Source organism: Pyrgilauda ruficollis, unplaced genomic scaffold (assembly GCF_017590135.1).
Source record: "Pyrgilauda ruficollis isolate IOZ18807 unplaced genomic scaffold, ASM1759013v1 scaffold97, whole genome shotgun sequence".
NCBI classification, from domain to species: domain Eukaryota; kingdom Metazoa; phylum Chordata; class Aves; order Passeriformes; family Passeridae; genus Pyrgilauda; species Pyrgilauda ruficollis.
In genome coordinates this window covers 2,279,253-2,347,663 of record NW_024531821.1, presented here as the reverse complement: position 1 = coordinate 2,347,663, position 68,411 = coordinate 2,279,253, and the positions used below count along the sequence as shown (strand labels likewise).

General features: G+C 58.5%; 4 protein-coding genes across 6 annotated transcripts in view; all 4 read right to left on the bottom strand.

Annotated features, from left to right (window-relative positions):
* Positions 1-145, bottom strand: part of LOC121365585 (E3 ubiquitin/ISG15 ligase TRIM25-like) — a 6,033-nt gene extending 5,888 nt beyond the window's left edge. The window contains exon 1 of the mRNA XM_041489910.1: positions 1-145. This exon is cut by the window's left edge and continues 579 nt beyond it. Within this exon, the coding sequence (XP_041345844.1) occupies positions 1-51 (51 nt within the window). The 5' untranslated portion in view covers positions 52-145.
* The window catches only part of LOC121365583 (E3 ubiquitin/ISG15 ligase TRIM25-like), a 430,661-nt gene extending 425,554 nt beyond the window's left edge, over positions 1-5,107 (bottom strand). For 2 of the 3 annotated variants that reach the window (XR_005957035.1, XR_005957036.1), the window contains exons 1-4: positions 4,135-5,107; positions 3,399-3,494; positions 2,801-3,034; positions 2,364-2,706 (exon numbers count right to left, since the gene is read on the bottom strand). Coding sequence is in view for 1 of the 3 variants with exons in the window: in XM_041489908.1 (XP_041345842.1) it covers positions 1,410-1,486; positions 2,083-2,246; positions 2,684-2,706; positions 2,801-3,034; positions 3,399-3,494; positions 4,135-4,926 (1,386 nt within the window). In the remaining 2 variants the exon portion in view is untranslated. Of the gene's footprint in view, positions 1-414; positions 1,487-2,082; positions 2,247-2,363; positions 2,707-2,800; positions 3,035-3,398; positions 3,495-4,134 lie in introns of those variants that run through there. The other variant, XM_041489908.1, reaches the window with a different exon arrangement.
* A 3,811-nt stretch (positions 5,108-8,918) lies between these two features.
* Positions 8,919-51,877, bottom strand: PPARGC1B (PPARG coactivator 1 beta). The gene is made up of 12 exons (XM_041489945.1): positions 51,739-51,877; positions 22,701-22,874; positions 20,222-20,434; positions 18,376-18,486; positions 16,614-17,700; positions 16,099-16,135; positions 15,674-15,738; positions 14,574-15,330; positions 14,038-14,113; positions 13,177-13,298; positions 12,750-12,904; positions 8,919-11,178 (listed from the first exon to the last, which is right to left on the bottom strand). Exons 1-12 carry the CDS (start codon positions 51,820-51,822, stop codon positions 11,075-11,077), a joined length of 2,985 nt encoding a protein of 994 aa, XP_041345879.1. The 5' UTR covers positions 51,823-51,877; the 3' UTR covers positions 8,919-11,074.
* A 13,726-nt stretch (positions 51,878-65,603) lies between these two features.
* The window catches only part of ARHGEF37 (Rho guanine nucleotide exchange factor 37), a 13,178-nt gene continuing 10,370 nt past the window's right edge, over positions 65,604-68,411 (bottom strand). Inside the window, exon 13 of the mRNA XM_041489980.1 lies at positions 65,604-68,411. This exon is cut by the window's right edge and continues 883 nt beyond it. The gene's annotated coding sequence lies outside the window, so the exon portion shown is untranslated.

Here is a 68,411-nt window from a genome sequence, read left to right as displayed (position 1 = left end):
CTCGGCCTTCAGGCTGCCAGCCCCTACACATCCCTCCCAAGCTTCGGCCATGGCTGCAGCAAGAGCACAGAACCGAAACTAAAACCAGAAGCAGGCACCCGGCCAAGGCCAGCCCTCCTCTCCGAGCCCTCCCCTTCCAGGCCCGGCAGAGAAATGTTCCCTCTGCCGGCTCCACCCTTTCCTACACCGCGGCAGCCACTTCGGGGAGTTTCCCCTCCGTCTCCAGCAGGGAATGCTGCCCAGTCTCTCCTCACCTCCCAGGGCAGCTTTGCGTCTGCCACTGGATGTGCAGGATGGAAAGAGACGGCAGAGATCAAAGATCAAGCCTTAGATCAAAGATCAGTATCGCTGCTGCCTAGTTCTGTAGCAGTTAATGTTGAGCTGTCAGCTTTTAGATAAAATAAATTGCCATCGTGTTTAACAATGACTTTATTAACATGAACCCAACACAGTACTTAAAACAACTGAGCAAAAATGAGCAACTTAAGGGTATTTCCATTATGATAAACAGAACAAATAAGACAGGAGCTCTTGCAGGACGAGGCAGGGTGCTGTGATATACCCCCTCACAGCAGCCCACAACCCAGTTTATGAGATGCCAGCTTAGCACAGCTTCCGTGCAAGGCTCACAATTTCTAGGCCTGGAAATACAAAACAACACCTTGTCCCCACGTTACTACAGGAGCTTCAACACACTGATAGCAGCATGGATGGGATACTTGAAAGGGATGGTTCCAGTCTCTATAAGCCCGAAGTTCTTAGCAGGATGTCCAGCCTTGACAGACACATCATGAAAAGAGTGTTTCTTCTACCATTGATATCTTCGACCCAAGGAGCAGAGAGGAGCATTCAAACCAGGCACAAACAATTCCAAGCTTCCAGCAGTTCTCATTGCTGGTATCCTCCTCCAGCAGCTCTGGGATGGCACTGTGTGTATTGGAGTCCTGTCCTGGTTTGGGCTGGGATTCATTCTAATAATGAGAGCTTCATTCCTGAGAATTCATTCTCTTCTCAGCAGCTGGTACAGTTTTGGGTTCAGCAGGGAATAATGTTGGTAACACAACGATGGTTTGGCTGTGGCTGAGCAGTGTACACATGAGCCAAGGAGCTTTCTGTGCCTCATGCTCTGCCAGCAAGGAGGTGCACAAAAAGCATAGCTGGGGCTGGTGACCCAAACTGGCCAGAGGGATATTCCACACCACAGAACACCATGCCCAGTGTATGAACTGGGGGGAGATGGCCACAAGGAGCCCATTGCTGCTCAGGAACAGTGGTTGCACATCAGAGAGCAGGTGATGGGGGAGCAATCGTGCTGTGCATTGATAGTTTTGGTTGGGCTTTCTCTCTCTCTTCTCTCCTTTCTATGACTGTTATCATTATGGTTGCCACTGAATTTATATTTTGTTAGGCTAGTTGTAAGGAAAATGAAAGGCAGGTCCGTATGTGGATCCATGGTATGCTGTACCATGACTAAATGAGAAGGGACCTAAAGAGAAAAAACACATTATGATTACCAGATTATTGTGGAGATTTGGAGTCTGTCTCTGTCCTGACCCAAGGCCCGCTGCCAGCAAGGGCTGAAGCAACATCCAGAGGGCAGTACCTAGGGAACCCTAATTTCACCAATTCAGTCAGACAAGTATCCACTGTGCACAGCTCTGGCACTGTAGGCTAAGCTTACAAAGCATTGCAAAGGAGCAGAAGTATTTACACAGGAAGAGTAGGTTACTTATGTCCGACCCTGACACTGCTGGGATGAGTTCTCAACATCACTTTGAATCAAAGGGATGCCACAGAGGTATTCTACTGTCTTCTCTTAAACCTCCCACAAAACTCATGGGACTTCCCAGCCTCTTCATCCATAGCCTGGTTTAGCAAGGTGCATTCAAGGCATGCCCCAAAGCCCTGAACGCCAGGACCAGCTCCCTTTGCTGCACACACATGTGCAAATAAGCATACAGTGTAAGGAATTAGCACTTCTAGAGGTACTCAGTGGAATTGGTGCCTCATTACAGTCCTTTCTTACAGCAAGTTTTATTGACTTCCCCATCTTGCTTTTGACATGGTGAAATGAGCACTTACCATTAGGTGCTGTTCCATATATATAAGGCTGCTTAAAGGAGACCTCCATGTTTGAGATGAATTTCTGGAAAAGGCTCAGAATATTATCTGTTTTTGGTTTATCCAAAGTAATGGGTGGCTTTGGCACTACAACACCATCCATGCTAGGATGTGGCTGGCATTTCCTAAAACACACAGAAGGAATCACAGAACCACAGAATCACAGAGGCAGGAAAAGACCTCCAAGGCCAACGAGTCCAAGCTGTTCCCAACGCCCACCTTGTCTCCAGCCCAGAGCACACCTGGGCTCATGTTCAGCCAACACTGAACAGCATTCCCAGTTCCTTTCCTGCCAGGCAGCTTTCCTGTCACTGTTCCACAGCCTGGAGCTGCATGAGATTGTTGTGACCACAGTGCAGGACCTGTCCCTTTGCCTCACTGAACCTGCCACTGCAGCTCTTGGCCCATGGGTCCCAGCTGTCCTGATCCCTCTGCAGAGCTTCGTGCCCTGCAGCACAGCCCCACTCCTGCCTGCCTTGGGCTGTGTGTGAACTCACGGACAGCGCGCTCCGTCCCTCGTCCACGGCAGCAATAAAGATACTAAACCTCAGCAAGAGCTTACCTGCCTTTGATCGCTGAAAAAGCCTGTAAAGACATTTTGAGAGCAGAATTAGCACAGTGCAGGCACAGGCCAGCCCTGGAGCTCTGTGTCTCTGGGAAGGGGGATGCTGACAGGTACCTTGGTGAAAAGCAGTGTGTCCTTCTGATTTCTCAGAGCCTCCAGCTCCCGAACACCCTGGCTGGCTGAATCCTTCATCCTCTTATGATTACTAATCTCTGTCTGAATCTTAGAAAGTTGTTCCCCCTCGTAGTCACTGAGAACTTTCAGGACCTCCCCTTTTTTCTTCTCGAGCTCCTTATGCATCTCCTTGAACAGGCTTTTCAGCTGTTCCCTCCGCTGGCTCTCATCAGTCTATTAAGAAAACAATTTCACATTTGTAAAGGACATTTCCTCTTACTCAGGAAAAAATCTATCTTTTTGTCTGGGATGAGGCATGTAACTAAAAGCTGAAGGTTGGAAAAATCAAAAAGCCACACACCAGCCATTCATTAGGAGGCACAGCCTCTCAAGCTTAACTAAGAATGGACCTCCCAGACTGATAAGAAAGTTCTGCATCATCCTTCCTCAAAGGAGAAATCTCAAAAATATATGAGAAACCACCCAGGAACTAAAAAAGCTTCAGAATCCATGAGCTGGGGAAGGGCAAAAGAAAACTTTATCTCATTATTTACCACTAAGCAACCACCCCCAGGTGATATGGGACCTTGAAACAAACCTTTAGCTTCTCCATTTGTTTCAGCAGATTTGCTATGGCTTTGTCCACGGCAGCTTCATGGTTTTTCACTGATTCCAGTATTCCAGGAAAAGATACCTACAAATATCACGGGAAGGAGACATCAGGGGAGGATCAGGGGAGGACTGCCATAGTGCACAAGATCAGCAGTTTTATCGACAGCAGTTTTATCCACAGGGGTTAAGCTAGACTTGCAAAAGGTCTGCTCACTGCATGCTCTCAGGACAAAGCAGCAGATAAAGGTTCACTGGGAGGTTTTATCTCTGAACAAATACCACCATTACAAGCACAAAAAGGACAATTTGAAGCTGAAAACTGTTCATGTGCACTAGCCAAACATCAAGCTACTTCCCCTGTTGGCACCTTTCTTTCTGTTACTCTGTCATTAATTATCTTTGCATAAGTGCAGCTCAGGCTCTGCTTTGCCTTGGAGGTGCACCAAGGACCAAAACCTTGCAGGAGCACTCAGTCCCACCAGTCTGGCCAAACTCTTCTCTCAGGAGGGGAAAAAAGTGGTTATAACATCTTGTTTTATATCCCAAGGGCCAAAGCCAGAGAGAACCTGTGACAAAACAAAGAATAAAAGCCCAGGATTGTAATTTAGCCCCACGCTGGGTCTGCATTTCTCCAACTCAGGAGCTGCCCCTGTGCCATGGCAGCTCTCTGGGGTTTTCCTGGCGCAATCCAGACCAGAGCCACCATCCCAGCAGCCTCTTACCTGGGCTTTGCTGAAAGCCTCCTCCAAGCTGATGATCTTGTGGTTCTTGTGGGAGATGACGGAGCACAGGACGCAGATGCACCCCGAGTCATCCTCACAGAAGCACTCCAGCAGTTTGCCGTGCTGGGGGCATCTCCTCTCAGCCAGAAGCCGGCCATCGCAGGGCTCCACCAGCACATGGCTCTTCTGCTCGTTCTTACTGTTGTGCCTGCTCAGGTGCGCTTGGCACAGCGAGGCTTCGCAGCTCAGGCACGTCTTCACTGCGGGCTGCGGCTCCTGGAGGCAGAAATCACACAGCACCACCTCCGCCGCCTGGCCCGAGCACTTCGCCTTCCCCTTGCCTTGCCCTTCCTGCTTCTCCTCCTCTTTGTGCGCGGGAGCGTCCATGAACCTCTGCACGATGTTGCGGAGATGGAAGTTGGGCCGCAGCTCCCCGACGGGCGAGTGGCAGAGCGGGCAGCGGGCAGGGCTCTGCTGGCCCCGGAGCGCCTGCTTGACGCACTCCTTGCAGAAGCTGTGGCTGCAGTCCACCATCGTGGGGTCCCTGAAGATGTCCAGGCAGATGGGACACGTCAGCTCTTCCTTCAGCCCGGCCATAGCCTTCGCCTGGGCCATGGCGCCAGCTCGGGGCAGGGCTGAGGGAGGGCTCAGCCGGGAAACGAAACTGAACGCGAGCAGCGATGGGGAGAGAACTTCACCCCGCGGGCTCCAGGCTGCTGCCTCCTCCCCCTTGCAGGGGAGGCTCTTCCCTCCCCTCTCTCCAGCTTCCTGCCTCTCGGGGACACGTGGCATGGGGTTTTGGCTGTCCCCGTCTGGAGAAAAGTTGTGACAAGTCGTGTTTAATGAGATGTTGGAAATTCCTTTCGGTTTGCCGGCCAGGGCTTTGTCCTGCGTGCAGCTGTAAAGACTGTGAGCCTGAGCAATGGTACGGTACCAACATCTTGGTCAGACCACAATGTGAAAAACACGTTCACTCTCCTTTAAAAAGTTTAATAAAGGACAGTAGGAGACTGAGGGAGTAAAGCAAAGATTACGGCCGGGTGCGTCTTGGCACTCAGCGAAGAGCACACCTTTACCTTTGGGGATACCCCTTAAATACCTTTTCCATTACATCAGCTTGTTGCATACTCACAGACCCTTTTGCATATCCGTATTTTGCCATAAACTAGTTTATATATTCCAGGAACTATTTTGCATGGCCCCTCCTTGGGTTCCCTTTTTAAAGAATGTGTGTTTCTTAGCTGTGGTTTTGGCTCCTTCTCCTTATCACTTCCAGTCTGAGCCTTGGTCCATCCTTCCTTCAGACAGCAGATGCTGATAGCTGGCATATCAACAGCAGTGTCCTTGTGACATGGTACTGGATGTTACCCCGACCAAACAGACAGTTCACTTATAACTGTATCAGCTGCCACAACTATTATGTCTAAGTTTTTTGTTAATAGCAGAATAAAAGCAAAGTTATTTTAACATTATACATATAGCATTCATCTTAGTGTTTGTGAAAAGCCAACAATATAATATTTGTTTATAACAACAGCAAGGGGATGCATTAAAAGGAAAGAAATGTTTTTGGAGGCCCATGACCAAAAAAGAATAATTGCAGGAATGGGATGTTTCCTGAACGACCAACTGGGACCCTCAAAAGAACCCTACTCCAATGAAAATAAACTCTGAGAAGTGATTTAAACATGCAGAAAATTCAGGGAATATTTAGCATATAGGGGAAATGTATTGGATATGTAAAAGCTACATAAATTTAAGCTGGTCTGTCAGGAAGGTGTGGTGTGTGTAATGGGAGTTATGTCCTGCATGCCTGGGGCTGAAATAAAGAAATGCCAATTATAATATTGAAATTACAGTGTTAGAGAGTTTAATTCCTCATTTTCGGTGACAACAGGACAAACTCCTCACAGCAGCTCGAGGCTGAGAGCTTGGACACTTCAAGGGCAGCATGGCAGAAGGTGCAGCCCTGTGTGATGGGTCAGGAAAAGAGGCAGGAAGGAAAGCTGGGAAGAATCCTTGTGGGCAGGGAGGGAGGCTGGGACAGCTGCACCAGCAGCCAGAGGGCAAAGGAACCAAAGCTGTTCCCTTGTGCAAAGACAAGGATGGAGCTGGACAAGAGGCTGGGAGTGATAAATGCTGGGTGGGCAGTTGTGTGGTTACCTGAAGTGCAGCCTCCAGAGCCCCTGGGCAGAGCTTGTGTGGCACAAAGCTGAGCTCCCCGTCAGGCAGCTCCTGTGCCAGCAGAGCCCAGGCAGGATTTGGTGTCAGGTGCCCCTGCTCAGGGCACAGGGGGGAGCTGAGACTCCAGGAAGCAGCCCAGGACAGCTCAGCAGGCAGTGAAATGAAGTCCACACAGTTCCTTTTTTTGTTCTTTCCACTTTATAGTATATATGTTATTGTTTATTTATAGGCAGATCACTTCACTATTTACAGTACATGAGCGTAGAGATTCTACAGTCTTTTTGATGTAAACAAGAAACTCCACGGCAGGGGAGTCTGGAAAAAGAAGCCAGTTCTGAAGTATTTACACAATTTAAAATAGAACTTTTATACCCACTGGATAGATATAGAGAATACATTGAGCGATTTGGTTAAATTATCTATGAAACTATAGAATCTGACAATGTAAAAATACAAGAAAACGTTCTCTCATTTTAGAAGGTAGACAGTTAAATCACACTAGAAATAAATCTCTTTTCTTTTTTAAAAATAATAACAATAATAATAAAGGAAAGGCATAAGAATCCATGCCATCTCTTAAGGTTAAAGTATATTACATAAATAAGGACACAACAGAACGGAACCGGGGGAAAAATTAAGTGAAATATAAAAAAAACCACTACCAATTAAAAAAAAATACTAAAAACTTGATTCTTAATCATAAAGGGATCAATTCTGCTGCTTTTACTTACTCTGCAAGTAGAAAATTGCAGAGTTAAGTAGTGCTTACTCAGCATGAGCAACAGAGGCAGAATTGGCCCCTAATAATTATGAGCAGTGTCCTTTTACATTAAAAAAAGAAAAAAAAAAGAAAACCACAGAATTTAGCTTTTTTATATAAATAACAAAGCAGATGTGCCCCTTTTTAGGTGAAATTCTTACACCTTTCTCAAGAAATGCATCAATTGAACCGTTCTCTCTCTTTCTCACCTGCACTCACACACTCCCTCCCCAGCTCCTGCTGCTGCCCCTGGCCCCAGGGAGGGCGAGGGAAGAGGAATGAAACCCCAAAATGAAAGCCCAAAATGAAACCCCAAGGCTGCATTTGGCTCTGTATTGCTTGAGATTGTCAGGGATGGACTTAGAACAGAACAGGCGTTGGGTTCAGCTCCAACACCGGTACCTCAGGACTCAGCAGACCTCCAGAAAGAAAAAAAAAATCCCCGCAAAAAAAGGAGAAAACCGTGTAGATCTGCAATTGCAAAACTCATTTGCACGGCTCAGAGCTGAGGTCAGAGCCCGGACTGCAGCAAGGTGACTGAGCTGCTGCTTCCTGAAAGATGTGCAGCCCAGGCAGCTGTGCTGAGGAAATGAGAGAAACCTTTGCTTTGGGGCAGCATCCAACCTAAACCCTGGGATTGTCCTCTGCATTCAGCCCACACACTCAGAAACGTTTGCTCCTCCCTGCGGAGCCTCAGGGACACGCTGGATTCCAGCCAGAAACCTGCTGCCCCCCCCTGAACAATGAGTTTTTCTGGGGCAAACCTGTGCAAAACAAGCAAAGGGGCATTTTATCAGAAAACTCTTCACACATTCAGCATTTGCCCACAGCACCTGCAGGAAACGGCTGGGCGACGTTCTATACTTACACAGTTTTAAAAAAATAAATCTCCTCCTGACTTACTGCCTACCAGAATAAACCCTTTTGCTCTCAGTTTCCCCTGCCCATCCCACAGCCCCAGCCCTCGCAGGGGGGTGGGGTGGGAGGGGTCCCACAGGCTGGGTGGGATGGAAAGGCAATCCTTGGGAAAGGGGGGATCCCCAGTCCCTGGCAGCTCCTGCAAAGCTCTGGGCACCTCTGGCTTCCCTGGCAGCAGTGCCTGGGCATTGCTTTGCTCCTGCCCCATTTCCCTGTCAGCATCCAAACCTTAGGCAGCTCAGGAGGGAGCTCTCACCTGCCCCTGTGCCCGACCCATTTTCCTGCAGACTCGAGCACTGTGAGCTAAAGACACCTTTAGAGTAAAAAAAAACCCCACAAAATTAAAAAAAAAAAAAAAAAATCAAGTGGAAATTTATTTTTCACCCAGTTCTAAAAGGTGGGGGAAGCCCCAGGGCAGGCAGCACATAGCCCAAGGAGCTCTAAGCATAGTGCATAAGTCTGGAAAAGAAAGATTTTTTTGGGGGAGGAGGGAAAACAAACCATCCCAGGTGAAAGGAAAAAAAGTAAAAACCCAAACAAAAAAAAAAAAGAAAACCCAACCCCACTTATAGGCTTCAGGCACCACAAAGACCACTTATTGCATCTCTTCCTACCCTAGGGCTGCAGTACTGATGAGCTCTGTGCAGGACCAGCCCTCCCCTTCCCCAGCACCAGCCCCGGGACCCAGCAGCTGGGCTGGGGCCGACCCAGGGCACCCAGCCACAGGAAAACACTGGGAAATTCTGGGTCTGGGTCTGCCAAAACCAGTGCTTGGGAAGTGACTGAGTGATCCCCTGGTGTGGGCTGGAGCCCCCCAGCTCTGCACTAACCCTTCCCTCCACCACCCTTGATGCATCCCCAGCAGGGCCCAGCCATGGGTGCCCCCAGCTGAGTGGGAGATGGAAGAATTCCACTTATTTGCTTTTCTTTTTTTTTTTTTTTCTTTTGGATTGATCGTTTTCTGAAAAACATCAGCACAGCACAGGACAGTACTACCCACCCTAAATGTGTCGCTATGTACATTCTACATAAGCTCTATAGCAATCACATGTAAACATCATCATCGTGAGGAAATACTAGGACAGAAAAAGGCAAAGCTACAATGAGGCAATTGCCAATAGCAGATGCTCAGTGTCGGCCAGAGCTGCTTGTGGTCTCTAAGGTGGGATGAGAACCGGGGGATTTTGGGGCGGGAGAGATGCCAGATTTCACTGCTGAGGCTGGAATGGCACAAGGACTGTTCCCTGGCAGTGATCGTCACCGGCGGCGGGCTGGGGACCCCGCGGTGGCCTCCGGGCCCTGGCGCTGCCGGGCTGGGTGTTGTCAGAACCACGGCTCTCCCGAGGGAACAGCCAGGGAACTGTGCTGGTGTCGGCATTGCTGCTCCTGCCAGAGCCCAGCTGCACTCCAGGGGCCAACCCTGGCAGGGCTCCGGCTCCTGGCGTCACATCTTGTGCCATTTCCGAGGCTTTGGTCACTCTCCCTGCAGGACGGAACATACCCAGGGAACCGGGGATAAAACCCCCAGGTCATGGGGAGGGGAGACCCCAGGAGACTCTAATCTATCTATTGGCAGAGTTAAGGCTATAATATTCTATCTACAGAGGATGGCTGAATCCCTAGTGGTCTCTGGGGCTCAAAAATAAAAGGAGAAAGTGGCAATGGCTTGAGGAGCAGCGAGGTTCCCGCTCCCTTGGGAAAACAGTGCCTCTGGCCGGCTGGTGGTGGGCTTTGCTGCGGCTGGTGGGGGGCCGTGTCCCCTTCCCACCACACCCACACATGGAGGGCAAGTCCACAAGTTCATTTTACACTTAAATCCAGCGCCGAGGGCCCTTGGCCAGAGGCAGAGCTGTGCCCCGGGGCGCTGGACGGATCCAGGTGCGGGTGGGTGCTGGGACGTGTATGGCTTATCAGCTACGGGGCAGGGTGCTGGGGGGTGTTCAGGGTGGGTGCTGTGCCCACCCCGCCTCTCTGGGCTTGGGGCTGGACTTTGGGCTGGATTTGGGGCTGGCCTTCAGGCTGGATTTGGGGCTGGCTGCCCAGTGGGAAGCACAGACAGGTCTTCTTGCCCCACTTGCTTTGCAGGGTATGGAAGCGAGTGTGGATCAAGCCACAGGGCCTGGCCAGTCTCCCAGCCATCCAAGGAGCTGCAGAGGAGCCAGCTCCTCCACATGGACTGGAGACATCCATCCCCCAGGCTGTGCCAGCAGGACCCATCAGATCAGGCCTGGCTGGCTGCAGCCCCCAGCCCCTCTCTCGTGCCTCCAAAGGCAGCGGAGGCCGGAGCAGCGCTGGCTGCAGGCAGTGCATCCCTCTCCCACCCTCTGCAGCCTGCAAAGCTGCATCCATCACCCACAAAAACCCAGCCCAGCACGGGGGTGATGCTGGGGGCTCGGGCCGTGCCAGCACGAAGAATGGCTTTGACAGCAAAGTGGGTGACCCCGGGGCAAGCACCGAGCACCCCGGTTTGCCAGCAGGGGAGGCAGGGGAATGTCAGCTCTGTGACTGCTCTGACCCCCCATTTGCTGAGTGGCAAGTGCCTCATTACAGTGCATAGTTAAAAATCAAGGAAGCGGTACAATAAATCTGAATTACAGTACATCTGAGCCATAAATACATTTTTTTTAAGTATATACTTTTTTTTTTCTTCTCTTCTTCTATTAAAAATTAGTTTATAATCCTGATTCTATTCACAATGAACAATTTCATCATCACACACTACGGACAAAAAAATGTTATGGTGAACACAGCTGCAACTCCACGGCGGGAGCATGGGGAGGGCTGGGAGGGGGAAGAGGGGCCGGGGGGCTCCTAGGCTCACCCTAAAACAACCAGTCAGAAGCAGAGGGGGGACTAACGTGTGGCAGTGAGACATCAACACCATGGGGACTCACAGACAGAAGCAGCTTTGTTCAATGTAAACATCGATCAGGGGACAGCAGTCTCTCTCTCGCGGGCGTGCTCTCGCTCTCTCTCGCTCTCTCGCTTGCCATAGACTTGAATAATTTCTTTGAAAACGTAAACATATTGGAAGTGCCTTGACTGAGGTATTGAGGTATTCCTCCAAGGTTAAGGCTGTTACCGATGCAGGCTGAGCTGGGCCTCCTGCAGCAAGCTGTCGAAATCCATGGTCTCGTACTTGCTTTTCACCGCAGCTGGGGAGGACTCGTCCGTGCCGCAATCTGGGGGTGGCAGGGACAGAGCTGGGTCAGGGAGGGGGATCAGCCTCCTGTCTGCCTCATAGGGAGGGAAACTGAGGCACAGCAGGGCACTGCTCACTGCCCTGCTACTGCACAGCCAGGCTGGACACAGCGGTGATGGTGACACTGAAAAGAGCTGGGGTAGAGGGGCTGCAGCCAGGCCCAGCTGGGCAGGGCACACACCACTGGCATTCACTGCCAGGGGTGAAAAAACCTGCTGGGTGCAGCTGAATTTGGAGGGGCTGACACAGGGCCATCCCACGGGAGCTGTGCTGGTGGCAGAGCCAGCCTGCTCCACTGGCAGCCCTGTGCCAGGAGCTGAACAAGAGTGCCCCTGGAAAGCCCAGGGAATTCAGCCCGTAGCAGAACTAAGGCTGCCTAATTTCACAGCAACTTAACATTTTGAAAGTATATTTTTGAATGGTGTGGTTGCATTTCACCTCTGCCTGGGGGCTGCCCTTCTCATGCTGTGATGAGATGAACAGGATTTTAGGAATGAGCTGGGCAGTGCAGGAAGGGGGTGACTGGTGGCTCTGCAGACATCAGGTGAGGAGCACTGAGGGGGCTTCTCTTAGGCAGGGGGGACAGCTCTGGACCCCCTCCCCACAGCACTTCACACTCACCATCTTTCTCATGGGGTGCTACCTGTTTCCTAATTTCTCTGTGCCCAAAATGGGAGGCTCTGGGATTATTTAGATGAACAATGGACATTTGTGCCCACAATCAAAGTCAAGGGATGGCTGCTCTAAGCAGAGCAGATACTGCAAGGTGATAAAAAAATCAGGGAGTACTTGAATCAGATGGGGCATCTGGAGGAAAGTCAAGACTTGGGGCTTTATTTTCTGGACCTCAGTCTTTCACTCAAGTAGGATCCAGAACCCTTCAGTCTCTGCAGAGGGTACAGAAATAAACATGCAGTGTTGGTGAAACACCTGAAGCAAGGAGCACTGGGCAAAGCCTGGAACACATTTCTCTTGCAGGACTTGCACAGGGTTTGGCTCCTGGCCCTCAGCTCAGGCTGCAGCCCTGGTGACACAGTCACTGAGACCTTGCTGAAGCACTGAAAGGATTAATGCGACCACAGCACATTTCAGTGCTGTCACTTTGGCTCCAGAGTGCATGTGCAGCCTGGTGAATCTGTCCTGCAGAGCAGCAAACCACCCACATCACCTCTTGGGCTAATGAAACATTGCTGACTGCCTTCTCTAATGCCTGGGAAGGGAGTTTTCTGCTGGAAAGCCTCCAGCACCGTGCAGAAACTCAGCAGACACAGGATGGGCTGCGCTCAGCTGAGACCCAGCCCCCCTGGCTATGATGCTACATTTTGCAGCCAGCACACCCTGAGGCCTCACACCAGTTTCCTTCTTTCTCCCCAGTTCCCCATTCCACCTGTCTGAGCCACGAGCAGCCCCATGAGCCATAGGAAAGGCAGTGGGCTTCTCCTGCAGGCTCTGAAGGCCTTTGGGATCGCTGAGGGACCAGGGCTCAGCGGTGCAGTGTGCTGTAACAGCTCTGTGCTGATAAAAGAGACAAAGCAGCTGCTGCTTCCTCACCCAGGTCAGCGTATCTGGTCCAGAAGAAGCGCCCCAGGCCACCAGAGCTGAGCTGGAAGGAGGGCTCGTTCCTCTTCCTGAGCGAGGGGCCGTTCTTCAGCGATAAGGCGGCGTGCTCGGAGTACCGGTACGTGATGAAGCCGTACTTCTCCCCCCTGAGCAACCAGAGACAAAGCTCAAGATGTGATGAACCCCACAGCCCTTGAGATGCAGCACTACACCCCTGGCCCATCATTCTTCCACTCCTCCGTCCCACAGATGCCCGTGGAGCTCTGGACACACTGAAGCTCCTTGACAAAAGCACCAAGACCAAGGGCTCGGCTGACCCAGGGGATTGATGTGGCACTGCCTGGCAGTGCTGTGCATTTGAGGAGAGGAGATGCCTGTAGCTGCTGGAGCCCTGGCCCACAGCTCACTGTCCACCCACCTGTTAGTCCTGGTCAGGACCTGACACTCCACGATTTCACCAAACACCTCGAAGCGTTTCTTCAGCTCGCTGGAGCTCATGCTGCTGGAGAGGTTCCTGATGTACACCACCCGGCCTTCCCCCTGCCAAAGCAACCAAGAGCTTTCAGGCTTGGACCCTGCACCTCTGTGCTGCTGATGGGCTGTGGAGGAGCCCCTGCAGCCAGCACTGGGAAACACTGCCATGGACACAGCCTGGCATCTCCAGGATCTGGAGCCAGGTCACAGTGTCACCCCCAGGACAGCCATAACCAGGCTGGAGCAGCCACTGTCCCTTCTTCTCTTTTAAAATTCTCCTGCATTCTTCCACTTCTGACAAATGTGGGATATATTCCCAAGAACTGCCAGGGGCAAAATCCAATTGCATGGCAGGAAAAAGTGCCAAAGCAGCATGTGTGAGTGTGAGAGTGTGTGTAGCACAACAGTAGGGAGCACCAATTTACTCTCCCACGTGCCCACTCCTCTCCCAGCTCCCTCCATGTGCCCACAGGCTCCTGGTGCACGAGGATGCAGCAGGGCCATATCTGTGACATCAGGGATTCCCCAGTTCACCCCACAAACTGCCAGTGCCAAGTGCACTGAGGCACCAGCGTAGGAGGCTCTGGGCATCCCTGTGCCAAGGACTCCATGTGTTGCCAATCGCTGGCGGCTTCTGCTGCACGTTGGGTTTCCCTCCCCCCACCACCCCCTGTCCTTGTTTAACACTGGCCTGGCACCAAGGGATGCTGAAGCCAGGGCTAATGGGCTCCACTGCTGCCTTTTGGAGCAGAAGATGAGCCGAGGGCTGGGGTTGCTGTGCCCCATGGGTCCCCCCCTCACTTACGATGGCCTTTTCCCGTCTCTTCTTCAGCTGGCCCCGCTGCCCACTGCCACCCTGACACTGCTCGCCATTCTCACACCTGCAAGGAGGGACAGGAGGTCAGCCCGGGGCTGAGGGAGCTGCTGGGAAAGCTTCAAACATCAGTGAGAAGCTGAGACATCCACAGGAGTGGGTGGGCACTCGGGGGCACTGGCAGCCAAGGAGAGACTGGGCTCTGCACTCACTGGAAAGGACACTGCAAAGGTTTTTCTCATAGATGCCAGGGTGTCCCCAGCCAGCACCTGCCCCTTCCCAGGAACCTGCCCATGCCCTGCCACCCATGGAACCCCCTGGCTGCTTCAGTCCTCCACTGCTTCCTCAGGCCACGGCTGACGCTTGCAGCAGTGACTGATGCAGTACCAATTATTTTCATCGTTTTTCTTTCATGAATTAGCATCTTTACTACTTGGGCCAGCAGAGCAGAGAGCACTGGGAGTGTCCTGCACCATGCTGAAAATTCAGGGGACAAAACCAGTGCCAGTGTCCCCGTGTCCCTGTACCTGAAGGTGCGTCTGCTGGCAGGTGACCGTGACCGGCAGCACGAGGAGCCCGAGCTGGACCTGCTCCGGGAGCAGTAATGCAAACTGCTCCTGGAAAGGGCGCTTCTCCTCAGGCATAGCTGGGTGTCGCCATGCTCCTCCTCTTCCTCCTCCTCTTCCTCCTCATCCTCCTCCACGGGGGAGCCGCTCTCACTGCAGCTGTCCTCAAAGACGGTGTCGTACTCGGGGGTCTTGCAGAAGACCATGTCCTCGTCGTCGAGGGCACTGTCCAGAAAGCCAAAGTGCTTCGTTAAGCTGGCTCTGATCTCCTGGTCTCTCAGCTGCTTGACGCCGTCCTTCCAGAGCATCTCAGCGCCCGTGTCCTTGCCGAGCTCCAGCCCCTGGTAGTGGGCGGCCGGGACCCTCCTCTTGTGCTCCGTCTCCACCTGGCTCGGGGGCTCCCACGACTTGAGCACCTTCCTCTGCAGGGCAGGCTCGGGTTTCAGCACCTGGCAGTAGTCGTGGTCCCCGAAGGAGCGGGAGAAGGGCCGCTTGAGCAAGCCCTGCTGCTCGGGGAGCGGGCGCGCCCGGCTCAGGTGGGCGAACAGCTCCGTCCTCTCCGGATGCTTCCTGGGGGCTTTCCGCGAGGCTGCCACGTCCCCGGTGCCCCCGGGGCTGGGGGCCATCCCCTCCTCCTTCCCTGCCTCCTGGGGGATGTCTGGCTTGTACAGGTCCTCCTCGGCAGGTTTATATGGCGGAGTGGTGGGCGGTGTGAGACCTGGACCCCCCGAACAAAGGGGACGAGTCAGCTCTGCCCCCTGCGGCCTGCCCTGCCCCACCCCAGTCCTGGGCTGCCCCCACAGCCTCATCCAGCAGCACTTGGGGGAACAAGAAGGATGCCTTGATCCCAGTAGGGACCAGAGGGCTCTCCCTTCCCTCCTGGCCCATGCAGGGCCCCCCCTGAACATCTCCTCCCACCCCAAACGCATTCCCCGGAGCTGCTCCTGGTGCCCCCTTGGCTGGGTAGGCTGGAATTGATGCCTCCAGGCTGAATTTAGGGTAAATGAGCTCCCTCCCAGAGTATATTTTTACAAAACTAAAGAATTCAAGGCATGTCCTACCTGCTGTCCCACACAGCTCCACGGTCAGCATTGGCTCAAAGTTTCTCTTCCCAAAGGTTGGGTCACTGGAGAAGAGGAGAAAACCAGGAAAGTGTTTAGGTGACCCACAACCCCAAAACCCAAAAGCAAGCTGAGAAAAGACTTCCCACAAGTGAACCCTCCCACTTCAGCTGGTGCCTGACAGAGTAACCCCACAAGGGCAGAGGGGTGAGCAGCTCCAGGGCACACACAAAATGCCCTGCCCTGGGCATGGGACTCTCCCAGCTCCTCACACCCTGTGGCTCCCCACAGGCGTGCCCAGCAGTGCAGCTCCCCGTGCTCTGCAAACACAGCTCCCTGTGCTGGCTGCAGAGGCCCTGCCCAGCCACACAACCCCAGGCACTTTCCAGCCCCAGACTGGTTCATTCAGCCCCACCTGCACTTACGTTTGTGCCAAGGACAGCGTGAGACACCTGGGTGTTTCTGAAAGGCAGGAGAGAAGCAGGTTACCAGTGGAGCTGTACCCCTGAGGGTTTTGCCCACCTGAGAGGGACAGCTCACACTGCCAGGGCTGAGCCACTCCTGCACTTGCAACTTGCTGGGGTTTTGGGGCACCACTGCAGCTGAACCCCAGAGCCCAGACCCAGGGAGAACCCACAGGGAAAAACCTGGAGGGATGGGGCAACCTGGTCCTTGCTGGCTTGTGGCCCCACCAACTCCTCCACCTCATTATAACCATGGGGAAACTGAGGCAGGAGATGCCCATGGATTGAAAAAGCACCCCAAAAGAGAACAGACCCCCAGCTGGCCATGCATGGGACCCCACAGGGGCTGCTCACAGCTCTCCTGCCAGCTGAGCACCCAGCACCCGGCCAGCATCACTCGCCCATGGCAGGGATGGCACGGGCAGCACGAGCACGCTGGGGACGGCGAGCAGAGTGACAGTCCCCAAACCCCTCACCTGTTTGCTCCAGGAGGGCACAGCGCCGGCTCTCAGTGGCCACCTCTCCATCCCCCAGGGAGCCCAGGCAGAGGGGCTGGGGCTCCGCTGATGGGGCTGTGCCCCCCACCTCCACTTCGGCCGCCGGCTCTTCGGCAGAGAAGCCCTCCAGCACCGGGCACGGCGCGGCCTCCCTGCAGCCCAGGGGCACGGAGGGCTCGGCGTGGGGCTCCTCCAGGAAGGAGAGCCAGTGCCCGAGCTCGGGGTTGAGTCTCTTGGAGCGGCGCACGGCGTAAACAGCGCTGTCCTGCTTGCGGGCCGCCTTCCCTGCGCCCGCGGTGCCCTCCTGCCTCCCGGCATCGTCCTCCAGGGCCCCCAGCTCCCGCGGTGCCTCCGCCTCGGGGCTCTGCCGGGGCTCGCCCCTCTCTGCTGCTGCTGCTCTCACTCTGGACGTGCAAGTCCCGCTGGCATCCTCCCCGTCGGGCGGCACGGGGGAGCAGGAGCCGGGCGGCCGTGCCAGGGCGGCGTACACGGGCTTGCCCAGGCGGTATGGCTTGCTCACATCACACAGCAGGTCCCGCGCCAGCAGCTCCTTCAGGATGGAGAAGGATGCTCCGGGCTTCTTGCAGCTGCCAGCTGCCTGCCAGGCGCAGCCCGGCCGGCTCTGGGCGCTGCCCGGCGCGGGGGCACAGTCCGGTTTGGCTCTCTTGAAGGGGCTGCTGCAGGGCTGGGGTCTGCTGTCGGCGGGGTCGCGGGCGGGCAGCTTGCGAGGGGGCAGGCAGTAGGTGTGCATGTAGCGGATCAGCTCCACAACCGAGTGCAGCTCCCCCTCGCAGGAGAACTGGCTGCCAGGGCCATCCTCTGCCGAGGACAGGGCGGCCACGGAGTCACCGGAGCTCAGCGAGTCCTCGCTGGAGTCACTGTCGTCCTCGTGGTGGGCGCAGTCGCCCGGGGATGGGTGGTGGCTGCTGCCGGGGCACTCCTCGGGTGCCTGGGGGGCTTTGGTCTGGGAGCAGGAGGTGCTGGAGGTGAGGTGCCGGTGCAGCTCCGTGCAGCTGCGGCTCTGTGCCTGCGGGACGCTCGCCCTCCTGTCCCGGGGACCCTCCACCTTCCCAGAGGAGAGAGGAGAAAGTCAGCCCTGAGCCCCACAGGCACGACCATGGGGAGAGGCTGACAGAGCCACCCCACACCCTCACACCACCCAGTTGTGGCTCACCAGCACCCCGACCTCCCTGGAGTCAGCTCTGTGCCCCGAGTGCTGCCCCTCCTGCAGGCAGGGATGCTCCTTCTCCCCAGGAGGGATCTGCTGCTCTTCCCACACAATCTAACTGGCCAGGCCTAAGGCACTGCACAATTACCATTAGCAAAGCAGGAAAATCTCTGGTGGCACCTTCTGCTGGGTTTCAGATCAGCTCAAGTGCTGGGGTGGGCTCTGCAGTGTGACAGGCAGGGACTCCTGGCCAAAGGCCTTGGCTTGGGCTGAGAGTCAGCAGGGAGGGGGCAAGCGGGTGACCAGGGATGGAGCACATGGGGCTTTCACTAAGGGGTGCTCAGGGAAGCTGGGAGAGGCCAAATTCCCCTGGGTGCAAGTGAGATCAAGGTGCTTCTTAGCACACAGCACAAAGCCTAAAGTCTTGCAGAGCCCAGACTGCATCAGACAGGGATGGGAGCACTGCAGGTGACAGTCCCTGCCTGTCCCCAGTGCCTTGCCCAGCCCTGCTCACAGTCCCCAACACCATCCTTTGGGCCGGGAGGTGTGTGCTGCAGGGGCTCGAGGAAGTACCTTAGTGCAGGGCCGTGGGGGCCGGGACTTTGGGGTCCCCGGGCGCCGGGCGCTCCCGTCCCGCTGGGCCTCGCAGCTCGGAGGCGACGGAGACAGGAGCAGCTTCTTCAGCTGCAAAGAGAAGGGGCAAGAAAAGGAGTCGGCATCGCAGCGAGGGCAGGAGAAAACGCCCCTTGGCTCACGTGTGAGCACATCCATCCCCGAGCATCCGACCCAAAAATGGGGCAAAAAAATATCAGGCAGGGAGGGTTAGGTAAGCAGTTCCCATCCCGCTGGGCTGTGGGGCAGGTGCCTGGCTGTGTGCAGCCCTGGGGGGTCAGCATTCAGCCCACGGACCCCCAGGCAGGTTGGGAAGTGTGCGGGAGGGAATTTGCTTCCCAGGGACAACCCGGCTCGGGTCAGACACACAGGAGCTGCCGTGGCATCCCAGCTTCTCACTCCATCACTTCTGCCCTGAGGTGACAGAGGCTTTACACTGGTGTGAGTGATGGGTTTGGGCAGCTCGCTGAGTCCCCGCGTGAGGCTCATTTAGCCAAAACATCCAGAGAGGCCTCGACTCATTAACGAGCTTTCAAGGCGCTTTGGAGATGCAAATCCCTGTGGGATCCGTCAGGATCTCCCCCAGCACCGTGTCACCGTGGGGTTTTCCCCAGCTCACCCGCAGTGCCACCACTTCTGATGGCAGGGTCAGCACATTATCCTTCTACTCAACCCCAATTTTGGTCAGGGGGAGGGGAAAAAAAAACCCAAACAACCCAGACCCCACACCCAGCAGCAACATTTGAGATTGTGCCCATGTGGCGCTAACAACCGAGGCGACAACAGCTCAACAGCAAGACGACTGCGTAGGCACCGGGGACTGCAGGAGAGACAGATCTGGGGGTTAGGGACTGATAGAAAAGGGGTGCCCGGGTCAGGGTCTGCCAGGAAATGCCAGCCGGGGCTTTAGGAGAGAGGCTCCTGTGGGTGGAAGCGCCCAGCTCCCGTTCCCCCCGGCCCCTGCAACGTATACATCCTATATATACACATACAGGTCATGTGTGATATATACCCCTGCGCGGGGCGTGGGCGGTGGAAATGCACGCTGTCACCACTGGATGTCACTCCTCCCCTTCGCTGGGTTTTTGGGGACACCCCGGGACCGGGCTGGGGGCTCTGGGGAGGGACTGTGAGCCGCAGGAAGAAGCAGGCTGGGTGTCCTGGCCCGGGGAACCTCCCAGGCATGGCAGGAAACGCTCCTGGCCAGGAAGGGGAGCGGGGCTGGAGCCCCAGCATTGCAGGGAACCAAGAGGGATGCTCCAGCCACCAAATCTGGAGGGACTGGAGGCCACACAGCCCCTGAGGAGCTTTGGTGGAAGGCACAGGGAGGGTCAAACCCTCCCACTGAAAGCCGAGGGCAGGGGCTGACACTCAGTCAAGCCCCTCTTGTGACAGCAGGGAGCTCAGCCCAGGGCAGAGCCAGGGGGAAAAGCCACCACTGCTCATGGGCACGGGGCTGGGATGAGCCAGGGAGAGCCCTGGGCAGCCCCACACCTGCACACGGGGTTAAAAGCAGGAGTGGGTGTGCCAAAGCAGCCCCCAGCCCTCTGCCACCCGCCCCCACCCGTCCAGAGATAGGTTTGTATACACACAGCTGGTTCCCGTGAGGATGGTGATGGAGGTGACAGCAATGATGCAGAACATGTATACGTATACAATACAAGTATATGCTTTGGTATTGACGGTTAAAGAGAGTTTTAAGCCTAGAATGAAAAAATTCAGACCTTGGCTTCCTATCATACCCATGCAGCCGGCTTATCTGGGGCTCATCCAAATCCACCTTAAACAGTAGGAAGTGGGTTCTTACTAGAGACAGCTCATCACACTCGGGGGCCGGGGGCGGCCCCCCCGTGACCGGGGCGGTGGGTTTGGGGGAGGGGGCAGGTGAGGTGGTGGCAGGGTTGAGCGTGTCCCCCTCTTCCATAGTTCGGAAGGCAGCCAGGCCCATGTCATCTCCCTGTATATCATCCAAAGTCTCGGTGAGGGCTGCCAGCAGCGCTTCGTTCTCGCTGTCTATTATCTGAAAGGAGCAGGCAGAGAAGAAAGGGGGGGTTAGGCTGGGTAGAGGGTCCCCAGGATGCTGGAGAGGGGACAGGGACCATCAGAGCCACACCAGCTCCCACACTTCCCAGTGACCCCATTGTGAGACCTGGAAAAGGAGTGTCAGTCTGTCCAACTGCACCCCAGCAGGAAAAGAATGAATCAGAGCATCTCCTCTCCCTACAGTCCCTCCACCCCACCACGAGGCAAACAGCAGCAGAAAAAGGAGCTGTCAGGAAAAAGCTCCTGGCCCAAATCCTCCTGACTCTGCAAGTGCAAGAGCTGTGAGCTCAGCCAGGGCTGCCCAGTGGACACGAGGGCACAGCCTCCCAGGAGGGCACAGGGGAAGCTCTGCCCGGGCTGCACCACTGGCCTGATGCCACAGCTCGTGACAACAACCACTCTGTTTTTGTGTTCACTGAGAGCCCCCAAACAAGGCACCTCCAGCTGCCAGGGGCTCTCAGCTCTCACACACTGGTGCACCCAGTGCTCTGTGAGAGATCCTGTCCAGAGCACAGCCCCAGTCCCTCCCAAATCTCCCATCAGATCATGCTGTTCACCCAAAAACTGGGTCAAAAAAAAGGGGAGCTGTAGTGCAAGGCCCATCTCACCCTGGGCCAGGCAGCACCAGGGGCTGCTCCTGCCTCCTCCTTGCCCACTGCTCCAGCTTGGCTTGGGTTCCTCTTTTCATCTGGGCTTTGGCTTGGCTGACCTCCAGCCTTCCCAGTGCCCTCCCAGTCCCACCCAGCCCCACGAGTTCCCTCCCAGTCTGGCAATGCAGTGCTGAAGCCCAGAAGAGGATGCAGAAGCTGAGGAATGGCTGGAGTGAGCCAGCAGCTCCTTCTTTTGGGTCCTCCTCCATCACAACCTGAATGTAAACCATGTCCAAGGAGAAGCAGGCTACCACCAGGGATAAAATTAGCATGGGGGTAAAGTCAGGCTCACAGGCAGGACTGCTGCCTGCACACAGCCTCCTGTGTTTCTCTCCTCTTGTTTGAAAATTAAACATCTTTTGTTCCATGCCCTAACCTTGCTCGCAGTTACTAGAGCAGGCTCCAGGGAAAGGCAGCAGGATGCTCCATTTTTGGCTCCATTTCTTTTCCTCCTGTTATTGGCACGAGATTGCTGTGCATACAAGTTCAGTGGGATACATTTCATCATACTCCACTGCTCCTCATCGGCCTGGCTTTTGCATTTCTTTTCTGTTTATCTTTTCCCCAGGAAGTTCACGGAAAATATGCATCTCGTGATGAAGGTCCCTCAGCTGGACTGGACCATTTTCAAGCACAGCATCAGCCCAGCATAAAAGCCAGAGGGTTGTTATTATGGGCAGGTTAGAAAATATTGAGGCTTTTTTTTTTTTCATCTCCTTGTTTAAATAGAAATCTTCCTCCTCCCAAAATGTAAGCCAGGGTTGGTAATTAGCTGGTACCAGTGGGTCACAACCTCCTTGTGCAAGGGGGTGAAGGCCTGGGTGCTGCTCAGGAGGGCACAGAGACCCCAGTCCCAAGGACAGGCACTGCCAGGGCATGGCACGAGCTTCGGGCAGGGTGAGGGGGCTGCCCAGCCTGCTCTGTGCCCGGTGCCCTCTGCATCTCCCTGCTTCCAACCTGCCTGTGCTGTGCCCACAGCCCTGCCCTGTCCTCACAGCTCCAGGAGACGAGAGACAGGAGCAGAGGGACGTGGAGCAGTCCTGCCTGTGCCCAGGAGCATCCCCTGCCCCAGCTTTGCAGCGTGCTGGCACAGGGAGCAGGGACTCCAGGGACAGAGGGGCTGCCAGAGCTGGCAAAACAGAGGAAGGGGCTGCTTCTTGTGAAGGAACAGGGTGAAGGGGCTGCTTCTTGTGAAGGAACAAGGTGAAGGGGCTGTTTCCTGTGAAGGAACAGGGTGAAGGGGATGGTTGCTGTGAGGAACAGGGTGAAGGGGCTGCTTCCAGCTCCTGGGAAGGGAATTTTTCCAGTGCTGAGACCCCCGCACTGCCGCCCTGGCATTCCAGGAATGGAACAGGACACACTGCACCCTGGCTGCAATTCCAGTGAATAATCCAGCACAGGAGGGCTGCCTCAGCAGCCTCCTCCTCCTCCTCCTCCTCATTAGCCCTACTCCGCTTACCCCATTTAGAGCCGGTGCACAAATTAATGGAGCACTAATCAGCTGGGGAGGAGATATTAATAGTCGTGTGTGTGTGTGTTCCCTCCTCCCAGCCTCCCTCTGCCCCTGCCTCCACGCCGGGGGGATGGGGGTACCTGGAAGAGCTCGGAGTCGTCGGTGCTGTACTGGCTGGAGTCGGTCTCCGAGTGCTCCCCGCCCCACTGCAGCTCGCTGAAGCAGCCGGCAGAGTCCAGGTCGCCGGCGTCCAGCTGGGACAGATCGATCTCGGGGAAGTCGGAGTAGAGGTGCTCCTCGCCAGACACCTCATACTGCACACAGGACAGGAGAGAAAGGGCTGAGCCCAGAGGAGCAGGCGCTGAGGACAGCAGCATCCCCCCTGTGACCCACTGACCCACCCCTGCCCGGCTCCAGCCCCTCTCCCCACGTGGCTCCAGGCACTGGCACGGCGTGGTGGGCACCTTTTCACCCACTCAGCCTGGCACTGGAGCAGCCCCACAGCTCCAGCACACCCCCGCTGGTGTCCCAGCTGTGGCACAGCTGGGAACAGCAGGAGCTGCACGGGAAGAGCCTGGTCCCTGGCAGTGAGCAGATGGTCAGGGCACAGCACGGGCACAGCACAGCCATCTTCATCTTAGGGGCGATTCCTGCCCTTGGTGCCCTAAAAGTGACATCCAGTGGTGGCCTGGGGATCAGCACAGGACACCTGGGACAGCAGCACACAGGGCCAGCCTCACAGCTCTGCTCACCCTGTCCCACCACACGGCCCTGGAGCACTCAGGACACCCCTCGGGGAAGGTGCAGATCCCAAAGCACCCCCAAGGCAGCCCAGAGCCTGCTCCCTGCAGGGTGAGGGGACAGCGCGGAAATGAATGGATGTCTGACAGCACTCGGGGTGATGTGAGTTAAAAAATCTCCATTTAACCACAGAAAGGAGCTGGCACCTGCCCCACTCGGGCCTGGCTCCCAGCCACAAAACCCCAGAGCTGCACCCAGCGCCCGAGGGAGCCGGGGCTGGCACCAGCACCCGCTGCCTGCCCTGGCATTTGGACCGTGCCTGTTCTGCCTCAGTGTCCAGGGTAAAACACAGGGGAAAGGTCTGCTGAGACTCCTCCCAGCACTGCCTGCCCAAGGGGAGTCTTCTGGCAGTGAGGGAAGCGAGTTTATTTACAGAGCAAATGGATTTTGGAGCAGGCAAACATCAGAGCATGTGAGAGAGGCTGCAGGGGGGCGTGGGGGCCCCTCCTCCTGAAGCACCCTGGAAGGGTCTCCTCCATCACTCAGTGGGAAGGAAAAGGGATATCAAACCCAGCTGCAGGAATGGGAAAGACAGCTTTTCTCTCTTTCTCTTCTCATTTTTTGTTTTTCAAATTGGGATAATCTGGGATTACTGGCTGTGTTCCCCCAGGCTGAGGAGCCTGTCTGCCACGCTCCCCACCACATTCAGGACACTCCAAAGGACGCTCCCCTGCACACACTCACTCCCTTTTTGCATTTCTCACCTGCTTCCCATCCTGCCCCATCCCAGGGGAGGTGGGAAACAGGGAGAGCACCTCGGAGGGCACAGCAAAGGCAGGGAGAGTGGTTTTCTGGCCTGATGGTGAGCCAGTGCCATGCCCCAGCCATGCCCAGGGGCTGCAGTGGGGCTGGGGGATGCAGGGAGCTGCTGGTGCTGCCCCAAAGCTCTGGGAGCTGCCCCTGCTCTGGGGGATGCTCTCCCAGCACCCTCCCTTCACCTTTCTGCTGGAGGGATGTGTATCAGGTAGATAGCACAGGTGTGGTGCCACAAAGAGTATCAGGCACCCCTGAGGGCTCTGGGAGCTGAGACTCCTCACTGGGCCCCCAGGGATGGGGAATTTCTAACCAGCCCTGCAAAAACCTTTGATCCCAGGTGTCAGAGCACATGCAGCAGGTCAGGAGTCCCCACTGCCAGCTCTGGGGACACAGATGCTGCCTTTCCCCTTGTTCTGTCCCTCTGCCCAGGGACTGCTCTGGGATCAGATGTCCTTTGGCCTTTCAGATGTGTCCCTTACCTGCTGTGGCTTGTCCCTGCCTTCCTGTCCCTTCTCTAGTGCCTGCTCCAGAAAAAGTCTTATGACAACTTTGTCTCCCCCTTCTCCCCAAATCTTCCCATGGGAACACAGGCAGAGGCTTTTATTTTTAGCCAAGCCATACATCCACAGATATACGTGTGTCTGTGTGTGCGTGTGTGCGTGCAATTAAAAATAGCAGAGCAGCCAAATTCTCCTGCTCCTTTTGATATGCCACAAGGGAAAAGATCCTGGTGCTGAGATCACAAGGAGCAGCTGACACCAGTGCTTGGGATGTCTTTTGATCAACTCCACAGATGTGACATGTCCCCATTGGCAACAGGGCTGGGTAAAAATAAACTCCTGCAATCTAAGGCTGCTGAGCTGCCCTCGCTGGGCACTCGGGGCAGGACTGCCCTGCCACTGCCATGCTGGGGATGCTCCCAGCTTCCTGCCTCCCACGGGTCAGGAATGCCCAAAGCTCAGCTCTGTCTGTGTGGAGCTTCATCCTTTCTCCCTTGAAAGGCATGGGGACAGCCTTTGCTGGTGGGGTCACCCAGATTGCCACCTGGATGGCACCCCAGCCCCCCAGCCAGCCCCCTCTGCCAGGCAGTGTCACTCACCCAGCCCAACCCCCAAAAACCTGGGGCTCCAGAGGGAACCCCAGCTCAGAACCCACAGCCCTGAGCCCCTCTGGGCTGGGGAAGGGGCCAGCCCCCTGCCCAGCTCGGGGGTGGCAGCAGCGATGGGGACACTGCCTGTGGGCACGGGACCTCATCTGCTCTGACTCTCCCTTTTCCCACCCTCTGCACTTCCTGCTGCCTTGGGAGAGGAGTGAACTTTTGTTCTAATTTTACTCGGGACTTTGTAGGAAGATCAGCCATGGGTTCTTGGTGTGCAGCCAGCAAACACCCATGGAGACATGCTCCGAGGCTGGGAGGCATCCTCCAGCCCAGGCACCTGGGCCGGGTGTGCTGCAGCAAGGCTGCCACCAGGGAGCTGCTGCCACTGCCTGATCAGTCCCTGCTCCAGCGAGGAGAGCTCCTGCTGCCTGCTTGGTCAGCATCCCTCTGTCTCCTGGGTGCTCTGGGGCTGCTCCCACTGCCCGTCCCTTTGCAATGTCCCCAGTCTGTCCTTCCCAGGGCAGTGGCAGCACGAGGAGCTGGCACAGGGTTAGCTCCATCTCCCTGCCCGATTGGGAGGGTGTTCAATGCAGGCCACTGTCTCTGGTGGCCCCAGAAGCTCTGGGGACATGTCCTGGGCTGGACGCACAGCCGCTGGCTGGAGCCACATCCAAGGATGTCCCAGCTCAGTGCTGGCACTGACACCCTGGGGACAGCAGGTGGGACATGTCCCTTTGTGTCCCTCTGCTTTGGAGCAGTGTGAACCCTGGCACGTGAGGTCTTATCTCTGAAGAGACACGAGATTCCTCCCCAAGCCCAGCTCTAACTCAAACACTGGATTAACGAGACAGGAAATGTTTTTCTCTTTTCCAGTGTCAACCTGGGCTCCCCAAATGAAACCCCTGCAGTCAGCAGGACTGGAGAGGCTGGCTGGGGTCACTGCATCCATGAGCCCAGGGAGAGCAGGAGCAGCCCTGCTGCCAGGGAACAGCAACCTGAGCAGGGCAAGCAAGGGCTCAGCTCATTGTCTGCTCTGCTCAGCTGCCTCAGGAGCTGGGGACAGCGCAGTGACCGTGACACAGAGACCTGCAGGTGCTCTCTGTCTCACTCCAGCACTGCCAGAAATTACCCTTATCTGCAGAACCCCTGGGTCCAACACCTTGAAGTCATGGCCAAGAATTGTGGCGTGGGCTGCGGGCGCAGGGGGGATGGCACAGGGGCTGGTGCTCGCTCAGCCTGCACAGGGACAGCCTCTGAAGTGCCGCTGGCCAGGGGAACTCCTTCCAGCAGCCTCACCTGCCCTGCCTGCTCGGGCTGCCCTGCAGTGGCCCTGTCACTCACGTGCCATGGAAAAAGGGAAGGAAAGAGGCAGCACCTCGGAGGGGCCAAGGGAAGCAGCCAGGGACAGCAGCCCACTCCTCAGTGGGCAGCAAACGGTGACTCAGCTCCTGCTGCACAGCCAAGAGCCTGCCCAAGGGATTTATTAAGGGATAAATACACATCCACACATGCTGCAGGCACTGCCCAGATCAGCCAGCAGTGCTCAGGCTGGACCCACACAGCAGCAGCTGAGGGATGCTGAGAACACCAAGTGCTGCTCCCACCAGCCCTGCCCCGGCCCCACGGCAGCTTCTCCTTCCTCACCCTCACCAGGACTGGAAAAAGGAAAGGAAATCCCTGGGCAGGGGTTTTGCAGAGTTGTCCGGGCTTATCAGGGAAATCTGTAATCACAGACTGCTTCTAACAGGGATTACAGCCCTGCAGGGACACAGAGAGCTGCTCTGGGACGGGCTCTCACTGGGCTGGTGGCACTGGGCTGGCTGCTGTGACAGTGGGCTGCTGTGGCACTGGCTGGTGTGGCACTGGCTGCTGTGACACTGGGCTGGTGTGGCACTGGCTGCTGTGACACTGGCTGGTGGCACTGGGCTGGCTGGTGTGGCACTGGCTGGTGTGGCACTGGGCTGGCTGGTGTGGCACTGGCTGGTGCAGCACTGGGCACAGCCACTCCCCCCTCTCAGGCAGGGCTGGCTGCCTGCAGACCCCCAGCACCCCCTGAGCTGCCCCAGAAGCAGTGAGGAGGCTTTGGGGGCATGACCCACACTGGGACCAAACCCAGGGGTGCACCCTGCTGTCCCCACAGCTCCCAGCCAGGGGACACAGTCCCCATGGGGTCACCCATCAGCACCTGGCCAGGTGCTGCCAGCCCCTCACCATCCCCAAGGATGTGCCAGCTCCGTGCCAGCCCAGAGGGATGTGGGATGTGTGGGGGGTCAGCCTGGCTCCAGCACCAGGGAGGAGGGCAGAGGTGGGAATGGAGGAGACAGCTATAAATAAGTGTAAATACAGCAAGGAGGCACCTGGCCAGAGCTGTGAAGGTCACCAGAGTGTGTGCCAGCAGATAAGCAACCCCCCTCCCCAGTGGCATTTGACAAAATGTCACTGTGAATGAGGGAGAGGTGGTGTCGGGTTGTGCCTTGGCCCTGTCACCCCTTGACACCCCCAGTATTTATAGCCTGAGAGCCCCACAGTGAAGGGCGAGGGGTCCCTGGAGGTGAGGGGACCCTGCCTGCACACACAGTGAGCACAGGCAGGTCCCCCATCCCCTCCCCAGGTTTGGGGGAAGGCCCACAGGAACCTCCCAGGCTGCACAGAGCAGAGACACCTCTCTGTCCTGCCAGGCATTCTGCCCTCTGCCCCCTGTTAATTTTTAATTACTTTTTTTTTTAACTTTCTACTAATCCATTTTAACGATTCAGCCCAGCCAGCAAGAGGCAAAACCTCATTTAAAACCTGGCCTGAGCAAACAGCAGCTCCTTCTTCCTCCTGAGCCACTCCAAACCAACTTCTGCTGGTCCCTCTGGGTGCAGCACGTGGGAGCTGCCGGGCCCCATGCCGGGCATGCTGTGCCAACACAGCCTGGACTCAGAGCTTGGACTCAAAGGTTGCACCTGATCACCTCAGAAGTCTTTTCCAGCTGAAAAAATTCTGTGATTCAGTGGCACACGTGGAGCAGGCGCCCTCCCAACACAGCCTGAGATGTGCTGGGTGGGAAAAGGGGGTGCTAAAATTTTTTTCCTCATATCCAACCTATGCCTTCCCTGACGTAGCTTGAGATTCACCCTGCACCCCTGGGGCAGCTGCAGCACCCTGGGGCAACCCACGCTGCCAGCAGCCAGCCTGGCAAACACATCCAGCCCCCAAACACACCTGTGCCAGTGGCTGCTGCCAGCCCTGTCCCTGTCCCCAGCTCCCTGTCACCACTCGATGGCATCAGCCAGTCAGGGCACAGACCCCGGGCTGAACACTGCTGGGGTTTTCTAGGAAATCCCTTTTTATCTCCCCAAAGCAAAGGCAGGACCAACGGACAGCAGCAGGCACGAGCTGGGCCGGGCACAGAGCACAGCGGGCACTGGAATGTGCCACCAGCTCCCAGCTCTCCAGCCCTGCCAGGGGACACCCTGGACAGGGGACAGGCAGGGAGGGAGCAGGAACAGAGCAGGAGCAGGGAAGGAGCAGGAGTAGGAGCAGGAGCAGGAGTAGGGAAGGAGCAGGAACAGGGGCAGGAGAAGGAGCAGGGAAGGAGCAGGGGCAGGAGCAGAAGGAACAGGGGCAGGAACAGAGCAGGAGCAGGAGTAGGGAAGGAGCAGGAACAGGAACAGGAGCAGGGGCAGGAGCAGAAGCAGAAGCAGGAGCAGAAGCAGGAGCAGGAGCAGGAGCAGGAGCTGGATCAGGCAGGGCTCCCCCAGCACCCCTCACCTCCTTCTGTGAGGTGTCCTCCAGCCTGTGTGGGACAAGGACAGGGCAAGAGGTGGCACCAGTCCTGCAGCCCTGAGAGGATGCCCACTGGGACTGGGAGCAGTGGGGACTGTGGCTGAGGCCAGCAGAGCACTGAAACACTGAAATTCTTGGGATGGCTTCCACTCACACACCCCTGCAGGGGGCAGGAAAGGCTGTGGAGCCCTGGGAGCCAGGCTGGCAGCACAGGGGACCTGGCTGTGCCATGGCAGGGGACAAGCCCTGACTCACTGAGGAGCTGACTGTTAGCCAGCTCTGCTGGTCACAAGAATTCCCCACGATGGCAATTCCCTCCTTTTGCAAGGAAAACATGAGGGGGTGATTATTTTCAGAGCTTCCTCTTCCAACGTCCCTGCAGCCAGCAGCCACATGACTGATGGGGGAGCAGGGACCCCAGGGAGGAGGAGCAGCCCTGTCCCTGCCCCGGGGAGGTTTGGTGCCCAGCTCAGAGGCTGACACAAAGCCCTTTCTGCCCAGAGGACATTGCAAACATCCTCCCATGGCACAGCCTGGCACACCTAACCCCAGCTCAGCTCCAGGGGCACTGCTCACCCTGGCACTGGCAGCTCTCACCCCTCCCAGCCAGCTCCAAGAGCAATGCCCAGATGGAAGCACCAACTGTCCCTGTGGCACTCAGGGGCAGGCAGAGCCACTGCCCACGGGGACATCACTGCCCCGTGCCACCAAGGGCAGCCACAGCCGTGCTCCCTAGCCACAGCCACAGCCTGGGCATCTCCCAAGCTCCCAAAGCTGCCCTTGGCTTTCCAGGAGCCACAGCCACACCTGGGAATCCCTACACTACCTCAGTCTGGCCCTGCCCCTGCCCAGCTGGGCAAGGGCTGCAGTTCCCAGCACGTTCTGGCACTGGTGTCATCCCTGTGACACAGAGCTGAGGTTACCCTGCCCCACTCCTGCCCCTTTCACACCTGACAGGCAGCTGGACAGAGCCTGCTGCCTGCCAGCCTCCCCAGCCCGCTGTCACCCCCTGCCAGCCCTGTCCCCATCACCCGCAGGACATCCTTCACCTCCCCAAGCCACAGGAGCCCTTTCACACCTCGCTGATGCTCTGCTGAGGAGCAGGGACTGCCTGGACAAGGTGTGCCCTGCTGGGAGCCCTCCTGGCACGGAGGTGGCAGCAGGGCAGGGGGCAAGCCCAGCTGCTGCCCACCCTGCTGCAGCAGCCCTGCTTCTCTGGGGGCTCAGGAGCCCCCTGCCATGGCAGGCACTGTGTGCTGGCACTGCCCGAGCTGCTCGTGCCACCAGCAGCCTCTTAGAGCTAACGAGGCCGAGGCAGGAGACGGGGAAGGTTCAAGCTGGGGTTAAGAAGGCACAAGGAGGATCTTCCTGCATTAGCCTGACCTCACAGCCAGCCCAGCCCCAGCTCTGCAGGGACAGCCCTGCCCTGCTGGGGCTCAGGCCACCAAGCCCTCAGTGGGACCCTCCAGGAGCCCTTCTGCTGCTGGACACGGGCTGAGCTGGCCCTCCTGCCAGGGGGGGCTGGGGGAGCCCCCACCGTGCCCGGCTCCCACGTGAAAATGAAGTTTTCAGCTGGATGCACGAGCTCTCAGAGGATGCACAGCTCTGTGCAAGGGGAAAAACCACTGAGGTCTGTCCTTACCCCCCAAACCACTCAGGTCTGTCCTAACCCCCCAAACCACTCAGGTCTGTCCTAACCCCCCAAACCACTCAGACCTGTCCTTACCCCCTGCCCAGCCTGTCCAGGTGTGCCCAGTGCAGCTGGAAGCCCCAGCTGTGCCAGGTGGGTGGGCACTGCTGGCCACCCCTCCCTGCTGCACTGCCCATGCCAGCTCCTGCTTCTGCCCTGCACAAACCTGGCACTGTGCACCTCCCTGTCCCCATCACCTGGGCACAGCAAGAGGTGAGCCCATCCCTCTTCTCCTCCTGAATCAGGGGCTCCCTCTCCTCCCCCATCCTGCTACACCCAAATCAATTATTGCCCATTTTCTGCAGGTGTCCTGGCCAGAGGGGACTGTCACCATTCAGTGTGGTCACCTCGTGGTCACCTCGTGCCTCTGCTCTGACACCTCTGTGCCCAGAAAGCTGCTGGGGAGGGGGAGTGCTGCCAGCTGGGTATTTTCCAGGTGGGCATCAGGAGCCCCTGGGATAAAGTGATTATCAGTATTGACAGCACTTCAGTTCTGTGGGAAAGGTGGGAGGAGAGCAGGTCCCAGCAGGTCTGGGGATGCAGGGACACGCTGCCAGGTGCATGGTGGAGGTGAGCACCCTGAGCAGCACCCTGGGCACGCTGGGCACACAGCAGCACAACCTGTTTGCTCTGGGGATTTCCTGGGGCTGCACAAGGCTTTGCTGTGTCCGGGTCTGCACCCGGGCACTGTCAGCTGTCCCAGCCAGGCCACCTGCCCCAGGGCTGGGCTCTGCCCCTGATTTTTGGCTCTGCAGGAAGCATTTCTGGGAGCCACAGCCTGGAGCTGGTGCTGCCAACCTGCTTTCCTCGGGTTTCCTACTCTGCAAACAACTGACTCACCCTGGAAAGAAACTGCTCCAAGATCTCCAGATACAAAAACCCTACGAGGGCAAGAAGCTCCTCCAGGAGCACATGCAAACCCACATCCACAAAGCTTTGTTCTAGTCCAAATTTTCTCCTGTGAGGGACCACACCTTTCCCCTCCCCAAAACCCCAGGCAGGCTCCAACAGGGCATGAGAGGAGGGGAGAGCTGGCCGCTCCCTGCGGCAGCAGCTGGGGCCCCTCTCCTCTTCCCAAACCAGTTGGGGGCCCCTCTCCTCTTCCCAAACCAGTTGGGGGCCCCTCTCCTCTTCTCAAACCAGTTGGGGACCCCTTTGCTCCTCCCAAAGCAGTTGGGGGCCCCTCTGCTCCTCCCAAAGCAGTCGGGGTGAAGCCCACAGCACGAGTTCTTACACTAAATCAGATCCTGTAACTGCTCCACGTGCTGTGCCACCCTGCCCTGAGCCTGCCTGCCCCCAAGCCTTGTCCCCCTCTATTTCTGACCCCAGATAATCCAGGGATCAACAGAAAGCCAGAGACCCCAGGGCAGGCTGGCCTGAAACCCAGCCCTGAGCTCCGGGTGTGACAGGAACTGCTCTGACCCAGCAGCCACCCCTGCCTTGGGACCACCAGAGCCAGGGGTCCTCTCTGGGGTGGGGAAAACCACCTCCAGCCTGGCAGTGCCACATGCCAGGTGGTCTGAAACGCCGTGCAGGGCTGGCAGGGGTTAAGGCTGCCAACCTAAGTGTGCCACCTTCATGCACTTTGCGTGGCCCCAGAGCCTGGCACAGCTGCCCAGTCATGTGAGCAGCTCCAGCTCCAGCCCTGCCTCGCTCTTATCCATCCCTGTCCCTCTGCTGCCTCCAGGACAGGGGCTGCCAGGTGGGAACGTGGCCAGGAGCCCTTGTCAGAGCCTGCAGTGTCACCTTGGAGGGTCCTGCAGGGAGGGAGGGCAGCGGGAGCAGGGCTGTGCTCGGTGTGGCACTGCCAGGCACTCGCAGGGACACTGCTGGGCCACAGCCCCACAGCTGGAGGAGAACAGCCTGCCCTGCCCTCCCAGCCTGACAGCAGGGCACGGAGGGCACAGAGGGCACAGCGGGCATGGCACCAGAGCAGGCAGCCCCTCAGCCTGCCCAGCAGCCCCAGTGCCAGCCCGGTGCCCAGGTGACACCGTGTGTACCCAGAGCTGGCCCAGCCAGGCTGGGTTATGCAAACCACAACGGGAGCTGTTTCAACTAGTTGGACTCCTGCCTGGCAGTCAGGTGCCTTCCTCCTCCTCCTCCTCCTCCCAAACGGCTGCCAGTGCCCTGGGCAGCTGCCCAAGCTCTGTGGGTGCCTTGTCCCCACGCTGAACACACCATGCCTGCTCTGGGTGAGGGGCTGTGCCTCCGTGGGGTGCCCCGGGGTGTGGCGGGCAGGCAGGGGGCTCACTGACCCCCAGCACCATGTGCCGCTCTCCCCAGCTCAGCTGTGAGCCAGCTCTGCCACTGGGGTGTCCTTGGGGTGTCCTCAAGTGTCCCTGTAGTGCCAAGGCACAGCTGGCACCACGGGCAGGCACAGGGAAGGTTGTGAACCCTTCACAGAATCATGGAATGGTTTGAACTGGGAGGGAGCCTTGAAGGTCTTGTTCCACCCCTGCCCTGGGCAGGGACACTTCCCATATCCCAGGCTGCTCCCAGCCCCATCCAGGCTGGCCTTGGGCACTGCCAGGATGCAGGGGCAGCCACAGCTTCCATGGTGCCCAGCTGGGAGCAGGGTGTGGGGCTGTGCAGCAGTGGGAAGGGGCTGTTTGCCCCAGTACTGCTGAGTTTTACCCAGCACCGTGCTCACACTGGCATTTCCCATCCCTGGGAGGTGCAGGAACCCTGTGGAAGGAATGGTTCAGGGAAAAAGTCCTGGTGGCACAGAGGACAGGGCAGAGCTGGTCACATTCCTGTCACCAGCTGCCTCTGCCACTCACACCTCATGGCAAGGGCTCAGTGTTTGGCTGTGCCTGGAGAAACCCTCCCCAGGCCAGGAGGAGCCAGCAGTGGACAGCATCTGTTCCCAACATCCTCTGCCATTGCAACACACGGGGAAAATCCCAGATGAGTGCACCAGGAATCTTCATGCAAATCCCCTCGTTCCCAAGCCAGCCCCAGCCTGGCACTCTGGGATGCCAGGAAAGCACTGGGAGGGAGCCTGGCTCTGCACAGGGCTCTCTGCACAACACTCCAGCCTCTCCTGGAATTTCAGCACGGATTCCCAGGCACTGCCAGCAGCCCCAGCTCCATCAGGAACTGTCCCCTCCCCACCCCAGCTGCTCCTGGCAGCTGCAGTGGCACAGCCAGGCTGCTGGGGGGGTTCAGGGACCACAGGGATCAGCAGCTCCAGGGGGTGAGAGCTGTCCTGGCTGCACCAGCAGCAGGGCTGGGACAGGGGCTGACTCGGGGCTGGGGTGGCACAAGGGATGGCTCCATCCCCGTTTTCTTTACTACAAAATTCTGTGCAACAAAACAAAGCTTTTGCCAAACGAAACGGGCCCCAAGCCAGCTCCTTCCAAGGCTCCCTGGAATGCTCTGCTCTGGCATCCCTCGGCTGAGATTTTGTGCAGGTATCAGTTTTTCTGCTCAGGATGCTTTTCCAGCTGGATGTCTTTGATGAGCTTTTCTGCAGAGGTGGCATGGAGCTGGAGGAGCAGGGAAACCTGCCTGTGGTGAATGGTAAAACCCTCTGGCAAGGCCGTGACGCTGCTCCAGACACAGGGTCTAAATATAGACTCCTCATTTATTATCCTGCAGCTGCTGGCTTTGGTGTGAGAGGAGCCAGGGGCTGCACTGCTGCTCCCCTCACCCATGCCCGGGGCTGCCTGGACACATCCACAGGCTCACACTGGCACAAACGGGGTGCAAAGCATAAAATAATCCACAAGGCTCTTTTCTGGGTGTCTCCTGAGAGATGAGACTGAGTCCAAATCCCTCACTCTGCATCCCACAAGGGTTTACATGTGCTGGCCTGAGCAGGTCCTGGGTGGGAAGGGGGTGCCCCTGCTCCTGGTGAGTGGTACCCAGGTTTCTGGCAAAGGATGGGTGGCTTTCCTGTAGCTTCCCCACTGCCAAAATCAGGGATCTTCCTCAAGCAAACCAGCCCCAGCTGGAGCACAGAGACAGGAGGGGCAGAGAGCCATGGGTGCCTCCATGTCCTCTCCTCTGAGATGTGCAGCAGAGATAAATCCTGGTGTGACCCCGGTGCTTGGCAGACAATCCCCTGCCTGTAGTGCCAGGGAGACAGCAAGTGCAGCCAGGCTGGGCAGCCAGGCTGAGCACTGGCACTGGTGCTTGGGTGAGGAGCCATCCCTGTGCTCTGGCAGCAGGGAAGCCACAGGAAAGCCACCCATCCTTTGGCAGGAGGCCTGTGTGCCTCCATCAGCACAGCTGGCAGAAAGGGGAGAAAAGGAGGGATGGAGGGTTGGCCAGGCAGGCAGGCTGGGCTGTGGCCCTGCTGGGACTCACAGCATCCCCCACTCCTGCTGCATCCATCCTGCTGCCATCCCATCCTGCTGCATCCATCCTGCTGCCATCCCATCCTGCTGCATCCATCCTGTTCCATCCCATCCTGCTGCCATCCCATCCTGCTGCATCCATCCTGTTCCATCCCATCCTGCTGCATCCTTCCTGCTGCCATCCCATCCTGCTGCATCCATCCTGTTTCATCCCATCCTGCTGCATCCATCCTACTGCATCCATCCTGCTGCATCCTTCCTGCTGCCATCCCATCCTGTTCCATCCCATCCTGCTGCCATCCCCCATGTTGCCATTCCTTGTGCTGCCATGCCCCCTGCCTCCCAGGCTCCTGGCTGGGTCACACTGGGCTCCCTGGGTGGCCAGCACTGCCAGCCCCCTGCCCAGCCTGGCCAAAGGAACCACCCCCAGCTCCCCAGCCTTCCCCCCAGTGCCACCCCAGTGGCCAAGCAGAAGGCTGGCAGTGCCAGGAGAGGGTTAAGCCATTCATCATCCCTGCTGGAGAGCAGCTGGACCCACAGCAGCACCAGTCCTGCCCCACACACTGCTACTGGGACCTCTCAAGGGTCTCCCAAGCTGTGGGGTCTGCTGGGGCTGCCTCATCCTCCTTGGGGACAGTGGGGTGGAGTGGTGGCAGCAGCAGAAGCAGCCTGGTGCTCACTGTGCCACCTGCTTGGGAGGGGACTGGGAACTTGCCTGGCACTCCCGCTGCACACCCACCCTGTCACACCTGGGCACTGCAGGGTGGGACACAGCCCCAGGAGCATCCCCCAACAGGGACAGAGGTGACAGTCCCTGCTGTGAGCCTGGTGGCTGCAGGGACACCAGGGACACAAGGGATCTCAGGCTGCTGTTCCCACACAGGGACAGGCAGGACCAGGCACCAGGCTCGTGAAAAAGCCACTTGGAATGACAGGTCCTTGACCCCCACAGGGTGTCCCCACTGCTCCTGCCACTGACCCACGGGGACCAAAACTTTTGGGGCTGCTCCCCCTTCTCCCCTCATTCCCTTTCCAGGCACCATCCTATGCACGCACTTTCAGCAACCAAAAAAATCCCCAGATGTGATCCCTGGGTGACCTGCTCCTCTCCCTGTGCTGACATCTGCTGAAGCAGCACAGAGGGGACACAGGGACACCCTGTTTCTGCCTCCCCCTCAGCCCCAGAGGCCTTTCCCCTGCTTTCCCCCAGACCAGGAGGGGCACAAACCCTTGGGCAGTGGCTGGTATTTGGGTAAGAGGCCACACTGGGGTACAGAGGCAGGAGCACGTGCTGCTGCTGTCCTGACACACACAGGGCTGGGGCTGTGCCTGGCCACCAGCACAGGCTCAGCCACTCTCCCACGGCCGCCAGCAACACCCCTGGGAGCCCGAGGCCAGCTGTGAGGGGTGACAGGCAGGGGAAGAGCTCAGTGGGGAGCAGAGCCTGCCTGCCTGAGGCTCTGCCCTCTCTGCTGCCTGCACTGGAGGGCTCCCACTGCTTTTCCCCACTGCAGGAGTGCTGCTGCCCTGCTGGGAGCAGGCTGTGCCCATCTGGGATGGGATACTGTGCCACAAAGCTCCTTGCTCCCTCTGCCACGCTCCTCATGCTCCTCTGGCTGCCAGCTGTGACCCTCTCCCACCTTTCCTGCGGGAGGATTTTCCCAGTGCCCACCAAGGGATGTGCAGGTATAAAGTGCTCACTCAGTGCCATCGGTGCCCGGGAGCTGCTGGCATCTACCCTGGCAGACACCCAGCGCTGCCCTGGAGAAACGTGGGCAAAAAATCTCACCCTGGCACTGCTGAGCCAGCCATGGCAGCCCCTGGCCCTGGCCATCGCCCCTCGCCAGGGGCACGGGTCCCGTGGGGGGAGGCAGTGCCCAGACAGCCGGAGCAGGGCACATCCAAAGAAGGAAAAGAGCTGGATGGATGGAGGAGCAGGCCGGGCTCCCTGGCCAGCCAGCCCATACTGTAAAAGGAGTGGGAGCAGGGAGTGAGTGCACAGCCCTGGCTCCAGCAGTTTTAAGATGGCTGTGAAGCTGAGAGAAGGAGGAGGAGGAGGAGAAGAAGGAGGAGGAGGAGGACATTAACCCTCCCAGCACTGTGCTGCAGCCACCAGCACTGCAGGGAGATGAATGGCAGCTTTCCAGAGGCTCCACTTAACAGTAGATGGACTGGGGACCACTCAAGTCCCACCCAATAAAATCCAGCTGGTGATGCTTTCAGGCCTGGCAGGGCCGAGCTGGGAGATGCTGACCTCAGACAGGCTGTGGGAAGAAGGAGGAGAAAGAGAAGGAGGAGAAGGAGGCACATGACAAACCAAGGACCCTCCATGGGACAGGACATTCAGCAGGACCTTAAAGACCCCAGGAATATGGACTCCCTGAAAAGATTCCTTTCCACTCGTGCTGTCCCTGGGGGCCCAGCACACCAGAGGGACAGGAAGGGGACACCCCTGGGTGCCACCCCTCTGGGTGCCTGCATTGCCATCCCTTGCTGGCTGCTCAGCAGGGAGCAGCAGAGCCAAGTGACTGCTCAGCTTCCCTGCTCTTGTCCCTGTGGACACTCACGTGAATATTCACGTTTTTCCTGCTTAATGTTTTCCTTTAAAAACATCGGGCTTGGCCTTCCCGGTGCTTTTCTGCAGGATTCATCAGAGCTGCAGCGACTGGAGGAGCAAAGGTACCGGGCACTCAGCAACAACTTCCCTTCTCCAAAGTTTCAATTGGTCATTGACGTCAAGTGATTATTGAGAATTATTAATTAAGAAAGCATTTAAGAGCCTGGCTTTTGTTGAGGTTTTGCCGTTACAATTAGTTTATGGGCCAACAGGAGAAACATCAGCCTTTGCAGTCACTTGGAGCGCAGCAAAGTGCCCATAATTAATTTCCCTTTCCGCAGCAAGTGCTTTGCTCTGACCTGCCTTGGGGACTCGCCTTTCTCCAGGTGTGCCAACCACAACAGCCCTGGAAACACGCAGCCACAGGGACACCAGGATGGGAACACCATGTCCCCTCCAGCCCCTCACTACGCAGGGATTGTGGCTCTTTTCGGGAAGGCATCCTGGCCACACGCCCTGATCCTGGGGAGGAGGCCACCCTGCCTTTGAAAGAGATTTTCTTTTTATCTCCTTCCTGCCCTGGGGAAGCAGCTGCCTCGCAGGTGCTTGGCACTGAGAGGATGTGTTTTGGCAGCCCAGCGCTTTCCAGGAGTTCCCTGAAGCCCCTCACACACCGGCAGCACCCACCGCAGACAGCAGCAGGATGCTGCCGGGGTGAGCTGAGGATGGAGAGGCAGGAGAAGCCCATGGGATGGCTCCAGGAGCGGGGCTGGAGCAGTGCCTGCTCCTGCCTCCGGCTGTGCACAACCTCAGGCTGCTCCCTGCAGCAGCAATTGCTGCCTCTCCAACTCTGCTGGGGCACCACAGCTCCTCCTTCCCTGGGGAAATCTGGGGTGCTGCTGGATGGGGGAGGCTGGGAGGGTGGCTGAGGGGCTGGCAGGATGCAGGGTGGGTGCCAGCACAGTCCAGCCCTTCCAGAGTAGGCTGCAGGCTGCAGGGATGCAGGATGCAGGGATGCAGGCTGCAGGGATGCAGGATGCAGCCCAGCCCTGTGCTCCCAGCCGGATGCTGCTCCTGCATTCCATCACAGCACCCCAAGTGCAGCACCAGGAGGGACCAGCAGCCCCCGCTCAGCAACTGGGTCAGCTAAATATAAATGGAGCAGCCCCAGAAGCAGGCACCTTCCTGCCTTGCATCATTGACACCCTAAAAACCACGGCCTGGGGACAGGGGCTGTGGCAGCTGCCGCCTCACCAGAGGCTCTGCTGAAGCTGCTCTTTTGGAGCCACGGCTCCAAGGGCTTCCACCCTTCCTCCTGCTCGCCCAGAGCAGCCACCACAAAGCCACCAGGTGGGACAGATGCCTGCAGCACAAGGGGACCAGGTGAGACAGATGCCTGCAGGATGGATGCTCCCAGGAGGCCACGGCTGCAAGCTGTGTGTGCACTCCTCCACACAGAGCAGGCCCCCAGGAGGGCGATTTCCACTTCCATTTATCCAAACCAGCCAGATCAGCTCCCAGGCACCAAGGCAAGCAGCTCAAACCCCCTCATTAGGGCTGGGCAGATGCCTCCCAGCCCAAGGGGTGCAGGCATGCACCCACAGGTTTGGCTCCTAGGGCGATGTCCAACCCCTGTGCTGCACACCTCTGGGTAAGAACATTTTGTAGGAAGACTCTGCAGCAGGATGGGTTAGTCCCAGTATCCCCAGTTTGCTGCACCCCAAGGGCAGATGCCACCCTCAGTACAGCTTGCCCTGTAGTTTGTGGGTGCAGTAGATCTGGTGCTGGAGCCCAGGAGAGGCAGATTTGAGGTGCTTTGAGCTGCTCCCTTCACAGCCTTTTTGGCACCATGTGGGAGAAGAGGGATGATGCTCATCCTGCACCCCACACACAGCCTGAACAGCCCTTTGCAGCCTACAGGTCTCCAGTTGTCTGCAGCTGAACATCACCCAGCCCGGAGGGTTGGTTATTAGGGAAAAACACTTTAATGAGGCAGCTCATTAAAGGCAGGAACAGATTAACCCAGGAACCTGAGGAACTCGGTGACTGCCGAGTTCAAGAATAGGAGAAACAGGCCTTTCCCTGGCAACGGTGGGAGATGCTGCCTCAAAGCAGTGGGATGAGCCCTTGAATCCTCAAAGCCCTTTCAAAGCCCTGCACCCTCCCAGGAGCTGTGTGAGCTCCGGAGATGAAAGATGCTGGGAAGGGTGGACCACAGCTTGAAACCTATGAAAACACCCACTGAAATACAAGTGGAAAATACTCCATCCCCAACAGTCGACTTCATGCACTGCCTCCTCCACTGATCAAGCAAAATCCCAGCACCAGAGTGGACTTCCAGCAGGGATGCTCCAGGGAGAAAGCCTTTGGCAACACACAGCCCTGCTGCACAGGAGCGACGTGGGAGGAGAGGCAAAGCCAAGCAGAGTTCAGAGTTACGGTCACCACAGAAAAATGAACCCTGGAAAAGAAATCCAGCTCTATTTCCCACTACAGGGAAAGGTTTGCAGCCCATCCCTCCCCACAGGCAGAGGAAAGGCTGCTGAGTGGTGGAAGCCCAGGTGAGTGGGGGACTTGGGGATGCCGGGGTTACCTCAAAGCCACTCCAGCAGCAGGGTGAAGAGTCAGGCCTGTGCCATGGCTGTTATGAATGAAGGTGGGAGCAGTGCAGCTAAAGATAACTTTCTGAGCAGGTACTATTAATAGCAATACTCTGGGGCTTTCGCTTTGTGCTTCCTGCGAGGCTCTGCAGGATGGAGGAGCTCTAATGGATCAGGCCCTGCCGTGGCTCCGGGGAAGGGCCCCGTGCACATCCCCGAGCCCAGCAGCGGGACTGACACCCTCGAGGAACGGGGACAGCAGCGGTGGCCGAGGCTGCCACGGGTCACTCGCCACCGGCGTGGCACCGGCCGGGCGCTGGGAGTGAGGATGCTGGCGAGGCTGCTGCCATGCCGGTTTCCATGGCGACTTCAGCACTTGGCGCGAGATGGAGATGACGGGATCAGCCAGCGAAGTCACTGAGCGGAGCTGGCGTCCTCCGTCTGCCGTGGCCGGCGGCACAGCCCTGCCAGCCCCGCAAGAGCGAGCGGCTGGCACAGGGCGCACGCCCGGCAGCCTCGGGGCATCTGGGTCCCCCTCCTTACAGGGCGCGGGTGGCTGCCGGTTGTTCTGGTGATGCAGAGCCTGCACATCCCATCAGCCCCTCCCTGGCACCTCCAGGAAAGCTCTGTCCAGGTCCTGTTCCCAGTCCCAGCACACCCAGCACTGGAGCATCCCCCATTCAGGTCTCTCCCCCAGCAGTGCTTTTCCATTCCCAGTGGGGCTGTCTCCCTGGCACAGAACACACATCTGTTCACATCCCAGTTTGTGGCATCAGGGCCCACTGGCACAGCCTGGCAGGATGGTACCCAGCTCCTCTCTGCAGCTGAAGGAGATGCTGCAGGCTGGGGCTGAGCTGGCACCGGGACAGCCCTGATCCTCACTGGCCCTTGGCCCCGCAGAGGCTTTCCCTGGCTTACAGGTAATCTAAGATCAAGTGCTCCAGCCAGCCGTGCCTGGGCAGACACACACAGACACCACGGAGCAGCAGGGAACCGAACACCTGCAGCATGTGACTCCCCAGCTGGCTCAGCCTCCCGGGCCCCAAGAGACCTCCCTGGGGACCCCAGCCCTCGCCAAGCTGCCACACGTGGCCGTGGCATTCCCGGGCTGCTGGCAGGGAGCACACAGGGCCAGAGCAGCGGACAGGGGGCTGAGACCCCCGGCACCCGCTCCCGCCTGCGGGCAGGATCCTCACCACGCACCCTTTTATTCCAGCAGTGCAATTAGCCTTGCTGACCCCTGAAATCCTCAGCCTCTCTAAGCAGCCATGCATTAAATCCCGGATCCAAGAGTGGAAATAGACTTTGTAAAAGGCTTATGGCCCTATTTATTACATTTTACGCATGACGGAGCCGGACAGCACGAAAGCGGCGCTGCCTCCACGCCGAGGCAGCCGGACACACGGACGGGCAGGGGCTGCAGAGCCTCGGCGGGTGTCTGCTCCTGGACAGGCCTGTGCTGCCAGCTGAGCGCTCCCGCAGACGCAGGCCGGCAGGGATATCGATCTAGATGAAAGCCAACACCGCTGCCGGGCCGGGTAACCGTATCTGCCGCACATTTGTATTCCTCGGAGCAGGGCGGGAGGGCTGCAGCCATCTGCCAGGAGCTCGGGGATCCTGGGGACACTGCGAGCCCTCCCCATGGAGCCCACCGTTCCACCTCCTCCTTTTCTACTTCCTCTGCCTTCTCCGTTTCACCTGTACCCTGCTAGGGTTGAACAACACCCACCTGAGTAAGGCAGTGCCCAAACAGGACCTGCCTGTCCCTGCGGTGCACCGGCAGCTGAGGGGACACGGCAGCGGGGCTCGCAAGGTTGTCCAAGGGCACTGTGTGAAGCCAGCGTGCAGGTGTTCACTGACACATCCCCGGGGTCCCAGGGTTTAGCCAGGTGGCTGCTGCCCCAGGGGGATGGCAGAGGAGCCGGCACACCACAGGCTGCGCAGCTCTGAGCTGGGCACGGGGCACAGGGAGGAGCAAGGATGGGCAGCGGGGGGATGAGGTGTGCAGGGAGGCAGAGCCAAAAGCACATCAAAGGCACAGAGGCAGTGCTCAAACAGCTGAGGGACCCTCTGCTTTTCTGCAGAAAACACAAGGTGGCTCCTGTGTGTCTCCCAGTCCCAAGGAGCCCCTGCAGCAGCCCCAGGCCAGGGAGCTGCTCTTGTGTCAGCACTGCAAAGCAGGCAGGAGCAGAGGGAAACACAAGGGTGTCCTCTCCACACTCTTAAAATGAGCCAGCTGCAGAGACTCCTGCAGCATGTGTCACCAAGTCCCTGGGACACCAGCACACACACACAGCCATCCCCCACTTCCTTGGAAGTGACACATGGCACCCTCGCTTGCAGGGCAGTTGGAAATGTTACAAGACAAAAGCAAAGGTCACCCTGTGCACTGCTGAGAAACTCAGCTCCCGTCAATGCTTGGTGCAAGGTGCAACGCTTAGTGCAAGGTGCCAGGGGTGCATGAGAGCTCCCCACCACATGGTCAGACCCATCTCTTGTGCTCTCCAAAGGCAAAGAGCTCTGGTGCGTGTGAAGAAGCAGAAGTGGGTCCATGGGATGTGCACAGTGCCCAGATTCTTCTAACACCTGCATCTCAGAGAAGTGTGCAGGCCTTGGTGCCCAGGAGGGTGGGCGTCCCTGAATATCCCTGGCAAAGGGAAATGGCACATGTGAGGTGTCTCTCAGCCTGGCATTTCAACGGCTTGGTCCCACACCTTTCCCTTGGTGCACCTTACCTGAGGTGCACCTACAGGCAGAAGGACCCTTGCACTTCCCTGCCTTTCCACCCAGTGCCACGTTGTGGGGGTGATTCATCCCCAACAGCCCTGACTGATCAGCCCGAGGTGCTGCAGCCCCACGGGGCCCTTTGGCAGGGCTGGACGTGGAGGTTTCACCCCATAGCTCAGCTCTGCTTCAGTGCTTTGGAGCACAGATCCTCCCTGCACAGGGAGGTGGTGGCACAGTAACAAACAGCATGTTTGGGCATAGAAGGGCCCTGGCCTCAAAAGGCATCGAGACATTTAGAAAAAACCCTGCAGTCCACAGGTTTGTGCTTCCCAACCCGGTCACTGCCATGACCTCCTCGCTGACCCAGAACACTGCAAGCCCACCCTGATAATGGCAAGGGGAATAATCCCCCCAGGCCCCACTGAATGAGGCTCAAACTCCCCATAACAGCCATGCACAAAGGTCCCATACCCGCCAGGGCACTAGCAGGCTAATCCTCCCTCCAGAGAGGCTGCTATATTTAGGTATCTAAATGAGACAGAGTGGCTCTTTCCAAAAAAGAGTTCGTTTGGGTTACATAAATACAGAGAGAAACTTGAAAGCTGTATTTCCAGGTCCTTGCACTGCCATAAGTGAGCGGCAGAGATGAGGACAGTTTCCCCCTGATAATCTGCCTTTCATGTATTTTTGACTCAGCTGGATGTGCAGATGGGTTTGCAGCTCCTCTGGGCAGCGGGCACTGGTGGACACTGAGAGGAGGCAGCCAGGGCAGGCAGACCCTCAGTTCTCCCCAGAGAAACCACTCTGCATCCCACATGCCCTGGCAGAGGAAGGAAGAAGCCAGCACTGCAGGCAGGCCAGGCAGCACCACTCAAAGCATGGGCAGGAGGAGACAACAAGAGTAAAGGAAGTGAGCAGCTCCAGCCCTTCCCACCCATGCTGTCCCAACATTCCCCCCATGACATCGCTCTCCTCTCAGCCACCAACTTCCTTCCTGCTGCATCCACTTCCACATCCCAAAGCCTCTGGTCCCATGGAGGATTCCCAGGAGAGTGTTCTGCACCTACCACAGCTCACCCCAAGCTCCAGGGGCTGCTCCCCAGTTCTGCTGCTGGGGTGGGCTGGGGGTGGTCACCAGCATAGCAGTGTCCCCCCCAGAGCTGGGTGATAACATGTACCGTGAGGGTTTCTGGGGACACGGGCCACGTGCTTTCATTTTCAAAATACATATAAATAGACATACTTATTCCTTCTTAAAAGGACACGGCAACAAGGAAAAAAAAAAGCAGCTCAAATACCGTCCAACCTTTCAGCCTGAGAAAACCACACAGTTCTCACAGGCTGGAGTTCTGTTACCTGGGAAATGGGTTCTAGCACTCGAAACCCGCATGCGCCAGCCTCCCTGTGGGGCCCACACAGAAACAGAAACTTCCTTTTTAAGAAAAAAAAATTGCGTTTTTTTTTTCTTTTCATTATCAGCACGGTTTGGTCGTGACTGTGTGCAAGACTGCTCAAAAGGAGAAACGATGCTGGTGGTTTAAATCTCCAGCTGTGCAGAGCTCTGGGGCTGATGCTGTTGGAGGGGAGCTTTGAAAATCCTCCTGCCACGAAGATGCAGGAAGGCGGCCCTGAGCCACACACACCTGGCACAGGCAGAGCCGCAGGTCCCCCAGCCCGGGGCAAAGGGAAGCAGCCTCGGTTTGCAGGGAGCCAACAGGAATGCAAAGTTTAATTAGCTGGAAGCCAAGGGCAGTGGAAGATGCAAACATTTGCAGCGAGGCAGGGAAGGTGCCAAGAAATCAGGACTGAAGCTGGACAAAGTTCAGCCCCGCCGTGCTGGTGCCTAGTGAGCAGCCTGTGCGTGGCAGGAGCGGGGGCTGGCAGCTCACCTGGCACCAGCCAAGGTGAGCCCCTGGCCAGCTCTGCCTGCAAGCCCCGGTCCCACACACGGGCAGTGGGATCTGGCCCTGCTCCCAGCCCAGGAGTGTGGGTTCTGCCTGGCAGCACACGTGGAGCAAAGGACCACGGCCACCAGCTCTGTGCCCACCGGTGTCACCACACCGTGCTGGCAGAGGGATTGGCCTCTGCAGGGGAAAGAGCGCCAGAGGCTGGCCCTGCTTATTCCTTCCAGAGAGCTGTGAGTGCCGTGTTTGTCACCTCCAGCTCCTGGCTGTCACCCTGGCACGTGCCCAGCCATGGCCTCGGGGTGACCAGTGCTGGTCTCAGCTCCAAGCCAGCCCGGCTGCAGCCCAGTGTGCCAGTCCTGCATGCATGCAAGGGGTCATGGCAGGCTCCTGAACACCCTGCAGCTACAGATGCACTTTCTTCATGAAAAAATAACAACACGACTCCCTCCTACCTAGGAACTTGGCTAAAAAACGTTCAGCAAAAATGCTGCACCCCCAGGGACAGCTGGGGCTGCTCCAGCCGTGGGTCACCTCGTGGCAGGACAGCCAGGTCCCCAGCTGTCACTTGTGAAAGCCACATCCCCCCTTGCAGGGCGCAGGAGGGAGGAGAACAAACATGAAGAGAAGCAGCTGGGCTTCCTTCCATCCCAGGCTGCCCCAGCTCAGCTCACAGCCCCGGCCAGGACGCTCGGCCCTCGCCACAGGATTTCCTTGCTCTTGACGTCCATGAAAATTAGGAAATGAGGGTTCCTCGGGGAATAGGTGGGGAAGGCAGCTTTTGGCAGCGGGGGTGAAAGGATGACACTTCCCACACCGTCCCCCCATATGCTGGGGACACAGCGTGTCTTGCAGCCCCCCCAGACAAAGCGGGGAGCAGAAGGGACAGCAGTGCTGAGCTGCTGCTCTCTGAGCCAAATGGCAGCAAAATGAAACAGGAACCGAGGGGCCTGGCGTGGCTGGCTCAGCAGAGGGGCTGCGGTGCTGCCCCGGCCGCAGGGCGCACAGGAAGAATTCAGAAAATGCATCTCAGTAAAGATATGCTGCTGCCCTGCAACTGGAGTCCCTGCAAGAGCTGGAGGCGCCACCTCAGCACAAAAACATCCATATAAAGCATGTACTGCTCATCCCAGGGGAGGGGAGAAGTGTCACATCAGCCCTCCATGGGCTCTCCTGCCTTTGTCCCCATCTGGGTGGGCAGGGGGCCATGGGGACGGAGGGGACACAGATGGAAAAAGCTCCTGGCACCCTTCAGCATCATCATGCTCCCTCCAGGGAAGCTCCTGGTGCTGGGGTGCCCACCCAGCTCCCATGCCTGCCGGCTTTGCCTCGGGACACTGGGATGTGAGATAAGGGAAGTATTTTCCCTTAGCCCCACATTGCTGCTGGGAGATCAAAGGTTACTCTGGCTACTGCATGGGGCCGTGTCCCCAGGGCTGCCACGGCCCCTCCACAGCCCCCACCAGCAGATACCAGCTTGCCACATGAAGAACCCCACCCCCAACGGGCTCCAGATCTTCCAGGGCCAAAGGAGATTTCCAGCTTTTACTTTTCTTTCCGTGTTAATTCAGAAGTGAACTGGTTTAATGCAGCAGCTCGGCCTTGGCTGTTGCCTCCACGTGGGGAAGTGCAGTGAGACGGGGCTGGATGAGGACAGGGCTGACGAGGCCCTGAGCGCAGCCAGATCTGTGCAAAGTCCTTCGGCGTTTCTCGGAAGCTCCCGTTATTGAAAGAAAACGGAAAAAAAAAAAAAAAAAAAACCAACCACCATAAATAAATAAATAATAATTTGTAAGCCAGAGTTCAGGAAAAGTGCTGAAAAGCAGAATGGCCGAGCGATAAGGGAAGGGAAACACATTGGCTGGACCATCACGCAGTGCCTACGGTGCCCGTGCCCCTGGAAGTAGGTCACTACCTCACCTGACCACCCGCCCCATTAACTTCAACCTTTAGTCCCTGCCTCCTTACTACAAGCACAGGCACCTTAAAACATCCTTGTCCGGGCGAGAAGGTGGCTCTGCAGGCAGCAGGAGGTGGGATCCTGCCCGCTCCTGGGCTGTGGGCCGGGCGCTGGAGCCCCACACGGCCGGAGCGTGGCGGTCACCGCGGCACGGCCGCGCTGGCGGCGGCTCCGGCGCGGACAGAGTTCCCCCCTGCTAAATCACTTCAGGCTGCCAAGCAGTCACGAGAAATATAAGCCCGCGCCGGGTTGCCATGGAGCAGGGCTCAGCTGCGGGAGCCTGAAGCCGATTCCTCCGGCAAACGTGTCTGCAGCCGAGGCCCTGCCAGCACCTCGCGGCCCGGCTCCGCGGTGGCGGCCGACCAGCGCCACACGCGTGGTCCCACTGGAGCCGCGTCTCTGGGGACAGCCTTCCCTTCCCTGAGAGCCAGGGCTGCAGAGCCCCACGGGGACAGTGCCCCCTGCCCCGGTGACAGCATCTCCCCAGAGCCGTGGGCACGCAGAAGTGGTGGCTTCGGTGGTGGCATTTGGCAGCAGCAGCACAGACTGGCCCTGCTCAATGCCTCTGCCCCAGCCCGGGGATGTCCCCAAGCCTCCATGGTGCTGGCACATGCTGGCCAGGGGGAAACATGTCCTTCATGGGATCATAGAGTTGTTTGGGTTGGAAGACACTTTAAAGCTCATTTATTCCACCCCCCGCCATGGGCAGGGACGCCTTCCAGCCTGGCCTTGGACACTTCCAGCGATCCAGGGGCAGCCACAGCTTCTCTGGGCACCCTGTGCCAAGGCCTTCCCACCTTCACAGGGAAGAATTGTTTCCTAGTGTCTCCTGTAACCCTGCTCTGTCTCAGCTTGAATCCATTCTCCCTGTCCCGTCACTACAGCACTGCAGCTCCCACATCCTGCCACAGCCCCCAGCCCCACCAAAGGGGATCTCAGAGCCTGGTGGGCTCCTGCCCTTGGCACCACAACAAACCATCTGCCAGGAGCCAGCCTGTGCCATCCCTGTCCCCAGCCCTGCACCAGAGACATTGGACCCATTCCCCAAAAACAGGAGTTTGGGGTTGGAAAGGGCATTCCCAGAGCATTTTTAATTAGACAGCCAACCGTGCCAAAGAGCTCGTGTAAGTGGAGTTCCTCCCTACAAAAAGGCTTTTGACATTGGAAAGGTTAATGTGAGAGAGATCCCTCTCCCTCACAAAGCTCCCTTTGCTGGAGGCCCTCGTTGAGCCCTTAATTATTCACCTGTTGGAGAGGTGCCTTTCCATTATGGCATGAGAGCGGGGCAGGGATGTGCAGGCAGGCAGGTGGGGGAAAAGCCCCGGCGTGGGGCACCCCTGGGGTGGGGAACACAGGTCAGAACCCCGGGGGGAAGCAGGCAGGTGTGGGGGGAGGCTCTGAGGGGCAGGTTCCAGCCCAGCCCTCCTCTCCCTCCGGCTGCTCTCTCTCTCCTGGCTCAGCTCAGACTCTGCTGTGCTCGCCAGCCTCTGCAGCCTCTGCTGTGGTGGGGACAGCCACCAGCACCCCTAGCTCCAGCACAGCCACCAGGACACAGCCACCCTGCTTCCCAGAAAACTTCAGCCTCCTCCAGCCCTGCCACTGCAGCAGCCCTTCGACCCACGCTGCAGCAATGCAGCTGAGGATGCATTTTGCACAGGCCCTCGGGCTGTCCATTGTCCAAACCCACCTCAAATCTTCACGAGAAAAGCCACAGAAAGAGCAGGATATCGGTCAGCTCAGTGAGGACTATCAGAAATTAGAGTTGCATCCCCACCTCAGCACTAGAAACGCCAACCCAGCGCGGGCTCGCTGTGCCTCCTGCACTCATCGATGGATTAAGCTGTTAGCAGGAGGCTGGGAAGTTAAAGAGGGAATATTGTATTTCAGTTCATGTGATCTTTAAACATCCCTCTGAGAAGCAGCCTGGGTTTTTTTTTATTATTTTTTCCCCCCCTGCTGCACTTTGTTTGGGGTTTTTAAACGAATTGAAGCCGTTAGAGGCACAGTGCTCCAGCTTCTCGCAGGGATGCTGAGAGCTGCTCCGTGGTGCTCTCAGCAGAGCTGCCTGGCTGGCACTTCCCAGTGCCTGGTGCCAGCAGATGAACCAGCTACAACCAGCTTCATACCTCTGAGCAGCAGAATTGCACAAAATGGATTAAGCAGGCCCAGAAATGACACATTTTGAGGCACAGCAGAACAAAATCACTTTTTTTTTTTTTTTTTTTGTTAGAAAAAAATAGGGAAAAAACCAGAAAAAAAGGAGTTGGCAGGAGAAAGGCAGATATCAAGTGAAAAACCCTGATTTTCTTTCTGTAGCAATGCAGGTACCACGTGAATCATCGCTGTCCTCGATATGTAAATAGAGGTTAGCTGGCACCCTCAGCACAAACCCTTATGAATAAGGGACTGATGCAGATACCCCTGTCAAACCTTCCCCGAGAGCCCTGCTCAGGATTCCTCCTCTGGAGGGGAAGGGATCACCTGGCACCTGCACCAACTGTGCCTTTCTTGCAAAAGCAAGGACGGGGAGAAGCACGGGCGAGAGAGCAGGAGAGTCCCAGTTCCTCAAAATTTCCACGAAGGAAAACGGCCACTATTCATCATCCCTTGGCTCCTGCCAGCGCAGCCTCTCGGCATAACCTGCTCCGTGCTGGGGCACTGGGCTCCTCGGGCAGCAGCTTTGGGGCTCCAAGAGGAGTCAGTAACCCAGTTGTAAGCAGAGGCTCGTACAGTAGTAATGGGGAGAGACGTCAGCGCCAGCCCGGCCCGCCTCCCGCTCCCAGTTAGAAGGCAGCATGTGACAGAGCCAGGGCTGGAGCCTTCCCCCAGTTTCATCAGAGGTTAAGGTACAAGCACAACACATGCTTACAACTTCAGGCGGCTCTTAAGCAAACGCATGCAAATCATAGCTGGGGGGGGGCTGTTTTTTCTTCCTTTTTTCCGTCTTCTCTTTGCTTCCCATCGCAGCCCTGAGCCCCTCAGCGCACGTGGGGACAGAAGAGGAAATGGAATTATCCAAAGCAGGCGCCGGATGGAGAGCACAGAGGGGCTGCACGGGAGCTGCAGCGAGCTGCAACGCTGCCCTCGCTGCTCCTCTCCTCCCACACCTGCAGATTTCAGAGCAGCGCTACCTGTGCTGCTCCCTCCAGCAGAGAGCACGCCGGGGACAGGGAGAGAAAACAGGGGACACAGCTAACTACGTTTCATCAACATAGTCTCATTTCAGCACAGGCCATTTCACAGTTCCAAATTTTCCAGGGAATATTCACAACATGGTGGGCTTGCACCAGAGAAGGATGACAATTCGTAGGATTTTTTTTTTCCCCCTCCCTTAGCAGTCGCTTTTTGGAATAAGATTCTTAAATCGGCTCATCAAATGCTGACCAAAAAGCAAAGAAAAAGAGAAACAAGCCTCCAGGCACATGCTGCAACCATAAGGGCTTTTCATGTCATGATTAACACATGGAGAACAGGAGGGTTATTATAGGGAAGTGGAGCCAGGAACTTTCACCTGCTCAGGGAGCAGTGGGGCTGGTGGGAGCTGCAGCCTTCGTGCCATACTGCCAGGGGATGGCATCCCATACACGCAGCCCACTCAGGGGACAGTGTCCCACACAACCAGCCTCCTCTCTTCCAATGGCTCCCTCAGCAACAACAAAATGGAAAAATCCCACAAAGTGCTTACAAAATCTCGGCCCACTTCTCACCCTTCCTGACCCTTCTGCTGTAATCAACCTGTCAGCAGCTCTCGGTTAAGCAGCCAGGCTGCCTCCCCCCTGCTCTGCCCCCTGAAGCCGCCCGGTCCCGTGCCAAGCCGGAGCGCTCTGGCGCTGGTGCAGGCGAGCAGAGGTGCCGGGACTACATCAATCTGGCTGGTGGCAAGCCCTGCCTGGTTCTGTCTGGCACACGCACCGCGGGCAAATCTGATTTACCAGGTCTCGAGCCCGTGTTTGTTTTGAACCCAAACGGCGGCAGGATTAGCCCCTGGTGCTGTTCCCCACAAACACACACGCTCCCGGGCTGTTTGCAATCGCGGGGCTGAACTGGTGAGAGAGCAAGGGTTGGGATGAATGCGCTCGCTTCACAATCTGAGCTATTTTGTAATCCGTGGTTATGAAAGTGAAGGGTCGAGGGGATGATAAATAACTACAGAAAACTCTTCCCACTTGCAGCAGCCTCATCGAGCCGACTGCGAAATGCGCGGCCGTGCTCGGGCTCAGCCCCGGCTCCGGCTCCTGCCCGGTTTATTGTATAGCGCCTCTCTTGCAGCCCCCAAAATGGAAAAGCATGCGAGCCCTATAGCCAGCACGGCTCGCTCTCGTGATCCCGCCGGAGCTGCCAAGGAGCCTTAATCTGATTTTAATACCCAGCTCCGTCCAAAACACAGCCCATCCACATTTTGGAGCCGGCGACTCGCAGCACCGAGACCCCCGTCGCTGTCGCACCCCCCCTCCCCAAACCTCCATCCCCCAAGATCCCAGCCCGTATGCGTGGAATTGACGCTCGGCATGACTCATCCCACAGCCCGGCTCTGTCAGCCCCCACCGCGCAGCCCCCTGCGGNCCCCCCACCGCCCGCACCGCGCCGCCCCCTCCCCACCTTCGGGGGAGCCCTAACAACCGGGGGGGTGGCTCGGTACCGCAACCCATCAACTTGTCCCCTGTCCCCCCCGAACTGCCGGCCGATGGGGGAATGGGGGGGCGCGGGAGTCCACGTGCGAGTGGTGCTGAAAGCGCCGGCGGGGCTGCGGGGCTGCGGCCGCCCGGGAGCCCCGGGAGGGGCGCGCACAGCCCCGCGGGCGGCCGGCTCCGCAGCCGGGGGGAGAACGGCACCGCCGCACACCCCCGGAGCACAGGGCGGACGAGCGGGGCCCCGCACCCCAGCACCATCCGGCAGCACCGGCTCTTCCCCGGGGTGCCCCGGCAAGCAGCGGGGGGGTCCGTCCGCTCCCCCCGCTCCGGCTGCGGCGCGCCGGGGAGCCGCGCAGCAGAGCTCCCCCCCGCGCTGCCTACCTGGCTGTCAGCTAGGTAACTGAAGACGAAGGAGGAGAGATCCTCGTCGAGCAGAGAGCCGCAATCCGGCCCCGGCTCCGCCATCTTCCACCTCCGGCTGGGGCTGAGCACCGAGCATGCAGCAGGCGCGGCGGCGGGAGCCGGGCGGCCGGCGGGGCGGGGAGCGCGGAGCGCCGGGGCGGAGCCGCCCGCAGCCCCCGCCTGCAGCCCCCGCCCGCGGAGCCGCCCGCAGCCCCCGCCCGCAGCGGCTGCGGGAGCCGGGCGCGGGGGGATCGCTGCGAGGAAGCGCCCCGAGGGCTTTGAAGACACGCGTGGGACAGCGCTTTTTGTGTGTCACTTGGAAGTGGCACCCCGTCACACGGGGGGTGCCCAGCATCGCCCGCTGGCGCGGCACGGCCCCTGGGTTGCTCTGAGTTTGGATGTGTGAGCGCTGGGTGCAGCGGGTCAGAGCAGGGGGCTCGTCCAGGCTCTCTGCGGGGCTTTTAAAGTAGTTCCTGCAGGAGCGCCTTCCCCAGGGACACGCACACGCAGGGGGAACCCACTGTGAGCAGTGCCACTGCTCGCACCTTAAAATTGCCAGCGTTTGAAAGTGGGAGCATCCAACAGCGCCAGGTGCCTCTCAACAGTCCCCAGATCACCCCATTTGGAGTAATATTTGGAGATACAAAAACCCTGAGAGCCACGGTTGGGCCAGGGGTCACTTCCAGGCTCGGTGGGTCTGCACGAAGTGGGACCAGGGGACTGCAGTAAAGAGTAGAAAGGAGCCAAAGATCTTCTGATTTTCCTTGTTTTCATTTCAGCTGTTGCTGTGAGCATCTTGATGTCACGCACGTCATCTTTCTGTCTGGGGTTTTGAGGCGTATCCTAAAAGCCCTTTCAGAAATAATTAATGATGGGACCAAAAATCTCATGAATGTTCTATTTACTTACCCGTAGCAATTACATGGGAAAGAGCAGGGCTTGGCACTGCAGCCTGAATTAGCTGATACCCAACCAACCAAGTGGCAACACCTGCAGCCTAATGGCTCCAAATCCTTGATTCCCCTCAGACTGCCTAGACAGACCTGCACAGGGTCACTGTAAAGAGCTGATGGAGCAAAGTGGTGTGGAACTATCGGGGTGGGGAGATCTGTGCCAGGCTCTGAGGGGTGAGCAGAAAGTGCTTCTTCCTCTGGCAGGAAAGGCCCGCTGCCTGCCCGTGTTCTCTGTGCTGTTGTTTCAAAGGCAGAGCTGTTTCCAGTCACTCTTTTAACTCCCTCTGGCCTCCTTTTGGCTCGGGACATGTTGTGAACACCATGCAATGGAGCAACACTGGGTTTTCCCTGATGATCCCAAGCCTTGCACCAAAGGGAGATGTCAGGGGCAGCGTCTGTTGTGTCACACTGAGAGCTGCAGGCCAGGGTGGCCTGGCTGCTGGGATGGGACAAAGCAACTCTTCCTCATTGCTCTGCACTCTAGTACTAATTACTGAGTGCCAAAACACTTACCCAAGGTGCTTTTCCGGCCGCCCTGCCAGCAGTGAAATTTCTCTTCCCATGGGTGGGAGGCCTGGGCTCCGGAACGCCCTGCCAGGATTCCCAGCTGCAGTCACAGCGGGCACAGCACACTCAGCAGGGCCAGGGAAGGAAACTGCCTCCCTCTGGGGCATGTGCACGTCCTTGAAGACTGAGACTCAAATTCCCAGCTGACCCCCTGAGCAGTGATCTGACATGCATTCCTTTCTTTGCAGAAGATACAAGTGATGGAGGCTGCGGTGTGATGAGGATGAGCTGAGAACAGAAGGGAGGTTTGCCCTATCAGGGTTGGAAGGCCTCACCACACCAGTCCCTTCGGAGGAATTTGTTGCACAAAAGGCGAGGTTTGCACTTGAGTATCTCGTGATTTCCTTTGCACCATCTGCACTCAAGTAGGAAGTAGCATTCGTGGGAATTACTCGTCAATTGTCATTTGAAAATCAAATTGTGCATAGCTGGGTTTTTCAGAAATACCTTTTTTTCCCTTCTGGTCCATGTGCAAGCACATTTCCTCCTCCCTTTCTTTCTCACTGAGGAGATGAGCTCTTTCCAGCCTGCAGGACACCCCCCCTGGCAGCAGCCAACCCCAAGTGTGGAGGAGCATGAGGAAAGCAAAGCCCAGCCTGCACTGCCCCATTTCTCCTCTGAACAGACAGGTGAGGGCTTCTTCCAGCCCTGCAGCAAAATGGATGTGGCATTGGGGTCAGACCCCCTTGTGCTGGGAGGGGGACAGAGGACAGCAGAGCACAATGGGGGCATCTTGGCCAAGTGGACTTTCTGCTGCTTCTGGGTTTCTGTGGGATCTGCAGGATGAAGTACAGCTGCTGACGTGGCTGCAAGTTGTTGTTAACCTGCCCAGCTTCAGCTCCTGACTGCTCTGGACTTTTGCACAGTCCAAGCATTTTTCTGTGCCTTTTGGTTATTTTCACCTATGAAATGGAGATCACACCACTTCCCTGTGGTGCAGTTTCTGGAGGAATTGGTTGAATAACACTCATAAAAAGGGCTTCGGAAGCACCAGGAGAGAGGCGAAGGAGGACACGATGTTATAAGTGGTGTTGTCTCCACCTTCTCAGAAGTCAGTCATGTGGCAGCCTCAGAAACACCTGCACTGGGTAGGGATGGTGTCTGGGATGCCGTGGTGTGAATGGGACATGGCATTGCCCGTGTCACACACCTGCCCTGTGCACAGGAGCCGGCCAGCTCTGCCATGTGCTCACAGCTTTGCTCCTCAACCAGACCCTGAGCTTCCAGAGCAGCTGCCAGAGCTCCAGCTCCTGCTGCTCTCTGTATCTACGGACTCAAGGAGGTGTCAGCTGCTCTCGAGCAGAGTTAAGCCCCCTGTGCCCACCCTTGCCTGGCAGCCCTGGCTGTGCTGGAGTGCCCCGTGTCACCGCGCCGCTGCTGCAGCAGCAACTCGATGCTCAGCCCGGAGGAGCTGGGGATAACATCACCGAGGGAAAATATAACAGGAAATCTTGCGAATGTCCTTTCAAAACAACAGCGAGTGAGTAATGTCATTGGGCCAGCGGTCAGGAGGGGACAGGGTTTGAAGGTACCCTGAGCCTGCCAAAGGCCAGGCGTGGGACAGGGGCAGGAGCCAATGGGAGCCTGCTGGGCAGGAGCCACCCCGGCCCGGCCACCGCCCGCCCTCGCTCTCACGTTGCAGCTGCCTCTGTTTGTGGATGGCAAAGTGTTGTAAGGAGCAGGCGGTGAGAGGCAGCGGCAAATGGGGCTCCTCCGAGTTACAACATCCGCAGCGCCGGGGTCCCCGCCAGCCCCGCTGGTGACACGCTCTGCTTGGCACTCCCTGAAATGGGGATGGCACGGTGGCCGCTCTCCCTGGGGACGGGGAAAGGCTCTGTGAGCTGGGTGAACTGGGGGCAGCTGAAGGGGAAGGTGTCCCAGGCTGCCCAGAGCCCTGCCCTGGAGCGCTCTCCATCCGCCCGGCTGCTCGCTGGGGCCCCGCTCCCCTCGGGGCACGGCGGCTGGCAGTGCCATGCCCAGGGTTTCGCTGAGTTTCTCTGCCTGGCTCCTTTCCACGAGCTCTGCTTTCCCTTCCCCTGCTGCAGCCCTGTTCAGCCTTATCCTTCACCTGAGATCACGAGCACAGGGACAGAGTGTTGCTTTCCCTCCATGCTCTCTGTGCCTCATTAGCTGTGTGCACCTGGGAGCTCCTATCTCCTCCTCCTCCTCCTCAGCTGGCAGCAGGACGGCTCTGTTATGCTCCATGGCCAGCAAGGAGTGAAAGTCTGATGTCCTCTCTGCCACAGGGCTGAGGGACTGGTCCCTGGGGCTGGAGGGGACTTAGGAAACAAAAGTGGATTTTGAGGGCAAGGTGGGCTCCTGGCTCTGAGATTCCAGCTTGTCCAGGGAGCAGGGCTGAGCCATTCCTGCTCCAGGCTCTCTCAGCATCATTGCAGAGTGATGTCCCGCTGTGCCACAAAGCCCCCACGCAGGCACACCAGGACACCATGGACACTGCCTGTGCTGTGCCACAGCCCCCCAGGCCCCTCTGTGTGTGCCTGGCAGAGGGTCCCTTCCCCTGTGCCACCTGCCAGGCTCTCTGCAGCTCTTTCCCTGGAGCAGGGGCTGCTGCAGCTCTGTCAGAGGAGCCTGTGGCCAGCACTGAGGGCTGCAGGGATGCACCCGTGCAGGGGGACGCTGTACAGGCTGCAGCCTGCCCCACCCTGCAGCCTGGAGCGTGCTGGGGAGGCAAATCCACACAGTTATTGCAGAGAAAACCTGTGAGGAGACAAATGTGGTGGTGAAGGAGCAAGAAAGGGGTTTTGTGGATGCATTGTTGAAACAGATGGGAATTTCCTGGAGCAAGAGGCAGCAGAGGGTAGGGATGGCTCCTGCACGATGGCTCACGCTGCCCACCAGCTGTGTGGGCCGAGCAGGGGACCAGGATGCCCAGTGACTCCTTATGGCACTTTCAGTGACTCATTTGTCCACAGAAGCAGCACACCCACAGCAGCTGAAGCAGCCTGTCCTCCTCCCCAGGCTGCTCTGGCACAGCAGGGCCAGCCGGCCCCTTCTGCCTGGGGATGAGAGGCTGGCAGCAGCCCAGGGCACTCGGCTCATCCTGTACCTCACTTCATCTGGGGGAAGGAACACACTGTCAGAGACCTTGCCCTGCTCTTTCTGCACTGCCTGACGTCCCAGCCTGCAACCCGAGCCTGCCCCTCGCTGTTCCAGGGCCGGTGCCCCCTGTGCTGCCCACAGCAGCCTGGCACAGGGCACCAGCCAGCCTGGGACTGGCAGGATGGCACCATCCGCTTCGTGTCCCTTTCATTCCGGCTGAGCTCGGCTCTCCCACAGCTCTGGCAGCTCTCACACTGTGCTGCCAGTGTCTGTCACAGCCCATCCATGTCACCCCACTGGCCTCTCGCTGCCCCCCCTGCCTCATCCCTGCCTGCTGAGCTGCCTCTGGTCCTGGTGGTGCTGCCTGGGCTCCCCTCACTGCCCATCCCTGCCCGGCAGGACAGCACCAGGGGCTGGGCTGTCTCCTGTATCCCCACCATCCTGCTGCCAGCTGCTCCCAGGAGGAGTGAGGGGCATTGGGGTGGCTGGCTGAGACCCAGGCTGGCCTCATCCTCCTCTGCTGATGGCTCCGAGCAGCACAGCTCCTCCTGCCTCTCCCTGGAGGCTGCTCAGAGTCTGGGTGCCTCTCTCCCTCTCTGTCTTTTAACTGCCTCATCCCAGAGACGTGCCATGATCACCAGAGCAGGTCCTGATCCTCCTGCACCAGCAGAGCTGGCCAAGGCAGTGAGCAGTGGAGGGAGACGCTTTGGATCTGCAGCACTGCTGAGCAAGGACTTGCTGTTCCCCAAGCAGCTGTTGCTGGCAGGGATGTCCATGGGCATCTCCTGGCTCGTGACTCCCAGCCTGCCAGGCTGGCTCTGTCTGTTCCTGGGCCTCCATCTCACAGCACCCCCTCCTCCTTTGTCACCAGCTTTCCTCTGAGCATCCCCCGCAGTGACTGGCCACCACTGTCCCCAGCTTCTGCAGCCCTTCCTGGGCACGAGTGATAGGAAGGGGCTGGTGCTCAGCTCCTGGCACCCCCTGAGCACAGACACTGCTCTCAGAGCAGAATTCCCTCCGCAGTGTTCCCCCCTTGCCAGGCTGGCGAGCAAAGCCACCCTCAGCACTCTGGGGAGTTGGGGACTGGGGGCTCAGTGGGGCTGGCTGCTGGGGGGTGGGCAGCAGGCACTGGTGCATCTCCCAGCCCTGTGCAGACACTGCTGTGCTGCTCCTCAGCGCCTCAGCACCGTCTCCCTGAGCAGGAGACACTTCAGCTCCAGCCAGTGCTATAAATAAAACCACGTTCTTTTATCCCGCCAAATAGGTTCTCATTGATTTTACCTATTCCTCCTCCTCCCCCCGAATCCCTTTGGAATGTGAAGTCAGCTGTGGAGGAGCTTGGGGAGCCGCCAGCCCGGCTGGGGAAATGCCACCCCCTCCAGCCCCTCTTCCTGGGAATAGCTGCTCTCACTCCGGGCAGGCGGCACCACTGGAGGAGAGCAAACGAAGCTCCCTGGTGGAACTTTGCCGGCTAATTATTTATTAATGTCCTGGCAGTGCAACCGCCGGCAGCCAGGCAGCCCCTGAGCCCCAGGAGGAGGAGGAGGAGGAGGAGGAGGATGGAGAGCTCTGCTGGAGGGGCTTTCTTGCAAGGGGCTCGGGGTGAGCTGACACCGCTTCGGTGCCCGGCTGCTTTGGTTCCCCCCCGGCTGAGGTAAAGGGGGCCCATCCCAGAGACCCTGGGAAGTGCTGAGGGCTGGTCCAGGGTGGCCCCTGGTCCCTTGTGTGTGATGGCAGCTGTGGGGCTCAGCCCCCCGCCCAGAACAGGCAGCGTTTGGATGCTGACTTTGCTGCAAGCAGCTCTTCTGCACACAGGAGCTCCCCGTGCAGGGATAGCAACAGAAATAATGCAGCAAATCACAGCTCGCACAGCCTCCCCGGCACTTGAAAGCATCTCGAGAGCTTAAAAAGCTGCAAGATGCTCTCATTCCCATCCTCTCCCTGCTTCTGTGCTTAGAGGACGGGGGGAGCATCAATTTCCCCGGCAACGGGGCCCCGGTTGGGCTCGGCGGGCGCTGCCCGCGCGGTGCGGGAGGCAGGGCAGCCTCGTGCTGCCCGAGCGAGCGGGGCTCCGGCTGACTCATCGCCATGCAGTATGCAATTACCACGGCAAGAGCAGGCCCCTGCTGTTCCGCACAGGTATCTGTGTCAGCCAGGGCTATTTCCAGCTCTCCCCGCACTCCCGGCTCCGGCGAGAGGTAAGAACACAGCCGCCTCGCTCCTCCGCCCGCCGCAGCCGCGGGCACGAGTTTCCCGGGAGCGGCGAGCCGGGGGGATGGAGATGGCATCCCAAGAGCCCGAACTGCACATCTGAGGGAGGAGAGATGCCGTGCTGCCCACGCGTCCCGGGGTGCTGGGGGCGCGGGCTGCGGCTGGCAGCGGCCGGGGGCTGGCAGCGCTGGCACCGGAGGGCAGCGTTTAGGGATGTTATTATCAGCGCTGGTGGCGCTGGAAAAGGAGCAGCAGGGATGGAATAAAGCACAGTTTGGGAAATGCTCCGGCCTGGAAAGGCAGGGGAGGGGAGGGACCGGGCTAAGTGAGAGGCAGCGTCTTTCCCTGACGGAGCAGATAACGGGAGCCCCGCGGGTCAGCAGCTCTGCCTCCCCGTCTGACATCGAGTTCCCCAGCAAGCTGTCGAGCCAAACTGCACTCAGAGAGTGAGATTTTTGGATTCCCAAAATGTTTACCAAAGATTTTGCTCGCTGCTTTTCCCGCTGGTTGCCGTTAACTGGAACTGGGGAAAGCCTCAGGTGTTGGACAAGGATGGAGCCCTCCAGCCACAAGCCTCGATCGTGGCAGGGGTTTTACAGCTGGGGATGTCCCGGCAGGGCAGGAGCTGCAGCCCTGTCCCCGTGGCCATGAGCAGAGGCAGCTGTTCCATCACACCAGTGCTCAGACTGGGAAGGACTGGTGTCCCTTCCTGGGAAGCCTGGCTGGGATGGGTCTGCCCAGGGGGAGCAGGCCCAGCCTTGCACAGCCTTTGGGGGTTTTCCCGAGGTGCTGGAGGTTTGCTCACCTTCCCCTGGAGGGTGTGATATGGGAGGAGCCTCCACGTGTGATTGCAGATGTGCCTGGCGTGGCTCTGCCCAGCGCGGTGACACCATGGATGTGTGACATCCCTGAGCCCCAGGGTGCAGCCTGTGTGGCAGGGAACATTCTAAATCCATTTTCCCTGCCCTGAACATGAGCTGTGGTCACCACCCAGCTGGGCCTGCTGGGGGCAGGTGTGGGGGACAATGGAAAAAGAAGAGATGGATGCATCCAAGGGGCTGGCAGGGCTCTGTGCCTCTACATCCCTTTGGCCTTTGCCTGACCTGTGCCCACCAAAGCCCAGCCTGGGAGGGGGTGAGGCCACAGCCAGACCTGTGCTCCTACTCCAGGTGCCAGGCTGGGAACAGCACCCGGCGCCTCTGTCCTTCCCACAGCCCTCAGCACGGGAGAACTGCTAGAGTATTTCACTGGAAAAACCACATTAATCATCCTCAGCACCGCCCCACTGGCCTTTGTCACACTTTGGTGCCCCAGCACCGGCTTTAAAAGCGTTATTTATTTTTAATAAAAGCTGATCTAAAGAGCGGCGTTGGCGGGATGATAAAAATAAAAATGCAGTGGTTGTCACAACTGTCAGCATCCCTGGCAATGGGGTCTGGCAGTGCCCAGCTGCCATCCCCCCCAGCCTGAGTGGCTGCACAGGGAGGAAGGAAGAGGCCAGCAGTGCGTGCCTTGGGCAGCCTCTGTGCCAGGAAAGCAGCTCCTGCTCCTTCTTTTAATACACAGGTGCACTTCTCCAGTGTATTTGTAATTTTCTAAATGTTTAGCAACTTTAATTTCATTTACTGCATGAATAAATGAGCAAATAGGACATATACAAATGTTGGGAAGTAAATTAGCTTAAGTCTCTTCATTAAAAGAACTATGTGTTATTAAAACATCTGTGTTGCAATGTGCTGATATCACATTAGCAACAGGAATAAGAAATCCTGTTTATCCCTAGGAAACTAGATTTTCAGGGCATGGATCTGGCAGCGTGCACCGGGGCTGAGGCTGTAAACCACAGTGCCTGGCAGCATCTCCATTTCCCCAGGGAGCCCTGGAGAGTCACGGGGCAGCATTCCATGTCCCAGGCTCCAGGGTGAGCTGAGAGCTTCATCCCGAGGCTGTCCCTGGAAAACTCTGCCTGCACTGCCCAGCCCCAAGGCAGTTTACATCAGGCAGGGGGAGAGGGAAGCGCGCAGGAATTGCGCAGGAATTGAGCAGGAATTGCGCAGGAATTGAGCAGGAATTGTGCAGGAAGGATGCAGGAAACACACCTCACTCACTTCCTGACCATCTCTTCTCCTTCCCTCATTTTTCCTTCTGTCAGACAGGAACAAAGCTGGACTGGAGGCCCTGGGCAGAGCCCACCTCAGCTCCTGCACATCCCTGCTGCTGAGGCTCTGCCTGCTCTGCCGAGCAGGGCCAGGGAGCTGCACCAGGGCTGCTCTCAAGCTCAGGTTTCTCCCTGGCTCTTCCCGAGGAGCTCCATGCGCACAGCCCCGTGAGCAGCAGGGTCTGAAAGCTGCCTGGCCGAGGCAGAGCACAGCCGTGGCTGGGACAAAACAAAACCAGCATTCACGGGCGGTCATTGAAATTCCCAGCAGCTGTTCCCTCCCGGCACACTCAGGTTTTCCCCTCCTTTGCTGTCCTCAGGCACTTCCAGGGACATTTTCCTGGGTGGCAAGGGAACAATTCACCCATGACCAGCATCCCTCCTCCTCCTGCTCCTGCCTGATGGAAACCAGCCCTGCTGGGGTGGCACTGCCTGGTTCAGAGCTCATTCAGTGCCAGCTGGGTGCTCTCCTTGCCAGACACCCCCGGTCACCCCCAGCCCTGCCCTGGTGTCCCACACTCCTACCCGGCTCCAGCTCATCCCCATCTCCTCGTGGTGCTGCCTGAGCCCCCGAGGCCGAGCCCGGCTGTGGGGGCAGCTGCCCAGGCTGTCTCCATCCCCTCCCCACGGGGCTGCACCGGGAGAGCCCCCGGGACACCGGGAGAAGCCTCAGGGATGGGGCTGCGGGCCAGGCTCAGCGCAGCAGCCCCAGCCGGAGCTGAGCACGGCTCACATGAGGAAGGGATTGCTCGGGCACATGTTTTGGTCAGGTTGGGCTCAACCCCAGCCCTGGCTGGCCGTGGGGCAGGCAGGGGCACGCCGGGCACGGCAGCAGGAGCCAGCACACTGCGGGGCCCTGCTGGAGCCTGGCAGCTGCTCGCTGGCTCGGGGAGCCGGGGCTGAAGCGCTGCCTGCAGCCCCAGCACGGCTGCCAGCACAAATGAGTTTAGTGGCCTCAATTTAATTCCCATTTGGACATGGTGGGAAAAAGATATAAGAGGAGGGAGAAGGAGAGCAGAATCCCTGATCGGCGCTGGGATGGGATGGTGAGCTGCAGACATGTGGGGGGCACGAGGTGCCAGGGGTGAGCCCTGGGGCAAAGGGGGCTGTGCTGGCAGCAGGGGTGGGTGACACAGGGACAGCAGAGGGGCTGTCACTCCCACTGGACGTGCCCAGTTCCTGTAACTGGAGCCACCAGAGCGAGGGTGCACCAAGCACGGAGCTCCCCCATCCCAGGACATCCATGGGCTGCCAGGAGAGTGCCCCTCTCCCCCTCCTCTCCTCACTCAGGCTGTCCCTGGGGCTGAGCACACCCAGCCAAGGGAAGGCTGGCAGAGGGAAGGTGCCACTTCAAGCCCTCAGGAGCCAGGGCTCCGATTTCAAAAAATAAAGTGAGGTTTCCATCTGTATTTGCTTAGCGAGGTAATGACTTTATTTCTGATTTGATGCTCTTGTCCTTGATGACTCAGGCACGAAAAGGGAGAGCTGATAAGAGTGAAGAGGCCCGGCCAGAGGGATGCTGTGGCTGCTCTGTGCCTGGCATTCCCCACCTGGATTCCTTCCAGGGGATTCCAGAAATGCTGTCAGCTCTGGGAGCTGGACTGTGGGCATGGGGAGGGCAGCAGCTCGAGGAGGTGAAAGCCAGCCCTGATAAGAGCTGGGCTCTGCCCCATTATGGCTGTGGGGAAGGCACCAAGAGGAGCACAAGGTATTCCATACTTGGTGTGACCTGCCTGGATCACGCTCTACCTCTGGCCTCATCCTCTTTGGGAGGAACAAATCTCTCTGGTTTGGAGATATCCCCCCTCCCTGACATCCCTCCATGCCCACCCCCTGCCCCTGGGTGACTGCTGAGGCCTGGCAGGCAGTGGGAATGCCCCTCCTTGGAGGATTTAATCACTCCCAGAGCAATCCAGGTCCATTTCTCCATCACAAGAAGCAAACTGATGTGTTTTGCCTGAGGTAACTGCTTTACACTGGGAGGGCAATCCCAACCCCACTGCACCCAGTTCCCCCCAGCCTGAACAAGAAGCTGGGCAATGGCACATTTTCTTTGCTGAGGAAGAAGGAGGTTTCTCCTCTCCCCCATCACTTGTTCCAAGTTTGCCAGTCCCACAGAGACGTGAGCAGAGCTCTGTGCAGCTGGAGGGTTAACATCTCATCTCTTCCAAATAAATAGAAAATGACCCAGTTTCTTTATTTTCCTCTTTTCCCAAAGTCCAAACACCCAAAAAAATGAGATGGTAAGTGGAAGCCACAAATAGATTCCATGTATCCTGGCAGAGCTGGGAGATGAAAGCAGGGAAATCAGCTCCTGCCTCAGACCTGGGAATGGTGCAGCACATCTTGCCAGGGGTTCATTTCCCTGGATCAACCAAGCAGGAGAGGTTTTGGGCCTGATCCGAGCTCAAATCCTCATCCCTGGGGGACCAGGCTCTTCCCAAGCTCTCCCCAGTGCTGCTCCCATCTGCCTTGTTCCAAGCATTAAGGTGAGTGGCAGAACGTGCCCAGCCTTCAACTATTCCTATCACGTCCCATCTGGAGACAGAAATCTGCCTGCTGGCTTCACAATTAAAATTGAAATGATTTGATTATGGGGCTTCATTAGTAAAAACAAACACCAGGCAGCCTCCCTCCCTCTCCCCGCACATCCCCGCCCAGCCGTTCCTCCCTGGGGCTGTTTTAGGTAAATCCCAGCCGGAACGCGCTCGGGCTCACAAAAGGCTTCGTGTCTGCAGCTTGTAGCTCCTGTCGGGAGCAGCCTGAAAGAGGCAGATTTTAGACCCACAAATCTCCTTTGGGGAGAGATGAGCAGCTCCGATGGCGCTATGGGCTGCACGGAGTGCCCGACACAGTGGGGAGGGGAGCAGGATCCTTTCCAGCCCCTCTGGGTGCTTTCCAGCCCCTCTGGATGCTTTCCAGCCCCTCTGGATGGTTTCAAGCCCCTCTGCATGATTTCCAGCCCCTCTGGATGCTTTCCAGCCCCTCTAGGTTCTTTCCAGCCCCTCTGGGTGCTTGTAGACCTTACCAAGGGGTTCCCAGAGCTCCTGGGGCTCCTGCCTGGATTCCATCCCCTTCCTTCCCGGAGTCTCTGCAATTGGGGCATTTGCAGCTCCACACCAACCTGGCCTTGTCCTTGCTCGCTCCCTTTTCCTTCCCTGCAGCTGCAGCATCCCAGGGGAAGGGCTGAGCAGGCTCAGAGTAGGCACGGAGCAGGCACGGAGCAGGCATGGAGTAAGCTCAGAGCAGGCTGCCCGTGGTGTGTGCAGATGCTCCAGTCCCTAAAGCATTGGCAGCTCTGGGGGAAGCAATTCAATGAACACTTGGGGCCTTGCGAACAGGCTGTGCAGGTTGGGAGAGGAGGAATGCCAGTGGAGGAGGGCTCGGGAATGCTGCTGGGTTAGGGAGCACTCCCAGGGACTGCTTTTCTCCAGCAGTGGAAGGACAAGGGGAACGGTTTCCAATTGACAGAGAGTAGGGTTGGGTCAGATATTAGGAAAAAACTGAGGTGTCATCAAGCTGGTGGCACAAACAGCATTGCTGTCCTACCCTGGCTTGCCTTGTGGGCTAAATCTTTAACCAGATCAAGGGTTTAACTTTATCAGTAGCTGGAAAAAGGTGGCACCACTTCCCTGGGGCAAAGTATCTTGATCCCTGTAGAAATCCCTTTTCCTGGGCCTCACTCAGCAGCTCCTTTGGCATGGGGACCCGTGGGACCCTGTGGAGCAGGGAGCACCCAGTGCCCCGTGCCACACCTGGGCTCCCAGCTGCTTTTCCCTCCAAAATCAGATTTTCACAGCCCCGAGGAGCTGGCTCTTCCCCTGGCAGGGTGTGTACCTGGTCATGGATTGCCCTCCTGGTGGGCAGTGCAGGAGGGAAGCCACCCCCAGAGCGGAGGCTTCTGTGTCCCCTCAGGGGAGCCCCCCAAAATCCCTCTGCCAGCTCCCCAGCCCTGGAAAACCTTGCACGTCCCCTGCCCAGAGCAGGATGATTGATTATTGTTATTAGAGGTGGAGAACAGTTTCTGTGCACAGCCAGGTGGCTCAGGAGCAATTCGTCACCCACCGGCGAGGGGGGCCGGGCTGTCCCTCTGTCCCTGCCGGGTGGGAGCTCTCTGCAGCCCCGGCAGGGTCTGAGGCGGCTCCGGGCACGGATGGAGCCCAATCTGATGGGCACGGGCAGGGCTTTGGCACAGCCGCAGGGCAGGGCTCCGACCCGAGCTGATCCCTGCAGCACGGGGCATCCCGCGGGATAAGGGGGCGGGACGGCAGGGATCTAGCTCCACTGCAGCCCCCCAACCCCACGGCAAGGATCCAGCTCCACAGCAGCCCCCAGCCCCACGGCAAGGATCCACCTCAGTGCCACGGCAGGGATCCATCCCCAGCCTCACGGCAGGGATCCATCCCCAGGGCAGGGATCCATCCCCAGCCCCACGGCAGGGATCCAGCCCCAGCCCCACGGCAAGGGATCCACCTCAGTGCCACGGCAGGGATCCAGCCCAGCCCCATGGCAGGGATCCAGCCCCACAGCAGGGATCCATCCCCAGCCCCATGGCAGGGATCCAGCTCCACGGCAGCCCCCAGCCCCACGGCAAGGATCCATCCCCATGCCAGGGATCCATCCCCAGCCCCATGCCAGGGGAGATCCCCATCCCGGTGCCCCCATCCCTGCCGCCATCCCAGTGATGCCCCCGCACAGCGGAGGGGCTGCGAGGTGGGGAGGGGTCGCTGGGAGCACCCGCAGCCCCTGGCACGGGGGTGCTGGGGGCAGTGCCAGGCAGGGCAGTGCCAGCCCGGCCCGGGGCTCAGCTGGCAGGGACACGGCACAGCCGGTGCGGGCGGCGAGGGGGGGGCTGTAATGACGGTCCAGCTCAGCAAAGGTAGCAGAGCATGAAAGCAATTTCACACTTTATTAGACAATTCAGGTGCCAGCTGCACCAGCCTGGAGCGAGCGCTGCTGTTCACGGCTCCTCTCCTGCTCCGCAGCCCCGGGCTCGCTCTCCGTGGGCTCAGCCCTTCCTCGGGCCACGCTGCTCCCGGTGGGCATGTGAGGGGCCAGCGAGGGTGGCCGGGGCTCGGGCTGCTCCTCGTGGGCCACCATGGGCAGGTGGCAGGGAACATTACAGCGCAGGTTGCCTCTGCTGGGAGCCAGCTCAGCCTGGCAGCGTGGGCAACTCCGTGCCTAAAGCCACTCGGGCTGGCTGTGCCCTTCAGCCCAGGGCAGCCATCCTGCTCCTCCTGGCTCTTTTTGCCCTTTCAGCACCCCGTGCTCAGGGGATGGCTCTGGGATTGGGAGCCTGGGCTTGGGGCTTGTGGCAGTTGCTTTTTCTCACACCTCCCTGCCCCCGGGGTGCCCCAGCAGAGCCGATGGGCACATGGACACCTGGGCACTCAGCCATCCTCCTGGTATCCCGGGATCTCACCTGGGATGTGTCCCCAGGGAGCAGCAGGCTCACAGAGCTGCTCCCGGCACGTGGCCCGGCTGGCACCCGCGCCCTGGGGACACAGCCACACACTGTCACACCCCGCGGGTGGACAATATCCAAATGCCTGCACGTCCAGGATATGAATCAGCCCGGACAGGAGCGCAGAAGCCGCTCTGGGACAGGCGGAGCTGCCCCGGAGCTGCTCCTGCAGCCAGGCAGCGCCGCTGCCAAATTCCGGCCGGGCTGGCGGGCAGGTCGCGGGGAGCCTGGCTCCGCTGCCACCTCCCGATCAGCCCCGGGCACGGCAAACCCCTGGCCTGGCATTCATTTCCCTGTTTGCACGGCTCTGTTTCCCCGTGCCAAGCCATGGCACGGTGGCAGCGGGCCAGGGCCGTGCCTAACCTTGATCCGTGCTCCTGGCGAGCAGCCGGCCCTGCCCAGCTGTCCCCCCGTGCCCCCGGCCGCAGGCATGTTCCACCGGGCCAGCCAGAGCATTCCTCCCGGGAGAGCCTGTCCTTGACAGGCTATTTAAAGGCACACTTGTGCCCTTTATCCCCCCTCATGTTTGGGCTGGAAGAGCCCCGTGCCCTCCCGTGACTCCAAGAGGGCACTTCCAGGCTCAGGGCAGCAGCAGCGCCGTGAGTTTGGGTGAATTCAGGGAGAAGGGAGGGATGCAGGCACCCACGTCCTGCAGCCAAGTACCAGGTCCTGTCCTGGGGACAGACCCCTGGGAAAGGTCCCCTGGCCATCGAGGCTGGCAGCAGGGCTGGGGGGAACTGCAGAGCCCAGCTCAGCCCTTGGCACCCACAGGCCGGAGGAGCCACATGAACTCATTGCCCTCTTCCTGCTGGATGTCCAGCCAAGCCCTGACCATCCCAGATCTCCTTCCAGTGAGAAGATCAGGGCCAGGCAGCAGCTGGCTCAGCACTCTGTGTGCCACCGTCACCTTTCAGCCTCCAAAGGGTCTCAGGCACCCGAGGGCTGTGGAGCAGGACCTGCCCGACTGCTGCCATGGCTGGCACGGGGCTGACTGCTTGTGCACCCCACCGAGCTGGCAGGAAGGTGACTCGGGAGGGAAAGCCGACCTGATGGGATGGAAAAATCCAGAGGAGCCACCTGCAGGGAGCTGGAGGGGTGAGCCCTGTGGCTGCAGGGCCTGGGCTGGGTGGGCAAGCACAGACACACAGTCCCTGCTCAATGACCCTCGTCCCCCAGCCTGCTCATTTTCCCTTGCTGAGGAGCCCACCAGCCTTTCCCCAGGCTGGGAGCATCCCCAGGACACGTCCCCAGCTCTGGCACCGCTGTCCCCTCCCAGGTTTGGTGTAGCTGAGCATTTCCTCGGGCATTTCTATGGCACCTGGGCAGAGGTGGCTGCCCCCCAGCCACCCCAGGTACGGGTGAAAGGAGGGTGAGCCCCTCACACCGGACCCCAGCCCCACACGGGGCAGTGCCTGGGGCTGTCCCCACCCGCCTGGCACCTGCTCAGGGTTGGCTGAGGACGTGCCAGCCCTGCCCCGCTGCCCAGCCCGCAGCCACGGCCGCACTGGGGAGCCCGTGGGGAGGGAGCCCGTGGGTGGCCGGGCGTGCTGCTGCCCCCGGGCACGGCACGGCAGGGCACGGCAGGGCAGGGCGCAGGGCCCGGCGTGCCAGCGCTCGCCAGCCGGCACGGGCACCTTTGATGCGGGCAGCGCCAGGAGCCCAGGGCAGCCGCGGCGACGCCAGCCAGGTGCTCCGCTGGCCTCGGTGAGGGATGGGCAGCGTGGGGTGCCAGTCCCGGGGCGCTCCTGAAGTCCCCTCTGGCACCACGGCACGGCTGCCCACCTCAGCACCTCAGCATCTCCTAACAGCGCACCCACGGGGAAACTGAGGCACGGATACCCCGGGAATGGTGCGAGGGGGCTGTCTCCGTTCTCAAAGCGAGCCTTGGCTCAGGACCAACACGGAGTGATTGTCCCAAAAACCTCTTCCATGGGACCTGTGCCAACCCGCCGGGGACGCAGGGGGACGGGGGCCCCGGGGGTCCCGGGAGGGGCGATGTCGGTCCCGGAGCGCGGAGCGGAGCCGGGCGGTGCCCGCGCGCTCCCGCACCGGCGCTCCCAGCGCGGGCCCGGCGGGCACCGGGAGCTGGCGCGGGGCTCCCTCTGGCGGCCGCAGCCAGCGCTGCCAGGGGCTCAGGCACTCGGTGCCCAGGGAGACAAAATCTCAGGTGCCCAGGGAGCCAAAATCTCAGGTGCCCAGGGAGTCAAAATCTCAGGTGCCCAGGGAGCCAAATTCTCAG

Excerpts from the sequence above, each read along its gene's own strand:
- PPARGC1B (XM_041489945.1), bottom strand. The coding sequence starts at position 51,822 with ATGGCGGAGCCGGGGCCGGATTGCGGCTCTCTGCTCGACGAGGATCTC. Across the intron at positions 18,487-20,221 it reads AGTGTGATGAGCTGTCTCTA|CTGAAGAAGCTGCTCCTGTC; the intron begins GTAAGAACCCAC and ends TTCTCTTTGCAG. Across the intron at positions 15,739-16,098 it reads ACGCTGTCCTTGGCACAAAC|TGACCCAACCTTTGGGAAGA; the intron begins GTAAGTGCAGGT and ends CCTCTTCTCCAG.